At 38.7% G+C, this 72,089-nt stretch overlaps 2 protein-coding genes across 2 annotated transcripts; one reads left to right on the forward strand and one right to left on the reverse strand.

The window, feature by feature from the left end:
* Nucleotides 1-7,610: 7,610 nt before the first annotated feature.
* CCDC39 (coiled-coil domain containing 39) lies at nt 7,611-27,493 on the forward strand. Its single transcript, XM_054386297.1, has 20 exons — nt 7,611-7,721; nt 8,281-8,400; nt 9,378-9,524; nt 10,645-10,803; nt 11,886-11,978; nt 12,078-12,206; nt 13,418-13,609; nt 15,156-15,259; nt 15,602-15,734; nt 17,723-17,917; nt 18,600-18,764; nt 20,039-20,176; nt 21,394-21,602; nt 22,861-22,984; nt 24,175-24,334; nt 25,395-25,501; nt 25,990-26,130; nt 26,243-26,422; nt 26,619-26,707; nt 27,328-27,493. The coding sequence occupies exons 1-20, from the start codon at nt 7,611-7,613 to the stop codon at nt 27,491-27,493; spliced, it is 2,862 nt and encodes a 953-aa protein (XP_054242272.1).
* A 777-nt stretch (nt 27,494-28,270) lies between these two features.
* On the reverse strand, nt 28,271-37,807 carry TTC14 (tetratricopeptide repeat domain 14). Its single transcript, XM_054386298.1, is given in 12 exon segments — nt 28,271-29,689; nt 30,102-30,208; nt 32,180-32,297; nt 32,950-33,072; nt 33,155-33,274; nt 34,731-34,802; nt 35,491-35,643; nt 36,303-36,432; nt 36,518-36,602; nt 36,964-37,163; nt 37,429-37,550; nt 37,611-37,807. Coding segments are annotated over 12 exon segments (2,403 nt in total). The 3' UTR covers nt 28,271-28,713.
* Between the last annotated feature and the right edge of the window lie 34,282 nt (nt 37,808-72,089).

Here is a 72,089-nt window from a genome sequence, read left to right on the forward strand (position 1 = left end):
GGAACTGTTCTTCTGAAGCACTCAATAGTTATAAAAATACTAAGTATAAAGTTTTGCTTTCCAAAAGTTCTAGGTATTAAAGAAAACCAAGCTCCCTTTCCCTTCCAAGAAGTCTAAAACCACTTGATTTCTGCTCATATTTAACGTGGTCATGCAATGACCTTGTACAACAGAACAAATACATTGCACAGAAGTCTGGTTTGGTGCTGCAGTTCTGTACCTGTGCATAGGCTTGGGTGTTTTTGGCAGAAGCATAAGCTCTATCTCATATGCTGCACTGTGTTTAACTTCTACTTCCACTAACCCATAAACACTGCTTGCTGTAAAGGTACCAGGCACATGTTTATATGATGTACAGCAAAAGACCTTGGTTCTCCAGAGGATATTCCTGCCACTTTCTCTTCTGAAGCTCTCCAAACAAAACCTGTTGCCTTGACAACTTTGGGACATTCTCTGGCTCCACTTATGCTGGTAGGAGGAAGGCCAATTTCCTTCCACAAAAACCAGAACTGCTAAGAAATTAACAATTAGCAACTGTTCTGATTCCCTCACCACTGCCAAAACAAGGAAGGAAATTAAGAATCTTTTTACAGACACAGAATTTTATAATCCAGAAGCAGAAGGATTCAAGCACAGAGGATTCATAAACACAAGTGGAAAACAGAAAAAATAGCAGTTACTTGAGACTTCAGCAAAACACTTTAGATACAGCTAAGGTCAGGCCAAAGTTCTTCTCTTTGATCAGCTTCCTGTAACTGTAAAACTACTGCCCTTCCATGGCATTGCCCTTGCTTCTTGTTTATAAAGAAATAGATATAAAAGTTAACCAGTATAGAAAAGAAAAATTTGCAATTTCCACTACTTTGGCATACAACCTTTTATAATACTAAGTAGCACTAACTTTCTTTGTCTTGAATTTTGTTCCCCATTTTTTCCTTTTGAGTGTAACTCTTCTTCAAATAAGTGTATTTTTTGAAGTGTAAAAGACAACACCAGAGAATTGACGGTGAAGAAAGAGATCACAGTAGCTGCATTCCACTAGTACATAGAGACACTCTTTATATTACAGAGGAAACTATAAGCATGCTGCCTTGAGGCTCTGGTCTTTCCTGTATCCTGGTCTTTTCTTTATCCTGTAATTGAGCTGGGGCATATTCAGCTATGTGGTTGCTCTGTACCAAAAATCTTACCACAGCCAGGAGGAAAGTCACTCCTTGAAAGTCAAAGCTTTTATGTAGAAAGACAGATATCTTGTTGTAGTCTTTAACTTCTTCCTTACCTTAAGCACATATCATAGCGGTTAGCATTTTTCTCTTACCAAACCTTCCCCTCCTTTAAGGATTAGACAAACCACAAGCTATCTGCATTGCCAGTAGACATCTAATGTTAACAGGTTATGTGCATCCTTTACCAAAGTGAAATTATTTTTACAAGTATCCATTAGTAATTAGAGTTGGGTTTTCAAAGTCAATAGAAGCTAAAGTACAGGAAAAGATACTCACAATTTCATAATGCAAATAGAATCTGTAATAAAAAGCACTGTACTGTGTATTTCAAAGAGACGGCAATATAGACAAGTCTGCCAAAAGCACCTAACACCACTGAAGTTCTAGCAAGCATTTTATTTGTTTATTGTATTTTATTCAATAAAAGGATAGAAAAAGGCTACTGTAGTAACACTTCTGCTGGCAGTTGAATTTAACATGCAATCATGTATGGCCAGGCTTCATGATACAGCAGCCTGCTAGTCAAACTAACAGCATTTCTATTTTAAGTTAAATGGAAGGGGATTAGGGTAAGAAAACTCCCTCTATTGACCACTGACATTGTTTATTACATAATAGGTAATTGCTTAGAGAAGATTCTATCTCATTTTTTGCTGCAGAAAATATCTTGGTTTGCTGTTAACCCTTCTCCCATTACAGTGGAGCCACATACGTACCACTGCTCACAGAAGCATAGAGAGCCTTCTGCATGATTGAGGGCAAGAACTTTGTAATGCACTACCTTTATCTGTCATACTTTGGTCTACAGCAGCAAATTTTGTATGCTTCTGCTGACTACTTCCTGGAAATATGGTAAAGATGTGGCCTTTTATACAAAGATAAGGTACACAGAAATGATATCCAGAGAAAATATGGTAATAGAAAAGAACAGGCTCAAACAACAATGAACAGCTCACAGTCAAATCCAAAAGCATTAGAAGATTTCAGGCTGTGTTGGTAGAGTACAAATCCATCGTGGATCAAATTATTCACCCATTTACTGTGGTCCCTCGCTTGGCCTGGCAATTAGTTCAACTGTGGAATGCTACTTACGAGGACATTCACAATCCCTAAATATTCTCTACACCAAATGGACTTTAGAAATCGAGAGCTGCATAGAGGCTGCTCTACGTAAACAAAGCAGCAATGACTTCCATATGTGTTCAAGTCATGCCTGAAAATAAAACACAAGTAAAAAATTCCCATTTCCTACTGTGTATTGTAGGCAATATGAGGCAAGTCTCTTAACCACTTTGTGCCTCTGTTTTGTCATCTTTAAGACTGCCTTCTGGGACTCACTGCCTATTTTTTGGATTTAATAGGATCATGAATTTTCCTGGTAATTCTATGTGCTTTTCTAAGACAATGATCTCTTGTTAGGCTATCATAACATGGGGAAAATGGACATGTCAAGCAAAAAGTTTTGTTAGCAAAACTCACTTAGGCAAAACAATTTCCATGAAGAGAGAACAAGAAAATATGATCTTTAACACATTCTTGTGGAACTCACCTGAGCAGACTGAAGGCAGAAATTGACGTCACTGGATAGGCCTGATCTGCAAAACAGATTTTTCATTCATCTTAAGAATCAAAGGGAAGGAAAATGCTATCTTTAGAATTACATTTGAAATGCCTAAGTTAGAAAAATTATGAAAAGCAAAAGTATATTTTACCCACTTTCCCCCTATCAGTTCTGATTCATCATTGCATGACACCATTTTTACAACAACTTACAGTAAGATATTGCAATTAGTTTAATCCTGTAGGGATGTGTAAGCTACTTTGTACATGCGTAAATAAAACTGCTTTAGGCTAAGCAGTCTCAGTCTTTTCCCCAAAAGTGTTTAAAGTAATTTTGGTTATAATCAGCAACTGCTCAGAATGTAATTATTCTATGACTGGCAATTTTGCAGTAAAGATTCCCATCCTGTCAGATGGGTTTTGAACAGGAAGGTCATTTTGGCTAACAATTTCTATGATTTTATCTTCCTCTCCCCCACAAAGTTAAAAGCTTGAGCTACCACATGATGTCTTAAGGAAAAGGAAGATGTTTTCTTCTAGTGTTTTCTAAATGTGCTATAACCTTGCCCTACATGAATAACTTCTGGAGGCAAAAGTGCAGTTTGGTTTCTCAGAGTAAGTCCTTGGCTATACTCCCAAATTTCTCAGAAGGCTGATAATCATAGCATCAAACAAAAGATGGATTTTTTCAGCAAGTTTTGTGCTTGAGTCTGTAGGACTTGCTCATCTAAAGCACAGTGCTCTTTTTCTTTTGCATTTCCCTGCTTCCACTCAGTGTAAGCTGGTCCTTAGTTACCTTTCAGCTGACTAGTGTCAATGATAATAACAATACATCTTTATTTTTAGAACACTCAAATCTAAAGGCAAGTTAGCTCTGCACACGTATGCATGCACACACAAATGTAAGTAATATCTGAACATTTCCAAAGGACAACAAGTCCTTTTGGAATAGTAATGAATAGAGAAATCATCTTGTGCCCTGCATGAGATAGGTGCATTTCAAGATTTTCCTGTATAGCTTCCATGAAAATTGGCCCCTAAGCAAGGGTGTGAGTCATTGATGAATACAGCTCTAAGGCTTCACGCTGTGCAGCAAGAGCTGTAAAAGGCATTAGAGGAACACAGGGGAGGAGGAGGAGAGAGAGAGGGGGTTAGGAGGTTATTAAATAAAACCTAGTAATGGTTTTACATGAACATTTTCTGAGCAGTGTTTTGAAAACGTACATCCCAGCCCACTGGGCACCATTCAGACTGCTGGTTGCAGTGCCCTCTGTTGGCTGATGCTCAAAGGGGCTGCACGACCCTTCACCACTGACATGAAATAAGCTTTTGTCTCTACTTAAAGGGATTTGTGGTCACAGCTACCCTAGCAGTCTTTTCGTGAAAACTCAGGTTGTACAAGTAAAATAAGTTACCCTGTGTTAGTGTGGCTTATAGTAATTTTTCAAATGTTGCAGCAAAAGGATGTTTTCTTCTCTTCTACCCCCGTATCCAGCACACAAAAGCCCATATCCCCAGTACTGTACCTGCAAAAGTCACAGCCCTTACTGCAATGACTATGCAAAAAGTACAGAAAGGGGCAAGGAGAACTAGTATACTGGTGACAAATGTGAACTTCCTCACACTTGAGAGGTATTTGATTTTGGCTCACATTTGTCTTCTTTTTTTCTTCCTTTTTTTTTTTTTTCTAAGACTAATGTATTCAAACTGGTGTCTACTTATATAATTCAGTGGTTAGCAATTGACTATATGTAACCAACAACACATCAGACCTGGATTATGACCAGTTCACCTTATTATGGAACTGTGCTTCTCCTACCTAGGTCAGGAGATCCAGGTTGCAATAAAGACATCAGATTTTAATCAATACATGACTCATTATCATGCCAGATTCTCCATCCTTCAGACTTCCTGCACATCCTCATCTCACTTGCACAGTTTCCTCAGTCGTCCCATTTCTGCTTCTGCCATTGTGTTAGCAGCCTTGGTGCACCCACAGGAAAGAAAAGATAAAATAGGTCTCATTACATCCCATTATCAAACACCCTGCGACTTGCAGAAGAAAAGGTTCACACGGGAAATTTATTACAAACAGTGATTAAATGACACTAACTGTCTACACTGGATCAGTTACAAATAATCCAATAAATGAGTCTTTTTTTTCAGATGATGTTGTGGAGGTGCAGTCAGGAAAAAATGTTTACCTGATTTTAGATAACAAAAGTATCACCTCTTAGAAAGCAAATCATAACTGAAATCCTTATATGCACACAGATGACCACTTGAGGAGCTTGGACATAAACAAACAAACAAAACATTATGGGTTTTTTGTTTGTTGTGGGCTTTTGTCTGTTTGGTTTGGGGGTTTTTTGGTTGTTGGTTTTTCAACAAACACAAGAGGAGCTATAGGTCTTTTAAAGGCCAGAAGCAGCAGATTTACACTTCTTGCAATTTGAACAAATTGACATAGTTATTTGCATAACTGAAAATTCAATCCAAAAGGAATGTTAACAGAGGAAGGGAATTACTTTTATTTCTCTAACAACTTTAAAAATAACACAATTAAAAAACAAATAAAAACAAAAAACCTTCTCTCTATATATGTACATATAAGAATAGGAATTGTATTTTTCCTTTTATCTGAGGAGTTGGTAACCACTGTTATTAGAAAAAAAAAATTAAAAAACCACCACGACAGAAACCCCTCAAATAGGCAGACGTGCAGCACCATCTGCTGGAGCAGCACCTCCGTTGAACGTCTCTGCAGTCACAGAGTGTTATCACCACAGGCAGAGGAAGGGAGAAGCCTTACAAACAAAAGCACATCATGGAGATTTGTTTAGTCAGGATCAGGCAAGAGAAATCCAGGGTGGTTGAATTTCTGTGAAAATTGTAAAATTATAATCTTTACTCATGTAACACTTCATACTTTTCAGGCACTATGTGCAAGTACTGGACTCACATGATTTTGTGAGTCCTGAACAGGACACTTATGATTACAGTCAAGAGGTTCAGTATGAGTTTTAAATAACTGCACCAGGATCAATTTAATTTGGTTTCTTGCACATATGCATTATAGTACGTGATTATAAATTACCATTTTTTTCACTAAATGCCTGTCTTCCTTAGTGAGTAGGACCGGCCACCTAATAAACAACTACTCAGTGATTTGCTTTCTTCTTCTCAGGTACTATGTGGTCCCATGTGATTTAACACACAAGCTCTGCTTGGGTAAAACAGGATTATCAGGTGATCAGCACTGCAATCACCATACTTTACAGATCTTAATTTAAAATCTCTGCAAGGTGAGTTGCATTTATTTTCCAGATAGAGCAAGTAGAATGAGGTTCTCACTCTGGGTAGGGCCAGAAGGGGCCCCTTGTATGTACACACTGATGTGCCCCTGTAGTCTCTGCTGTCTTTCTAGTAGCTTGTAGAGTCTTTGGAATTGAACCTTTTCATTCAGTCAGGTCACCTAACTGCACTCTGCAATACCTAGCCCTTGGCACGCTCCCCTCCAGCAGGTCAAAAAGCGCAGTACTTAGCAGGCAGCCCTTTCACCTGACACCTTCCAGGTGACAGCTTCTACCTTATTACCACACCAATGCATCATCAACTCTGCACTGATCCCTTTTGTGCTTATCCCCATTTATGATACAGTGCTCAGGGCTGATGGTCCCTAAGAATTCATTTTGAAAAGCCAGCTGTCTTCAAGTGTCAATCTTCTAGAAATCTCTTCCACATATACCAGAATCAAGAATAGAAGCTATATATTTCTTCATGCTGGAGTCCTAGCAGAAGCTTCTTCCTCCTTTCTCCTTTTTGAGAGCAGGCTTTGTTCTGATGTAGAAAATTTGCTACTCAGATGTTTCAGCCAGACAATAGCGCAACTACTCACCAAGAGAGGGCTTCTGCAGCAAGACTGCCAAGACCGGAGTGCCTTTCTCCATGTAACAGTGTTGTGACTCAATAGCACAGGATGATTGAACTGATCCAGCAGGTGTTCCAGCCCATGGCAGGGGACTTGGAATTAGATGATTGTTAAGATACCTCCAAACCCAAATCATTCTGTGTTTCTGTGATTCAGTTTGCATTTCAGAAGTACAGATGGATTCAAAAAGGTACTAGCCAAGTTTATAAAGGATAAGGCATTAGCATGTATGGTCATCCAAACGCAATCTCTGGCTCACAGAATCCATCTGTTGGTCACTGGGAGCTAACACCAGAGGCCTGCTCAGAAGCAGGACACCTACTCTGCACCCTCCTAAAATCTGTCAGGTGTTAGCAGCAACAGTTGAGCTTCCCTGCCTGGCCCCAAGGTTTGATGCAGCTGTGATGCAGGCTGGTTCTGGTAGTGAGATCACTGTGTGGGGGCTCTGAGGCACTGACAGTGGCATGTCACATTAAGGCCCTGGGTCTGATGCCTTCCATTTCAACATGGTTACAAGGAACTGCTGGCAGGTCATCGTCCCCAGGCAGCTCCGGCAGCCCGTCCTATGAGCTGATAGATGCCCTTAGACAAGGCATTTCCAAATTCAACGTGCTAAGGTCATATCAGGCGGCAGCCGTTCCAGGAGCGAGAGGCCCTAAGACTGAAGCTGGCGCCAGACAGGTTGAGCTGAGCTGAGCTGAGCTGAGCTGAGCCGAGCCGAGCCGAGCCGAGCCGGGCCGAGCCGGGCCGGGCGGGCGCAGGGCCCGAGACTAGGGAGGGGCGATACGGGAGGCGGTTCCCGCCTCAGCGATTTCCCGTTTGGCCGATCGCAAGCGCCTGGCGGTTGCTAAGGAGCTCGGAGACGCCAGGCCAGGTCGTTGCCTGCCTGGGCCATGGACAGCGTCGGCAGCCACTCCACTGCCTCGGTGCTGGCCGAGCTCAGCTGGGACGATGGCTACGCCGTCCCTGTGGCCAACGCGGAGAACAAGTTGCTGGAAGATGAAGTAAGCGCGGGGCTGCAGCCGGGGTGGGGGCGGAATCAGCCTTCTGCCAGCAGCCCTGCATGGGCTTCCCCGGGGCGCGGAGCCATCGCTCGGAGGGGACCGTCGGTGCCCTGCTACTCCCTACTGCTTCAGAGCCTTTCCCGCCACGGGCCGGGCTGGCGGCCCGGGTAGAGAAGGAGATAAAGTCCCCGAGTTCTGGGGAGCTGTGTAGGGAAAAGGAGAGGAAGGTCCTAGCCTGAGAGGACGGCACCGCCTCTCTGTAAGGTTTGCACCTCAAGGTCCCGCCCCGCCTGCCCTCTAGGTGCTGTTGCGGGCTCCGGATTGCCCCGGGCAGGCCCCTGGCTCCTTGGAGGGCAGGCGCAGAGTGGATGGGGGGGCGAGACGCGGTGCAGTCGCTTAGCAAAGCGCCGGGGGCTCTTCTGGAATCGAATTTCACTGCTTTAGAGGAGCGCAGAGCACGGGTCTTGCATTTTCTGATCAGTAGTTTTAACTACTGTATTTTTAAGGAGTTGCAGGTAATAAGCACTCAGCTAAAAACAACACTGCTTCTCTTAAATAGCTGCAAAAGATGCAAAAAGAAAAAGTAAACCTGCAAAATGAGTTGACCAACTTTAAAGACCGTGTAGAAGCAATGACATCTCATTTGAAAAACGTAAGGCAAGAGTACAGCTTCACACAGGTAAATCACCACCTCTAGCAGATCCACTTTATCCATCAGACTTGTGTCTCAAGTATCTTACTGTGCGTGGTACCTTGATATATCTGCCAGCTTTGTTAGAGATTTGTCAGGACTCTATTCCAGGACTTCTCCATGAAACAAACTATAAACCTCAATGATAGTATTTGCTGGTCATTAAAAAGACCATCCAAGATTGAGTGACTGTAACATCAATGAAAGGGGAAAAAGTTGTAATGGTCAAGAAAGGTAGATTAAGGTCCAAGTCATCCCATACACTCCAAATTAATTTCTAAAGAGTCTTGAGTCAAAGCTGCATGCCTTCCAGGTAAAATATCCTAAATGAAAAAGTCTTAAGAAACTTCCTTGCAGCTCAACAACTTTTAATTTTTTGTTGTTGTTGTATTCAACTTTTAATCTGCTCTTAAAGAAAGACCACTTACTATTAAGGGAAGCTTCTAATAAGTAATAGATTTCCTGTTACACAAGGGGAAAAACCCACCCTGTTAAATAACTTGTCAGAAAGGTTAGAGATAGTTTTATTGTTTTGTGCTGAAGCAGGCAACCACCAGGCTGGCCTATGGTACTATTTCTTTTGCTGTGTCTCCTGAACCTGACATAAAGTCACTGGTGACCAAGAGACTAAGATTTTGATCACGAAAGATTAAGAATCTGAATGTTGGATACAAAAAAAAATAATCTTTGAATTGATGTTTTAGGGCTATAAGTGATGGATATCTGATAATGAAATGGGGGGGGGGGGGTGTATGTATGTGTGTGTGTGTGTGTATATATATATATAAAAACATGAAAGAATACATATGTTTGAGATACTAAAATCCAAACAAACACATTGCTCTGAAAATTCCTTATATTTACATGATGAATTGTACCATTTCTGACATAGGCTTTGGTTGTATGTAAAAAGGATTTTTCTGCTTTTTGTTGATTGTAAAATGCTGAACTGTATTATTCTCTAGTCTCTTTATAAAGCCAGAGAGAATGAAATTGAAACTGAACAACACTTCAAAGCCCTTGCTGAGAGAGAATCTGGACGGCTCAGAAGTGAGATTAAACGACTGGAAGATGAGATTGTTTCCTTAAGAGAAAAGAAAAACAGTCAAGAAGTAAGGTTTAAAATTTAGCAGTTAGATTTTATGACTTGTCCTCACTTGCACTTAGCTATTCTTGTCTTACTATTTCTCTAACTATAATTAAAACTGATATAATTTAATAAAATGATCTGGATGTGCTGTAGATGTCGAGTGGGGCAAGAAGAATGACACTGAGTATCTCCTTGTATAGACTAGTCAGTGAGATAGAAAATGTTAATTAGATGTGAAGACTGCAGTTCTTAATGTTCTTAATGCCAAATACACAGCCACATATTTGTATCGCCATCTTGTTAATTCTCACAGGTATTTTCTGTATGGTTTAAAAATCAAATTGTTGGTGGCAAATCTTCTTTCCCCCATAAAAAAAACAACCAACCTAAACCCCAACAAAACATGGGGCATAATTTCCAATAATTTGCTTTACATTAAAAAAAAAAAGTTATTTACATTTTGCTTGCTATTTATTTACATATAGTTTTCTGTTTAATACAACTGTCTCTCTTTCTATGAACAACTGTAGTTGTGGGGTTTTTTTTGTGTTTGTGGTGTTTTGGTGGGGGTTTTTTGTTGTTGGGTTGTTTTTTGTTTTGTTTTTGTGTGTGTGATTTGTTCTCTTTTTTTTTCTCTTCATGAAGTCTTTTGTAATCTCCAGTGTCTCAGAATGGATAGCAGGATACAGATACCCTTGCTATGACAGCTGGATCCAGATTTCCTCATATTTGCATGGGGAAGTCTCTTCACAGTCAAGTGGGGCCATTTGTAAATTGATATGCAGGATAAAGATCTAAGAACTGGCCTTCAGTGTATGTACCCTTAATGCTTCAGATCAGTTTATGTGGAATAAATCTCTCACACACAGGTGTATCTCACCAGAAACTGACTTCTCTGTTTAAAATCATTGCATTTGAGGTTTGTGGTAATTTAATGTCTTGTTTATCCTTTAAAACAAGGACATGTTTTAGCATTCCTCAAGAATAATACACAGTTAACAAAAAAGAAAACTAGTAATCCTGCTGTCAAAAAGATGTGTGTGAAGTTGTTACTGTGGCTTGGACTGGTAGTTTCAGTTACTATTCAAAGAAAATATTGGATAGTAAATATTAACCCTTAATTTATCTCTTATTTTTATTAGAATATTATAAATAAAACCACCAAGAAGCTGGAAAACTTAAAGCAACAGATGAACTGTGATGAAGAAGTGCTAGAGAGCTGGATAAAGGAATCAAATCGTAAAGATAATGACACTATCATGATCCAGAAGTATGCACAACAAGATGAAGGGAAACTAGGAGTAAGTAAAATGACACCAATTTTTAGAAACAAAACAGAGAACCGTTTTCATAGACTCATAGAATTGTTTCAGTTAGAAAAAACCTTGGAGATCATTGAGTCCAACTGTCGAACTAGCACTACTATAGCCATTAAACCATGTCTACATGTGTTATGAATACCTTCAGGATCAGTGACTCCACCACCCCCCTGGGCAGCCTGTTCCAGTGCCTGATCACTCTTTCTGTAAATAAAGTATTCCTAATATCCAATCTAAATTTTAGCATTTGAAGATTTTGTTATATTATCAAGTCAAGTGGGAAGAAGATGAGAGTTTGTACAACAGCACTTTTAACCTGGTTTCCACTTAGCACAACAGTGCAATTCCATATGAGGTTAATCTTAAAGGTCAGAGACAACTGGCATTACAACAGGTGAAAGGTGTCATTGAAGATGCTAATTTGTTCATCTGGGTAAACTTTAAGTTTTAATTTTTCTGAGAAAGTGCACAAATGAATAGTAAAGTCTGGACAACAGTGCTGCTGAATTAATAGAGGAGTTTGTTCAAAAATGCTTGCCAAATATGTAGATTTTCCTATTAAAACTGAATTTGTTCATATTACTGAGAACAAAGTACAGCTATGCCAGTAAAGCTTCTTGGAATAATGAAAGATGGTATAAATAGTGTTCAGACTTTATAAGAGTTAGTTCTTATGTATATTGTTAAATTAAAGATAACTAACCCTGGTTAATGTTCTTCTGAACCTTTAAATATGGAGAGGAGAAATTTGATTTCACACTCATTTAGTACTTTACCCAAAGCCTTTATCTTATGCAATCTCACTGATTATAATTTACATTAGCAGCTCACAGAGCATAGCAGGAAGAGTAAAGTGAAATGGCTGATGCTGAAGATGCCACGTAGAAATCTATACATGGTGAAGGGTTACTTTGGCCTTGTTGCAGTCTAGTCCCAAGGGCTCACAAGAGGTTAGGGCCTCTGATATGACCAAAAAGTTGGGAGGCTAGATTATAGCAGAGCTTTAAGAATTTATAAGACATTATGTATTTGTTTTCAAATATATTTTCATATCCTCATTTTAGGCATTAACCCTTCAAGTAGAAAAGTTAACCATGCAAGCAAATCAGAAGCGCAGAGCTCTTGATAATGAGCTTACAGAAACCATCACAGCTCAGGTTTGTCTCTAAGGTTCTTGAAGATATCTTTATACATATATATATATATATATTTGGTTTTTAATAGCAGAAATCATAGGAGTGCTTTCTTTTAAACAGCTAGAGCTTGACAAGACAGCTGAAGATTTTCACAGAGTTCATCAGGAGAGGCAAGAAGTCATCAGACAGTGGGAGAATGCAATACAGCAAATGCAGAAAAGAGATCAACAGATTGATCATTGTGCTTTGGTAAACTGCTGATACTGATCCCTATCACTACATCAGCCTAGTTTTGTATTCATGATACTGATAATATTGCCATGCAATGAACAAGTCTTTTAGATATTCAGTGTTCTCTTTGTGTTTACCTCTATTTTATTAAGGGGTGGAGAATGTCATGGGTTGAGTTGAATCTGCTGATGATATTCAATACCATGCTGCTGTCCTGCCAGCTTCAAAATGAAAAGTGCTGGCTGGAGCAAAGTATCATGGGGCTTGGAGTTCAGATTGTAACATGAGAGGCTTCCTGTTCTGGTTGCTGCTTCTGGTTTCTGGGTTTGGAGTGTTGGTCTTTTCTGCTGGGCTGGTTTCTGCATGCTTGGGTTGGGGGGGAACTGTTTCATTGATGACTTCTGCTGCTGCTTCTGCATTTTGCTGCACTTTTCTGCAAATAGGGTAAGGTAATTGTGCATTGTATCATTTCCAGTAAAACTTTATCTGAACTTTTTATCTCAACACAGAGGGGTTTTTCGTGTTATTTTCCCTCCTGTCTGTGTTGGGAAAGAGGGGTGCTTGTGAGAGCAGGATGTGTTAACCCAGGACACATTGATACCTCTGTGAACAACTGTGTGATGAATGCTTATGTCAGAATTATGATAAATAATCACAGTAAGGTTAAAACTTGGTCTCTAAGTACATTCTGCAAATGGGGAGAAGAAGCAGCACGCACTGTTCTAATCCAGAAAAGATCCTGCTGAACGTTGAGTTGGAGGTAATTTCTAAAAGATAGAGTCTTCATTGTTTTTGTCAGTGTGTTATGCACAGATGGTACAATGGCAAGAGGTACAAATGTAGTATATTCTATCCTGATTTTGGCAGGAGAAGTGTGAACTCCTCAGAAAGTTCTCCAGGACAATGAACCAGATGCACCAGAAAAGCTCAAAATAAACTATGGCTTTTCTGAAGGCGGGGGGGAAAGAACAACTATATGTAAAAGAAGGCTCTGCCTTAGCTGTTCTGGTATTTTCCTGCTGAAAGGGCACCCACTTCATTGCCCATATGGGTATACCTAATACTCATATTAGCAGAAATAGTGGAATAAAGTAATGCAAGAACAATGTGGTAACTGGGCTGTCTCCTGCAAAGAGTTGTCTTACCAGCAATCTATCTTCTGGTTGTACCCTTTATCCAACAAATTCTTAACTAATGCAAGCAAATCTAAATGTTTTTCATCCTGATAGCTAATAACAGAGATAAAACAGGAGATCAGAAAGCAAGAAATAGTGCTGAAAGAGAAGACTTCCTTTTTGGTAAATGAAACTGTTAATAATATGGAATATGAAAAGAAAATTTCTTATGCTGAACGGGAAGCTGCCAGCCTCCAAAATCAGTATCAAGTGCAGGATATGCACAGGGTTCAGATGCAGGATGAGGTAAGGACCAAACAAGCTGAAACTACAACTTTTGACTAGATGGAAGAAATATAGGAATAGCATTTGCTTTTCTCTGGTTTTAGATTAGACTCTTAATTCAACAAAATATCTTCTCAGTCTACTCATGATTATTTATCATCTTAATCCTTTCCTTGATGGTGAAGAGATTCTCTTGTATTCTATGTTGTATTGGTACACAATGGTGTAACATCACTAGATGCCTCAGAAGGAGGCATACATAGACAGCAGTATTTTATAAAGATGAGAGACATCTCCTCTGTCTTCCACACCATTCCTATTCTGTGCTCTCACAAACGAGTGATGATGACCCTTGTAGTGAGGTTAAAATTCTTGGAAAAAACCCACACCTTTCCATGTGGTTCTCTAATCAAGAGGCAGTAGGGTAGGTGAACAAGCCATGCTTGTTGCTGTCCATACTTAACTGTGTTACCTGCCTAAAGCTAGGAATGAGCTGTACTGCTTAACTACTTAAATGTCTGTAGAATTATGTCTAAGAGGTAATTCAAGTGTCATGGCTCTGCTGAGAAGAGACACACTTGTATTACCTGGGTGAGTGTTCCCTCAACAAAAAAATGGCAACACTGAGCTACTTGGCAAGCTTGGTGATTATTTTTTAAGAAACCAAACCTGCATAGCTGTTGCCTTCATTTTGGATGACTTTTCTGTAGCAGGTGGTTCATAAACTGATACCCTAATTAAACTGTAGGTAGCTTAAACAAGATGTAGGCTATTAGATTACCCTATAATTCATGCAAACTTGGGAGTTCACAGAGTTGATAGGTTTTCATCTCAAGCTGTGAGATTCTTGCTTGAAGTTTTTCACAATACTACATAATGTGATAATGAGAACAATCTCCCATTATTGGGTGTTGGAGCATCTGTGGCATGCAAGTGAGAAACGAGGAAAGAAACAGACTTACAGTTCAGCTGATAATTTAGAACCTTCCATTTTCTCATTCTGGTACAGAGAGTGACTTGCTATATACCCTTGATCAGGTTTCTACACCTGTGAAAGTGAAGACAATTAACACTGTTAAGTGATACTGTGAAGACTAATGAGCTACTGATTATAAAGTATTCCTATCCTGTTTAATAAGTGTATGCTGTCAGGTGTTTTTTACCAAATTAAATGTCTGTGTTCCATTATCTTAAAATAATTTTCTGTACCCAACAAAGTTTGAATTCCAAATATTTATTAGACATATAGGGGTATCTATGTCTGCAAAGAACCTCAAAGTCAGCTGTGCTGTACAAAACCATGGTTCCACTAATAAAGATGCTTTTAGACAAAACCTGCAGGCCACAGCACCTTCGTAATCCATTCCATGTTCTTAAGTATTTTGTCCCAGTGTTCAGGTTATGTAGATTTGTCTACTGAGTTTACTAGCTGTGCTGATTTACAGCACCTCCAAATCTGTAGAACTTCTGATTTGGAAAACACTATTAAAAAGAAAAGGAATTTTAAACATCCCAGCATGTACTAATGTAAATAAGAGCCTGATTGATCCATTTTGTAATTTATTAGCTGGATGCTTTGAAATCCACTGTGGACCGAACTGCTTCTGATTTAGAGTCTTTGAGAACACAAGTAACCAATCTGAAGAAAGAAATTCAGAAAAAACAAGAGAGGTAAGATACATACCTTTAAAAATATAATTTGTAAGGATTTGTGATGTAATCAAATCCTTGAGCTAGAAAAGAACCCTAAATGTAACGCTGATGATTAAAGCTTCCAACTTTCTGGTTACTTCATGTCCTGGGTAGTTTCTGGCACTGTGCAATTTAGGAAATACTCCTTATAATCCTTATTTTTAAAGGGCATGGAAAGAATCAGTTAGGGTCTTGGTCATCGTTGTTTCCAGTTCAGCCTGTTTTATTAGGCAACTGCTCAGTAAAGTATGCTGCTAGGTTGTGGCAGTGTTGTATATGGAACATGCAGTTAACTTGTTAAATCATGTTAATTTTGTTTAGATTAAGCTATCTTTATGAAAAAAATGCAAGTCTTTCCAACAAGCTGAAGCTTGTGACAGAGAAGACACTCAGTTCAGAAGACAAAGCTTTGAGAATGGAAGATCTACTAAAGGAAGAAGAAAAAAATGTCAAGGTAAAACGTTTTTCATGATTTCTGCAAATGAGGATTAATATGAATTTGCAAGCTCTGCCTAGAACTAACATTTATGGGTTAAAATACAACATAAGTATTCATCTGATATGTAGCTATTACATTGAGTGATGAAGTTATGTGCATGTAGATCTGTCAGTATCTATGTTGGGAATACGCTCTGGGTGGAAATAAGTGGTCCTAGTAATTCAGAAGATGGTGCCCCATTTTGTTGATATAGGATACTGGAACTGTCATTGTACAGATCAGATAAAAAAAACAGTATCCTGACTGCATCAGTGAACAGGGCATTTACCTTTGATATCAACTAAAAGCTACTTAAAACTTCTTGACTGAAATACAAGCTATTTACTGAATGTGGCAAATGTGGTTACAGAGTAATGTCTTGGTCCTGCTTTGTAACAATGCTGCAAAAAAAGTCAAAATCTGGTATTTTTCTTAGCTCTTCTGGAAGTCATCTCTCACTAAACATTCTGTTTTATGAGCTGCTGAGGAGCAAGGGTCCTTGAACTTCTATCAGTTTCCCATCAATAAGGTTGTTAAACAGAATCTTCTCAGTATGATTTTTCAGTAATATTACCACTACAGACTTCTTGACTTTAGAAGAAGTCTACCAAAACTTACAAACCTGCCAAGAGCTATGATTTTGGCCAAGTCTCCTCTTCATTGTTTGCATTGTACTACATGATACTCCAACACTTTCTTCACTGTGAAACCATCAGGTTAAATTAATGTGACATCAGGTGTTCCCACAAAAGTGACAACAAAGCTGCATCTGCATACCATTGTGTACCTTTTATTCCTCTACTTTGTGTTTCCTGCAGCATGTATATGAAATAATGCCTTGGAGAATATTGTTCTTTTTCAAACTTCTTAACTCCATAAACTGTACACTTTAAATATACATACAGAAAATAGAGAGGGGATGTCTTTCCTTTAGAGATTCTTTTACTGTTTGGTTTTTCTGATGATTTGAAACCAAGTAGGAATGATATAACAGTTAATTCAAACAAAAACCTTTTTTACTTCCCCTTTAGACTGTTACCAGGGTGGCTAAACCATTAGCAGGGTTTCTTTACTTGCATCTGTGGCGGATAACCTAAGATGACATTGAGCTTGGCAGCTCCACAGCTTCAGGGTAATATTTTTAACTAGGATGAACTGTTCCTGAATAATGTCTGTAATCTATTAGTCAGGAGCATGCTTTCCATCACCATTAGACACACATGGCTATTTGCTGCATCTTAATTTACTATGAAGAGATATTTGCAGGAACAATGTGGATGAAATGTCACTATTTTGTGCTTTCATTCTGTGATACTTCTCCCTCTTCAATCTGTGGCAAAATACGGTTGCACAGAGAAGCTTACTGAACATCTTATCTCTATTAACAACCTCACTTAAAGGGAAACAATCTCTATTAAATAAATTACTTTAGATATGCAAGAAAGACTATGAAATGAAGGTCAAATTGCAATCCAGTTCTAGTAGATTAATTCATCATTGTCATTAGCTATCAGAAATATAACACAGAATTGGGCACATGCATAAACCCAGTTTAATTCTGAAATTAAATTCAGCCCACTGACAGTGTAAGTTGCTACAGGCCATAAAAACTTCATATAAACTCATGCCTGCTTTTTACTTTCTGAGTTTTGGATTTGGAATTGGCCTTACATTAAGTAGCACGTGATTATGAACTTGTAAAGGAGTTATCTTATGCCACTAGTACAGCCAGCAAGATGGTTCACAGGCAAATTTCACAATGTATACATCAAGCATAAACACATTTTTAGTCAACATAGAAAAGGTGTTTTGCTATATTAAGGGTGCATTTTCAAACTCTGTACCAGACTTCCCCTAAATGTAAACAAGTCTTTCAGAACATAATCTATCTATATATGATTAATAAAGGCAAGTCATTCCATAGAAATTACTTCTGATGCAATGAATTACTTATTCGTCACCAGGAAAAAGAAACAGAAATTAACCAGTTAAAAGAGCTACTTTTGAAGAAGACTCAGGAGCTGAAGGTGCAGAAGGATAAGGAGAAGTGTGTTTTAGCAGAAATTGAGGGAAGTCGAACATCACTTAAGAACCTTAAGAGTCAACTGCACAGACTTGATGCAGATGCAATAAAACAAGAAGAGTTAGTATATAACCAGGTAAAATGTTCATGTACTTTCACACTAAGATTGTTTCTCTGGTCTCATGACAGTAAATTGAGTTCTTTAATCTTACCATTTTGGAAATACCCTAAGTCTGCATTTATTTCTGTCTGTCTGGATGGATAAAATCAAAAGAACTGCAACTTGCTACAGTATCACCTATATTATGCACTTATGTATTTCACTTTTTTTTTTTTTTTGATCTGCTTCTTTTCCCACTAATTTCTCAGAGCAGTTCTTTGCTTTGATCCTTCTGAATCACACACACCTCAGGGTAAACTTTTAAAGCAATACAAGAGGTACATGCCAAAATTCTGTTATTTACTAATTGGATTTTGTGCATATTTCCCATGCACCACTTTGAAAATTTGCTCTTTTATATCAGCATCCACTGCTAACAGCATGATGTCAACTCCACTGTAAGCCTCCCTACAGCAGACTGTGCTGAGTATGCTTTGTTACTCTTGTAGAAGATTACTTCTGAACCATCACTGCACATCAGTCATATTTTGCTAATGAGGTCTGTAAGCCATAAATTATTATAAAAACAATAGCTTAATTGGGTGACTGTCCTAAAGCCAGCATTTAGATCCAAGTTTATCTCCAGCGTTTTAGCTTTATAGGATGGCTATAATTGCTTATCTCAGACTATTAATTCTCTTTAAAATTATTTTAACAGGATTTTTATATTCAGCAAGTACAGAAACGGCTGTCACGGCTAGAAGGGGAGGTTAATGGAGATGAAAAACAAATTTTGGAAGCAAAAGTTGCTGAACTTAAGAAAACTTTAGAAGAGAAGAAAAATATGTATGATGCTTTACACACACAGCACAAGAAACTTCAGGTAGCTTCCTCAGAACATCAGGTTGAGTGTGTAACATCTAGAAGGCATGGTGAATTAAGTAGATTGACTCTTAATAATTTGGTTTCAAGATTAAAAGATATCTGAACTTTGTGTAACCCACGTGGAAAACTTCATGTTTCCTAAATCAGAAAGTACAAGCTGTAACTGCACAACTGAGACCCCTTAGCATGAAGATAAGCAGGGGAATGTTGGAAAGGCAAACCTAGCTTTTGTTTAAAGATGTGACTGACTGCTTGCAGGTGTCTGAGTTCGTTGTTAGGGCCATGTATAAATAGGAGAATGTTATCTTGTTACTTTAATATTTTTCATTAAATGCTAAATGCAGTTACATATTTGAGTTAGTTGGCCCTACTCTGATATGTAAATCAAAAATACTGGTTTTCTGTCTTTAGTTTCATGAGAATTTTGCATGTAGAAGCTTGTTCTTTGGTTTTCCACTATCCAGTAGCCATCATTGATCCTCTGAAAATGCACTTTACTTTCTTGTAGATAGGAACCAGTCAGGTATTCTGTAGCCAATTTAGAATTTATAAGAATTGTATTTGCTTATTAATGAGCTACATGTTAGCATATTCAGAAACCTCTTTTCAAAGAGAAACCAAAGACAAAAAGTATTTTTTTTAATAAAACATCACAACTGGGTTCTCAAAGTGATAAAGAAGATGTGATAAACCTAATGAGGGGAAAAAAACTGCTGATGGGAGAGCCCTTTAACTAGAGAACCATAGAATCCTGTGATTCTTGCAATCTTGCAAGAATTGATTCTTGCAATAGGAAGATTTAATGTTGGACAGCTGCTGTGCACACTTCAGTTTTGAGGAGACACAAAATTTCAGCAGTGAGTATAACCAAACATTAAAACACACCTCCAGGAGATTATTCATACTCTGGAGCATTATCAAAGACAGATGGTTTTATGAAAATGAACTATAAATATCACAGTCATGGTCAGACATTCCATGAGATCTTTTTCTTTAATCTAGGGCAAAATACACGATTGTATTACAACTGCCTTGTTGGTTTAAAAGAGCTGTATTGTATAAACAACCCTTGCTTCACAAGCAATGACATTTATATTGCAGCAGCACTCAGCATGAAGACCACAGTGCTCTCGGCACTGCTTGCAGAGCAGCATATGGACACAAGATGACAGTTCCTGGTTCCAGGACTTAAAACCAGATAATGTAAAATTAACTGGTAGCTTTCATTGCAACGTACATTCACTGACATAAACATAACTTTTTTGGCAACAGAGTGATGTCCAATTCATCAAGAGAGCAATGGATAAGACAGGAGAAGAAACAAGTGGTTTGATGACCAAGATAAATGACCTAAGTCTTTTCAATGAGAGATCAGATCAGGAGTTAAAAAAAGCTAGAGCAACTAAACAGGTACAGTATCATTTTGCAGCTTTACTAATACAGGACACGTGTTGGTTTGTTCAAAAACCATAAACTAATGACTTGATCTGAAGGCTGCTGTGTCCCACAGTGCTACATCATTATATCCATAGGAACCCTCTTTGTAGTTTCTTGACTTACACCTTCCTTCCCAAACTTTGAATTGTTATCACTATTACCTTACTAGGCAAAGTGTTGCTCCTCCTCCATATACAGCATAAAGTTTGTTTGGGTTACCACAATACCCACTGTTTTTTTTCTGAGAAAAGATTAATATAGAAAAATGTATTTACTGTTGAAGGATGTCTTTATCTGCCACTGAATTTTTACTCTTAATCTCTGAAGCCAGCTAGTAAGCTTGGCTCAGTTTTATTATTGAATTGTGAATTTTTTTCAGCAGATGCTTTGTATCTATTTATATTTCAGTTTAAGGAATTAAAAAGGAAATGGAAGATCTTCAGTCTATATTTGATAAACAAACAGTTCCAAATCCTCTAATTACTGCACATATTTTTCCTGCAATAAGGAAGCACTAAGGTCGTAGAACAATACAGGGCCTAAGGAGCAGGGGAAGGTTTTGCCACTGACTTACCTGGTGTGCTTGCTCCTCAGTGAAAACTCTCTCCTTAATCTGGAACTCTTCTTTTGGGGATGAAATTCAGAGGAATTCAGAAACTGATAGCATAAAAGAACTCAGAGAAAAAAGTAGGATAGAGTTTGGGATCTATGAGAGATGTTTAAAAATTATTCAAGGTGTTTGCATGTTAATGAAGTTCACCACTTGCTTCTTTCCATAAGCTTTGTTGTATATAAATCTACTCATCTAACACGGCTCATGGTTCAAGTGGTATTAACTGCTTCAGAAAGTTTCTTGTAAAGTCTGCCTAATTTTTTTGAAACCACCTAAAATGAAAAGAAAGTTAAGGTGGAAACATCTAACAACTCATAACTCAATCTGAATTAGAAAGTCTGATGAATTTGTATAAAACCATTCAGGAAACAATCTACCTCTAATGCATTCACCAGGTGAAGTGTTAGCAAATGAGAAAGTGAGAATCTTTTTAAATGCAGAGCAAAAAGAGTAATCTTAGTTGTATACATATAAAAGAACGGATGCATTACCAAAAATTATCTTAGTAACTGCTATAAATAAATAATCTTAATTTTAAATGATGCTTTCTTATTTTGAGAACTTTGGCATTTATTAGGAGATGATGGTCGAAGATAACCTCCTAAAACTAGAACTGAACCGTCTTCAAGATACTCTGTGTAGTAAGGCAGAAAAAGTTCTAACACTGGAAAAACAAAAACTGGAGTTAAAGAAAGCCATAGCAGAAAGAACTGAGGAAATTAAGACTCATAAGGCAATGCTGGATTCCCAGATAAGACTTGTGGATCAGGAACGGCAACGCATAAGGTAATAGTTCTTAGATAAATTAAACTCCTAACTCCTATTGAGTATATTTTACATTGGGATGTACCGGGAAACAGAAGCATTTTACTTCATTAGAGAAATTAAGGATGAAATAAGTTCTGCTCAAAGTTATATACTGAGGCAGTTGAGCCCAGCAAGAGATCCATTCTCTGAAATCCAGTCTACAGCTTTAACTCCTTGATGAACAAGAGGTACTGCTTATTCTGTTATTGACCATCCTGTACTGAGAGGGAACCTCACAGAGTTGCAAACATCTCTTTGTAGTAAAGCTCATGTGTGTGACCCCGCATTGTTCAGAACAATCAGGAAATGTGAAATCATGTGTCTGGAGATACAGCAAAATATTTAAAACAGGATAGCTGCTTTTTAAAGAAGGCTTCCTCCCAGCTGCTTTGACTCATTACAGTGAGTCCGTTTTGAGGTTTGGGGTTTTTAGTTTGTTTGGGGGGTTTGTTTGTTTGGTGTTTTTCCTTCCCCTTTTTAGAAAATTCTCTCTCCATTATGTGTCCTATATAACAAAATTAAATCTTCTGTATTATGTATGTACCCTCTTATAAAGTAACCACATAGAAGATAACTGCTCCCTTCTGTAATAATCAGTGCAAAGTACTGGGACAGTTTTAGCACTGAAATCCCAGTATCTATACCCAGCCCAAAATCAACACTTCAGCAGCTGAACTGCTGAAATCTGGCAGGCTTTTTATTCACTTGTCTGCTAACCACACCCCACACAATAGAAAATTAGAGTGATTTAGTGTGACTAAAGCTTAACTGCTCACCGAGAATGCAGACTGTGTGGCTTTTTCCCTTTGATAATTACACAGCTAATTGATACTTCCATGTAATTTGATTTGGGGTTGTTGCCTACTGTTGCTCACACTCCTCTAGTAGTGGCAATATTAAGATAATATCAGCAGGGGGCAGCTTCTGCAGCTGTAGGATTTAAATGCCAAACCTTTAAAAATTTTTGGGAGGACTGTGGCACAACCTCCCAGGATGTAATAATCTGGAATATGAAAATAAATTTGTCTCAATTTGCACAAGAACTGTAGGCAACCAGAAAAATGGATGACTGTGGCTGGGAGAACACAGAAAGCGACAAGCAGTTAGCAGAACTGCTGCCCTGCCTGCTTCCTAGTAGACAAACTGCAGGAATAACACCAATAATTTAAACTGCTGTAGGAAGAAGTGTCCACAAACACCTTCTCAATCCATTTGTTTTTTTCCCCAAATAAATCAGTGCTGAATTTCAAGATCGCCTAAGTAAGATTGATAAACTTAGATGCAGATATGAACTTCTTACTGTTGCCATGATGCCACCTGAAGGAGAAGAGGAGAAAACTCTTACCTACTATGTAATTAAGGTATTTTATTAACACAATTTGTAACAATTCAAGTATTTGTGCTGTAGCTGTCCCTGGTCCCTATTCAAGTAACTAAAACAACCTCCTTTCACAGTCTAATTGCTTTACATTATCTTGGTTATTTCAAAGGCAGAGCAATTTCCTATGAATCTCTGTGGTCAGACCTAATACCAGTGGAGCCTTACTTCTGAGCAGTCTGAAAATTTTCACTTCAGTGCTCATTAATTTACAAAGACACAAGTAACACTGGTCATGTGATAATCTGCTCTAAACTAGAAACAAGTTTATCACAGTCTTACATGATCAGAATTTAACTCTTCTGAGGGTTTTTTTTTTTTTTTAGGTTTTTCTTTCACCATAAAGTGTTTAAACCTTGGAGAATGTCTGCTTTTCCAATTTTACTTATCACTTATACACACTGCAGCTTTTCACTGGAAAAATAAAAATCAAAATCAGTATTTATCCATAATCCAATACCTTGAATCTGTAACAAAGCAAAAGAAATTTCCATCTCCACAAATTCTCCGATTTTCTCTTAAAGCAAAATTTTTCTAGCTGTGATCTTGGCTCTGGAAGTCAATTTTTTTTTTCCTCATTCTTAAACTTTTAAATTTCTTAACAATGGTAGGTCTGTCCTTGTGGTCCCTGTGGGTATGTATCCTCTACAACTATAGAGATTTTTAACTGTATCAGATTTTTTGAGAAGCTTTATCAAATACTTCCCTTTACCATCTGTGTTTTGTGAATCTCACTGATCAGGTCCAACCAAATGACTTTTGACACGCTGTGAGTTTTGTGTAATGTACAATCTCAACTGTTCCTTGGATTTTGTGAGTAAAGGAAACAGATGTGCTGCAGTTCACATCAGTGGTGCAAAGCATGGAACTGCACAGTGTGGGTGACACTGCTGATCAGGGCTGTGGCAGCTCAGATGGAGGCAGGTGGTCATAAGGGAATGCACATGGATGAAATACTTCACAGAACTTCTGATCCTGCACATAACTACATTCAGCTGCTTAGTAACTCACATCTCAGTTCAAGCCTGACAACGCAGATAAGTCCCATATCTACCTAGGGATTTTAACTCCTAAATAGTGCAGGCTGTTGTGTTTTTTTTTTTTTTTCCTCTATAATTGTCCTACTATTTTCAGTATGCAAGCAGTCCCCTAAAACACCAGTTTTCTTTTCAGGCTGCACAGGAAAAGGCAGCACTTCAACAGGAAGGTGATGATTTAGATGCAAAGATCTGCAAAGCGGAAAAAGAAATGGTAGCTCTGGAAAACACTTTGCAGGTACTTAATAACTGCAACAGCAATTACAAAAACTCTTTCAAGGAAGTCACTGAGACAAGTAAGTAACAGAGAAACTGCTCTTTGTTGTATGAGTTACAGGTGAAGTAATTCAGGTATCTGAGGAAATTCCACGGCAAGGAATGAATTGCAGAGAAACTGCAAAAGGGAGCATAATTCACACACCGCCATGAATAGTTCAGCAGAATAAGCACATAAAGTGCTGTAAGGTGTAATTAACTAATGTTTACATTCTTTATGTTAAAATCTCTAAGCCTATATACATTTCCTGAAAAGTCATCAGTAGTAACTGTCAGAAAAGGCAAAGCATAAAGATGATTACTGGGGAAAAAAGGTGACTGCTGGGAGGAAGGATGTGCACTCAAGTACACATGTCTAGTGCATGCAACAGAGTACTTTTTCTGTCATGCTGCATCACACACAGCTACTAACTAATTCAAACTGCAGAAGCAAGACAACCAGTGCCAATGCTGACCTTCCTGTGGTAGACTGAGCCAGCTGGGGCACAAAACTGTACCCAGAGCAACTACTTAGGTACATGTACTAATAATGAAGACTGATCCCTTAGCCAGACCATCCTTATCTCTGATTTTAATTTTTCCCCTTCTTCCATATGAGAAACCTGTCATCTGAGAAAATGATTCAGAAGAGTAAAACTTTAGTGTAGTAGGTTAGGACTACCTACGTATAAGATTTTGAATATTGGAAATTCCTCAGAATTATGGAAAATATCTTCATCTATTATTTCTGTTGCTACTTAGACTTCATAAGCTTGCTTTCCCTTCAGTGGAACTTCCTTTGTTCAGAGTACAAGAAACATCACCACAAAAAATAAGATTCTCTAGAATTAACTTTATTGAGCTTTTGTGCCCTCTGCTGGTTCTGGCAGCAGTAGCTCTTAAATCATTCTCATGAAGCTAGTTAACTTTTTCAGTGATTTGGATTTAGTAATAGGGTATTTTAAAAAAAATCCTTTAAACTCCCAACACTAATATAGTAAATACTCTGTGATGCAGTTTAAAATGCAACTTACTTAAAAATGAAAATTAAGTGCTATACACTGCTTGTCTGGCATTAATGCTGCCTGTTTGGGACCACAGGTGAAGAATATGAAGAGAAATTGAAATTAGAGGAGGAGAAAAGGGCTGCTGATGAAAAATACAGATACAAACAAAGACAGATCAAGGAACTTCAAGGCAATCTCCAGGTAAAATAAAAGTGAAAGTTCCAGTCGGACAAGGCTGCAGCATGTAGCTAAAACCATGCAAGAAGTCCTACTGAAAGAACAGGAAATTCTGGGACAGACTTTTGGCCCTATGTTTTGTATGAATGGACCTCTCCTTTCAAAAATAGTTTTTATTTGAAGTTTCTTGAATCACAATGGAACTTCAGGCTTTTTAGTGGCATCCAGCTACAACTTTCAAATGCACACTGACAGATACTGTGTTCTGACAGCTGCATTTTTCTGTAGCACACACACACACCACTATATTGCATCATCCTGTCCAGTACTGATGAAATTAACATCCACACATCTTGTGTTCTCTGGCATCTATGTCCCAGGAATTTTCTAGGAATACGTATTCTGGGTTTTTTTAGGATTCAGCATACTTCACTTGAAGGAGTATTGATTCAGCTCAAGAAAGCTATCAGAACTGCTGTAGAGACTAATATGCTGTTCAAATCAATTTTCAGAGCATGGAGGAACACCTTGATACAGTGCTGAAGCAGGAGGCCCTCTTCCAAGAGCAAAAGATGGAAAAACAAGCTCTTATTTTGCAGCTGAATAAAGAGATAGAAAAACAGAAACCAAAACTAGAAAGGGTTATAAAACAGGTTTGTATATTCATGAACAACAACTTCTGACTTTATAGTGCTAGATAGCAGGTTTCTGCGTAAGTTTTGCATTTACATAATAGCAGTGCTTTAAAAATATTTGTGTTGAAAGTGTTCTAGACTGTCCAAAGAAATCCAGTCTCTGAAGGAAACTAAAACAGAAACACAAGAAGAAAGAGACATCAATCTTCGTGACCTGAAAAGCTTCAACAGAACCATTGACAAATTGTTAGCTGACGTTTTAGAAGCAAATCCTGCTTTAACCTCATCCTTTCAAACATACTTTCACCAGGTGAGCTTTCCAGTTAACTGCCACCAAAATCTTGACTGATAGCTCTAGTCTACTGATGAGTGCCTTTTGGGGGCAAATTCAACAACTAACTGTCCTTAGGGTAAACTAGGGAAAAATGTTTATCTGCATTTGACATCTTTGCAAACCCAGTCCTATTATACAACCATTAAGTCAACTTTTTCTCTAAATTTTCTAGTATAATTTCGAGCTTCCAACAACTGCTTCTGCTGGTGGTAGTCAGAGTTCTCGATCACCATCCAGAGGAAGTTCAGTAGCTTCTACCAGGTAAGTGCTAGCAATGGGGTTTTTTGGCTTTCTTTTTTAACTTACAGTTTAAACTACTAAAAATTAGTCCCCAAATAACAGAATTCCTCACTCCTGGAAGAATTCTCAATCTTGTCTCTACTTCCTGAACACTGTAGGAACTTCCCCCTTACACTGTCCCACGTCCCACCTCTAAGTTGACTAGATTTTTCTAGCACACAAGTTTACTTCAGCATCCTTCACATTTTAAATTATTCTGTAATTACTGACTTATTTTACTTTTGCTAACTGTGCTCTGATTCACCTTATAAAAGCACAAGCTTGAGCTGCAACCACACTCTGCATTTGACAGTGTGAGCTCTGCTTCCTCATTAAATAGGTAAGACACACGTATGCTTTTACTGACAGCTTCTTTCCCTTCAACATGTAATCACCTAATGGTGCCTGTAACATGCTGAAACAGTTGACCCCAAACATTCCCACAGGTTACTTAGGCAATCAGTGGTAATGTCTACAGAGACCTTTGTGGAAGATCTTACCTAGAAATAAACACTGCTGCAAGGTGGCTTTAGTGTAAGCCAACATTAGGAGCTCTATTCAAGGATTTCTGTACACTGAACGGTCTATTGTTTTTCTTTCAGATCTTCTTCCAGAAGCACAAATTCAGGCTCTAGTCAACCTTCATCCCTCAAAGTCATCGATCTGAGCTTGCCTATCGGCAGTCCTGCGGAAGCAGCTGCTGTTGGTTCACAGCCATCCAGCAGAGCTAGCGCCTCCGATATTTGTAAACGCAAAAAATCATCTTAAGTCATCCTTTGAAGGCCACAGTAGAATCTTCACAGACTAGTTAGGCTTAACTCATTTATCAAGTTGTAGTGGCAATCTTAAAATGTACATTTCTGATAGAAATTGATGCTAACTTCCTTCTACAGTAGGCATTAAATTATCTAGGAAAATGTTAAGCAGATGGTTTATGCAATAAATTAACTTCTCAAATTATTTTCTCATTTTGCTGTTGAAGAATTGAAGATCTTCAGAACACTTCAGAAGCTTTAATTCACTTATAATGAAAAGGAGAGTTACATTAAAGCCATTAATTTTCATGAACTGGTATCTTCACTGCTGTCAAAACTAGTTTTAGATTACAGTGCAACAACCCAGGAAAGAAATGTATGCCTCGTTTCAAGATCAACCATGACTATTAATCAAACAGTCATCTCAGATCATACTTTAATTGCAAGAGGACAGTGTATGACGGAAGTCTATAAAACTGCACTTTTTCTATCAAAATTACAGAGCACCTTTTTTTGCAACTGCCTTCTGTCTATGGAATTACTTGGGAAACTTGCAGCCGAAGTACAGCTTATACTGTGTAGTCTGCCAGATGTAAGCTCCTTAGTGTCAACCATTTCTGGAGATCTCATTGTAAGCAGAGCACCACTTTTTCCACAGCAATGCAACCCCTCATTATCATCAGCAGTATATGTAACCAGTGCACCAGTATGAAATGTCCCAGCAATGTTAATAAAAATCAAGACACAAATTAAGAAAAATTAAGAAAATTTAATGACCAAATGAGCTATATACATTGATGGCATATGACTTTCACTGTTATCCCCTTCCTAGAGCTGGAAGTTAAGCTTGATACAAAAATATCAGCAGTCAACACTACCCCAAGGGACAAGAAAAAAACAAACAAACCCCATCTGTCATTAAAGTGCCTATCTGATGTCAGTTACAGCTACCTGGGTAGGGGGATCAAAGGATTTCAACCCACCAGCCTGAGAATGTTGTACAGGAACACCCCAAATTAAGAGCACAGGAAACTTAAGATTTTAAATAACTGGTACTTTAAGTAAGGTATCCTTGTGTCTTTTTCCAGCATATAATCTTTACTTAAGTAATTCTTTGACATTTTGCAAGACAGAACAAATTTTGCCTTTCTTTCTCTCTTTATAAGCATTTCCTCAAGAGATACTCAAATAAAAGTTCATTTAACTACACTCAATAGCAATTTTAAAAGTACTTTACTGTTTCTTCTGCTTACTTCCTTTTTCTCTCTCAAACTCAGCTATCTGATTGAAAATATTAACTAAGTTCTGGGGCAGGTTTCTTTTAATGCCACTTTCTGTTTGTGCTGTATCACTTAAAGACGTTTCCTCCTCTGCTTCCTTTGCTTTATTAGTTTCCTCAGAACTTCTTTTCCTACTCCTATACTCACTTTCTGTTTTATGCTGACTTGACATGTGCCTATCACTATCATAACTTCTATCACCTTCCCATGAGCAGGTGCTAGAGTATGATCCGTATTTCCCCAGTGACTTGCCAGAATAGTCAGAGCCTGCTGGAGACATATAATACCTGTCTTGACCTGAGCCATGCTTTTTAAACTGCTCTCTTCTTCCCTCTACATCCCTTTCTGACTTCCTAAAATAATGCGTCCTGTGTTTATCATCTGACTTATGATATGAACCTGAAGAACCCCTCCAACTAGAGAAAAATCTCTCGGTTCTACCATATTTTTCAGTTTTGCTACTACTTGGCAGAGTTCTGCAGCTACTGTAAGAATCTCTTGAATCTTCAGACCTACCTCCAAAAGTGTCTTCATCATCACCTGAAGTCCTCGAAAAAGAACAGTGTCTGTCTTTCTCTTTTCCCTCTGTTTTTGGACACACTAAGCTGTCTTGCCTTTCCAGCAGATTTTCCACTTCAAAATTTTGGTTAAGAAAGGAAGCAGAGGTATCAGCCGGAGGCGAATACCACTCCTCCTTCCTAACCTGATCTTTGTAACAGGAGGATGCTCTAGATGAGCGTTTCTTTGAGCTGTGGGCAGACTCAGATCTATTCCGACGCTTTTTCCTACGTTTCTTGCGATCAGAGGAAGAGGAGGAAGAAGAAACTGATACATCTGATGAAGAATCACTTGATGAGGAGGACGAGGAGGAGGAAGAAGAAGAAGAAGAGGAGGAGGAGGATGTTGATACTTTCCTTTTCTTCTTCAACCTAAAAAATGTAATTAACATGTGAGATAATCTTCAGCATCAGGCAAAATTATATGTAGAAAGCAAACCTGTACTCCCCAGTTTGGCTGAGATTGAGCTTTTAAGGCATGAATGGAAATTGAGCCTGACCTGGCAAGACAACTTCAAATGTGATTTCTTTATCAAATTAAGACTAAAGGCATCTTTCCTTGCTTAATACAGCATTAGACTTTGAAAATACCTCATGTTCCAAAGCAGTCTTTAAATTTCTCTTACACATCCATCTCCATGAAACAAAATTCTGGAGAAAATGCAGCTTACTTAGGTAGAAGTTCTACCTAGCTTACTCTTGAACAACCCGTTTCCTAACAGGCTGTCCACAGTCTTACCTACATTTATTGCCACATAATGAGTATACTGAATAAGAGCGTTACCTTTTTTCTTCTTTTAAGAGCTTACGCAATTTTTCTGCACTTGTTTCTACTTTCTTTTCTTTTTGTCTCTCTTCTTTGGCAGCTTTCTCCCTCATTTCCAAAGATTTCTTTTTTGAACCCAGGCATCATAAAAAAGTTACATCAAAAGTGTTAATGACAGTAGTTTTTCCCATGTCCCCAACCCCATTCAAATGTGTAATACCAGGGATGTTTTACCAGGATTCCCAGACCAAAAAGTTAATATTGTTCAGGAGTTTGGCATTGGCCATTGTGATAAATGAGTGTACATTAAGGACCATATTGCAGTTTTTATTCCATTAAAAAAAAAAAAAGTATTTGACCAGCCATTGCAGTGTTACCAGTGATCCAGCACACCGTAAAGCATGGAGCCCGAAAGGTATAGATGCAAGAAAAACACAGCACCAACATGGAGAACAGAAAGGGCAAAAAACAAAACCCAAACAAAAAAAGGGTAAGAAAGGTTTGAGGGGAAGTGTCAATATTGTAGTTTACCAGTAAAACATGGCAGAACCCATTTTAAAACATGAAATTCAAGTTGGCCATGTTTGAATACAAACCATTTTGTACCAATTTCACAGACCAGTTTGATGCATAGTTTACGTAAGAAATCATGTCCCACGGGTTTGTTGGTGAGGAGCAGCACCAGATGTCAGACAGCAATAACGGTCCAGTTCAGAAGAAAATACATTGGAGAAAAACACATAATCAGTATTACAGGAAAGAACTCTTCAGTGTTGCTTCAGCCATACTAGCACAACAGTGATGGTATCAGACTTGTGTTATTAAAATACAGGTAAATGCAGATGAGAGTCTCACCAGATGAATAATCCTTAAACTACTTAAGCCTATTAGAGATCAGACCTACAGGTCAAAAGAGTAGCTCTATTCTTATTCTGAGTGAGAAGTCTGATTATTGTTTTAAAAACTTGGCAACCGTCTAAACAGGTACAATAAAAGAAATCCTTAATTGCAGTTCAGGCTATGCAGACCAACAAACAATAGCTACCATCATGTGTTTTACCTGCTGCATCCATTACCCATAATACCAGGAATATGCTAAAGCAGAATAAATTTACCTCCCACTTGATAAGAGCATTTTTCATCATTTTAACTGAGACTGTCACCTCTTTCTAAAGCAGCCAAATGTGGACAGTGCTCAAATATCACACAACAGTTTATCTATGATGCACTTCAGTTTCATTGAAGATTGTCACATCTCCTCTTCCCCCTTCTTTCAACATAACCTGTCAGCATTATGGCTCCACCAACTGAAGAAGTGTTGATTAGTGCCATCTACCCCAGTCTATGCACTTCCTTACATGCAGAGGCACAGAACAAAACAAGACTGTTCCCAGTGCTCTATTTTAATCTTTGATCCTTTCTGGAAAACAAGTAAAGGAGGTAAAAAAAAAAAAAAAAAAAAGAAAGAAGACAACTCAGGTTAGCACAGAGACCCACCAGGGCTCACCTGGGACACATGCTGCATGCAAGAGAAGAGAGAAAGAAAAACAGCAGAGAAGAAAGCTAAGAGATTCAAACTACCTGCCCACAAAACTCTCCACTTCCTGCTGTTTTGCTTTAAATCACTTCTTAATTTCCCCTCTCCCATGATCTTCCTGTGATCTAGCTTTGCTGGTGTTAGTTCTTTCTCTAATTATTCCAAATTAAAAGGATCTGGCAGTACAATTGTGTGCAGCGATTACTAGGCTTGCCTGTGTGTTTTACACTTTGCATGCCTGTATTCACAGAATGACCTATGTTAACATTACTAATCATGCTTGTGTGATGGAATATTCTTATCCTTGCTTTAAGAGGTTTGCTCTTTCCTGCCTCCGCTGTTTGGCACTTCTTTACTATCCTGTTCAAAAGAGTGGTGTCATCAAGAGGTACCTTTCTTCTGGTAGGTACAGCCATAATGCTCACTATAAAAGATTTACTGTGGAGAAGGGAAGCAGAGAGTAAGACAAACCATCAACTTAACCTCTCCCTGATTTAATACGATTTTTGCTCATTTATTGTCACTGAGAGTGTTATATGAAGAGAAAGTAAAGAATCACCTGCATATGCTTACGGAGTTTCGTTAGGGCCTCTTCTGCTTCCTGAAAAGTTTCATCCAAACTTAAGGCTTTTTTGTAGTAATTCTCAGCATTTAGCAGTTTGTCTTCCTCTTCCAACCTAAAATTCAAGTTATAATTCACAGACAATAAAGCCACGTATCTTGACAGATTTTATTTCTTGGTTTTAGGGCTACAATCCTATCACTACATCCCTCCAAGACCTTATCCATATTAGTCCACTTCAGTAAAGAAATAAAATTGTATTTCTGACAGGTTATTAACTTCTCATCATCACCAGTAACATTATTTTTTTTAATTTTAAACTCCAGTTTCAAAAATACTCTCTCTCCTTAACACAGGGCTTAGATGAAATTTATTCATTGAATATTCAGAAACAGAATTGTGTATTACAGTGGTTAACCAGTATTGTAACACAGTAACAGAACATAACTTTGTTAAACATACTTTCTTTAAAAAAAAAAAAACAACTTACTGGGATACAAAAGACTTGATGCAAGCCTGGTAGGGTGCCCCACTGAAAGGGTATCAAGGATTAAAACTCAAATACTTTTCTAGAGATTTAACTGAGACAGAGGAGAAAGAGCAAACTGACTACACAGGCAGAAGTATTTCCAAGACTTCTCTTTTGATTTTTTTTTTTAGACAAATAACCTGGAAAGAGGCTGTTCTGTGTCCTAACTAGAATGGTATTAAAAAAATATTGAGAAAAATTATTAGCAAGCAAACGAAACCACAACCCCAACACTTACTGCCCGCCTCTTTCCACAAGCGTCTGACAGAGGTATTTCCTTGCATTCCTATGGGTAGGGCAGTTTTCCAAAGCAATTTCAAAATCACCTATGGCTTTGTTTAGGCTTCCTTTTGTTGCATACCTAGGACAACAGAATGGTGTACAGATTTGAGTGATGCTTCTCTTTCACCAAGTAGCTAAACCAATGGAATGAGCAGACTTACAGAGCTCCACGTGCTACCAAAGCTTCAACGTTTTGTGGATCAATTTCCAATGCTTTGTTGTACTCATTCATGGCTTCCACGTGGCGCCCAACCTTAAAATAATCAACCCCAGCCTTCACACTGGAGAAAAACAATTAGAAAACATTACATACAGCCCTTAGCCCATGCACCCATGCAAATCTCACACTGTTAGTTACTCACAAATGGTTCCAAACAAGCAACAACACTACTTGACCTCATTCCAATGTACTTAAAACAGGCATTTCAAATGAAGGTGATATCAACACAATTCCACAACAATATGTTGTCTTTAATCCAAAATCTTCAGGCACTGGAGAGCACCTCTGCAGATAGTGCTACACCACACTGCTTCTCATTTATGGAATGAATATTTAAGCATTTCTCTGCACAAACTCTTGTGACCTACCAACACTAGACTAGAAGAGGCTTTAATTATATCCAAAGCTGAAAGTCATGATTAGACCAGCAACCTGAAGCAAGATGGGTACATGGTAAAAACTGAAACCAGTTCATCTCAAGTATTTTGAAGTTTTATACATTTCAGATGACCCTTTCTTCTTTTGGCAACTGATATGAGCCGAATTTCAGTACTTTTCATTACAGACTTCTTTAAAAAGTAAAGTTGATATTTAACACGATAAACAATTTTTTTCTGCAATTAATGAAGTTGCAAAACACTCAGAGAAACATTGCTTTGTTAGTACAGGAACCAGAAATTCAGAGGCTTCTCTCAGATTATTTTAGCTAGTAGATCCAAGAGAAGTTTTTCCACAAAAATTTTACATTTATAGGAGAAAACTCTCTCTTTCTTCTACCTCCTCCACCCTGCAGCATGCTCAAAATCGTTGCCTAGCATAAAAGCAAAGCACCTACCCAGAGCTGCTCCTCCAAAGGCAGCCAGGAAAATACATTTAACTTTTCAAAATCAACAAGTACACTTGGTAAACCTACAGTTTGAGGCTTAAGTGCCATGACAAGCAGTACCAAGTCATTCAACACAACTACAAAACGGAAAACTGTGTTCTTGGCATTGTCACAAATCCTGCTCTCATCCCATCAATGGGCCAGCATATTGTAAACATTTACAGTTCTCCCGTAAACCTGATACATATCCTGGAACTCAATCTTGAGACTTTATCTATCATGAACCCACTTGGCGGTTAGGGTTACTGTCAAGAAGATCTTTCTGGTTACATCACTATACATTCAGGAGAAAAACTGGTTCAATGTGTATTCTCTTTTAAGAAGTATAACCTGTAATCTAACCTAACAACAAGGAACAATGGGTACAAGGTAGAACACAGAGGTTCCACCTCAACATGAGGAGAAATTTCTTTATGGTGAGGGTGACGGAGCACTGGAGCAGGCTGCTCCGCGTGGCTGTGGAGTCTCCTTCTCTGGAGGCTTTCACAACCTGCCTGGATATGTTCCTCTGTAGTCTGTCCTAAGTGATCCTGCTCTGGCAGGAGACTGGACTCAATGATCTCTGGAGGTCCCTTCCAATCCCTAACAGTCTGTGATTTTAACAATAAGCTCTGAGAGAAGTATTGCATACCATTTCAAGGCCCAAGATGCAGACTGCTTTTTCCTCAATGCAGGGGCAAAATCTTCTTCATTGAAATTTTTACTTTAAGGGGAAAAAAAAAAAAAAAAAGAAAAGGTCAAACAGGCCTTCTGAATCTATAAAATTAGACTTACAGTACGTAACACAGCTGAAATAAGCTGAAACATTATTTATACAGTGCCTGACTATTCTTCCTCAGACAGGAACGTTCTTTTATATTTCTGAAACCAATTTTTATCAACTCATTCTGAAAGTTCAGAATTGAACCAGTACAGCTGCAGTACATTTAACAAAAACATACCATATTCACACCTGCTTTGAGGCCTGATATATACAGGGCTCACATCATCAATTGTTGCATATGTTTGAGTCTATTTTACTACAGAGGACAGATTACTAAAATAAACATTATGACTAAACAGCTGTCAGAAAACATTTAAACAAAGGTCCCACATTTCAATCCAAAGATGTTGACAAGATTTAAGGAATGAATTCCTAAAGTATTTTGTATCAAACTTTGCTGGATAAAGTGTCTTGTCTTCCTTACTAAAAGTAACTGAATTTCAAATGGAAATTTCTTACTCTAGAGTAGAATTTGCTTTTATATATTTAAGGACACATAAGCTGCAGCCATGCAAATCAAAACGAAAAAGGTTTAAGTGGTCTACTACTTCCACTCACAAGTCTACTTCAATGGATTAGAATAATCTCCACAAAGCTACAGGATAGGAACAATGTACAAATCACTTACATTTGAAGACTTCTCATCAAAGACGGTGGATTTGATTCACTTAGTCCTAGTTTTTCTGCTAAAAATTCAACTAATGATGGATTAGCAAATCCTGGGGAACGATGCAAAACCTCTTCAAATGTCTCTCCTGTATTAGCAACTTCCATGCTTCGCCTTAAAAAAAAAAAAAAAAAAACATCAGTGTACACAATCACAATCTCACAGACACTATACTCAACTTTATGATGCCTGTTCAGAATAAAAATGGCTTTATTGATATTACTGCTCATGAGCTCTTCTCTTTACAGGCACATATTTTCCTACCTGTTAGCAATCCTTATATCCTTCACCCTTTTGAAATCTATTTGGGCACCATTCTAGGTATCTCCAGGACATAAAAATCATCACCAAAATTGCAGGGATAGCTGTGTCCTTCCGTCTTCCAAAGATAATTATCGAGTTTTAAGAACTTCATATTCCAGTCTCCCAAAGGTTCGTTTCTTGGGGTTGGATTTTTTTATATATACTTTTGTTTGTTTGTTTGCTTTATATAAGTTCAGTTTGGTTGTTGTTTGGGTTTTTTTATTAAGACTGTCCCACAGTGACAGATACCTTGCTCTGCTTTTTGCTTTCCTTACATTGTGGGCAAGAAGCTAAAAGATCAACCACACCTGACACATCCAGAAACAAGTACATTAAAAGAAATAAACAATAAAAGTATGCAATCATCCTGTTGAATCAGAACTACTGGCAAGTTTAAGGAATGGTCTGACAAAGATGATCTGCAGACACACTGAATACACCCAAGAAGTAGAGTTCAGTAGTGTACTTACTTATAATGTAAAGGGAAGTCATCAGAAGTAATCACACCTAGTTTTGTACTGGAAAGACTGGGTGGAAGAGCTGAGCTGTAAAGTGACACGGTGAGCTTCTCATGGTAACGATCGATGTCCTTGATTGCAGCTGCAGAAACAATAACAGTTAAGATTAAATTACAGAAATGTCTCAAAACTGAAACAAATTCCTGGAAACTTTTGCAGCTACTTGCCTCGAATAAGGTCTCCGGTTTGATAATAAGATAAAGGATCTCCGTGGTTGCTTTGAGGAGGTACATCTCTCAAAGGACAAAGAGCCTGCAATAGAACAAACTAAGAGTATCGTAAACAAAGCCAAAATACTGTTGTCTCTCTGCATAATTAAGACAAAAGAATATTAATTTTCATACACATCAGATCTGTGATAGTAAAAGGCATGGCTCAGTTCAAATAAAAACCTATGCAGCCATAAATAATCAGCTTTGCAAGCCAAAAGTAATAAATGTTGAATATCGGCCATAAGAAGTTTGCTGACTCAGCAACACATCATAAGATGACCAGCTTGAAGCTCAGTTTCACCTTTACAGATACAACTTCACTAAGAAACGCAAGAAGTGACTAATGCATGAAAAAGCTATTATTTATCAAGAAGAAAACATTGATCAAAGCTGTATCTTACAGTGATTTCTATATCTGCAATCTCCCGTATGACACCACTTCCCAGGCAGATCAACACCATGAAAAAGCCAAATTCACGGATAGATGTAATCTTCCCAATCACAATATCCCCACGCTCGATGTCTCGAAAAAATAATTCCCTCCTGTCTTCCCTGGGAACATCCATGAACCGTTCCAGAGGAGGCATAACAGCATAATACTCTGCAACACATGAGACAAGCACAGTCAAGTAATGACCAAGCTACAACTTGAAAATACGTAATACTTCACAACAGCAAAACATGTTAAAATCTGACTTACTTGTACTAACAAGAAGTTTCTGTGCAGACCATAAAAGCGATAGCAATAAGTTTGCACAGTTTCAAAAATAACCACTACTACATTTAAGTACAGTGTCCTTATGCCCCGCCAGGCGCTGCAGTGACAGCTCTGCCGGGGAGCCCGGCCCGCCCCTGGCCAGGCTTACCTTCATTTTCTTCAATCGTCTCGGCCAGAGGGCCATTGGGTTTCCACGAGTGCGCGAAAAGAAGATCGGCTTTTTTGGCAATGAAGCGCTTTATCTCGGTGTCAAGGCTCGACTTCTCTTTCCTAGGAGAAGGAGAAGGCGGTGAGAAACACCCTGCGGCCCCTCACGGCTCTCTTGCTCGCTCCCCTTGACCGCCCCGTCTCGGCGCTCCTCACCAGGCGGCCGGCGGCTGCGGCGCCCCGCGGGGCGGTTCAAGGCTAGTCCCGGGCGGCGGTAGCAGTCCGCGGAAGTCAGGGTTGTCATGCTGCTCGGCGCGGAGCAGCGAGAGCAGAGTGGGGCCGTGGTAGCTGAGCGCCTGACGCAGCAGCTCCCGATCCATCCCGCCGCCGCCGCCGCCGCCTGGCCCGGAACAGGAACCGGCGCCGGAATCAGTCGCTGCCCTGCCGGACGCGACCGGGACAGCAAGGCGCAGGCGCTTGCGCCATGCGGTGGGGTGTGCCCAGAGCGCCCCCTGGTCAGTAGGAGGACCGTGTCTTCGTTCTAAGGGATGGCGGCAGAAACGGCAGCCCCCTCTCCGTTTGCGGGCCTGTTCTGAGCCCCCCCACCCCCCGCCTGTATTTAAAAAAAAAAAAAAACAAACCACCAAAATCGACAAGGTAAAAGTTACACAGACTGTCGGCGGCTGCTAAATTCTTCCCAGCGTCGAAGGAGGGGCGCCCGGTAGCGGCCGCTAACGGCCAGTGCTGCGGCGGCTATGTCGGAAGAGGGCGCTGCGCCCCCGTGCTACCTGCCTCGGCCCAGGCTGAGGCCGAGTGCGGCCACCGCGGCGTGCAGGTGGCGGGACTAAAGGGGAAACGCACTGCTGTCGCATCGGTGTGTCTCGTTCAGAGGCCGCGCAGCCTAGCTACTTCCCGCAAACTACGTTTTTCTGAAGCGTCTGTGTGTCAGGACGTAGAGAATCTACAGAGCTGCAGAAACACAGCAGACGAGATGTTCTCGATCAGTTCTCATATGTGTGCGCTGAATTAGGACAAACGAAGGAGCATCACACACAGCATAGCTGTGCGGGGCCGGAGCTTACCCAGACGGACAGGGAGCTCACGTTGGAAGTCAATAAAGCAGAATGCTCCTAAAGCTGTTCTTTTGATTTGTCCCTCGGACGGGCCTCCTGGTGGGAAGTCACACAACTGAAAGTGTGCAGGGGAGAGACCTGGCTTTGTCAGAAGAGCTGTGTTCTAACATAGGGAAAATGGACGATTATCCCAGGAAAACGTCATGCACGCAGATTGGAGCCAATAGGCCTAATGCAGGATTCGGTGGTTAGTTTACTAGCGCTAACTTTAAATGCTAAAAAGACACTTAGCTCAGGAGGCTCTTAATGCTAATCACCTCTTCTGGCTAATGGAGAAAGGTGCTTAAAACCAGCTGGGATTAATCCAAGTCTATTAGAAAGATCACAGTTCTTCAGTCCCCAAGAATAGTTTGTCCCTGGCATCACATTTAATAATTAATTTTAAAAGGAGGGAAAGAAGAAGAAAACTCACTGCAAATGCATATGTCACTTCTACCCTCAGTACAATGCTGCAGAAAAAAAACCCAGCGGTCTGGCTGTCGGCAGATCAGTGACACAAACTCCTCTAGGAAGCAGCATGACTGAGAGGGCAAGGATCATATCAAAGACACAGGTCTCAGAAGCTCAGTTCAAAGCCAGCAGGAATATCACTGGTATAACAGACTTGGGGAAGACACTAGAAGGGCAAATTTATATTTTATTTTCATTTCATGTTCCCTTGTTTTAATGTAACAAAAGACAAAGGAGGCATAACACTGACCGTGTACTGAACGGCTGTCAGGATTTAGATTTAAAGTCTTCCTGATCTATTTAAGACCAGGTATGTACTTAGTTTTCTGGTTACCATGGTGGAAAAACCCCATGAACATCAGATGGAAATTTCTAGACATTAAGACTGATTAAGGATGGATTGATATGCACCTGCAAATATCCAGTGCAGAAAGGGAGCCTTTTCTGGATGAATCACACTGCAAGTACAATGTCCTGAACTGAGTTACACAATTGCAAATAATGGCAGTTTTATTTGAGGGAATGGTGTTTTGAGGAAGAGCTAGTTTGCTTTGCTTAGCAAAGACAAAGAGCTAGCAATAAAAAAAGTTGTTTGAAGCACAAACTCTGCTTATGCAAGCATTTCTCCAGTCTAATATGCAGACACATTCAGAAGGTACAAGACAGAATGAATAAATACCATAAATGTGTTTTGGCTTCTGGACAAAAAGTCATGGTGAAAACTGAGCCACCTATAATTATGGACTGTCCTTACACACATTTTCTTCTGTGAGTAGAAATCAATTGCATTTTAGGAAATTCTGTAATTTATATCATACTAGCACACAGAATATTGATTAGTTGCCCCTGAACATGAGGGGTAACTTCATATTTAAAGTCCTCTAACTAAGCCAAACAGATTCTGAAGTTATCTTAATAAAAATAAAAAGAATGCTCCAAATAATTCCATCTTTGTCAGAGCAGGGTATATGAGCATGGACTTGTAATTTTCTTTCCTATGTTTCAAGTTTTAGTCATGAACTCAGAAGCAAAGCAAGACTATAGCATATTGTGTGTTGTTCCACCTCACTCACAGCACAGACAAGCCTTTGCCATCCTTTTCTCTCATGGGATGCTGCCTGGACATCCACTCTGCTATTACAAGTATCTCTGCATCATCTCAATGGTGGATTTTTTTTTTTTCTTTTCAATTTTTGCTAGTTTTACTTCAGTCACCTAATAGGAAATATTTTTGATAGCAGCCACCACAGTTCAGGCAGAGATAATGATAAATGGGACAGTCTGGAATAAACACAGGGGTATAGATACAGTTTAAGAGACTCCCAGGCCTGAGGAGGTGGCGTGCTCCATGGGCTACAATGTCATGAATCCTCTGTTCCATTGCCTTAGGAACTGGATGGATGGATAGTGCTCCCTCCCATGTGCTAAATAAACAAAGCGAGTGAACAGGAAGTGTCCTGATTCTGCAGGAGAAAGTGATACAAATCAACACATTGCTCTACTCACAGAGGAGCATTCCCAATACTCTGAAACCAGACATGTCTGAGTGAGTTTGATGTAAATATTCTGACAGTTTAGGCCAACGCATGATAAAAGGCAGGTCCCCAAATCCATCATGCAGCCTGTAACCTCAACAATAGAAAGCTTATGTATTTACACCAAGCTAGCTCTGAATCCAGGGTCAAACTCACAGTGATAAGGTCCCTGAACAATCCAAAGAGTGGTAGGCATGATAGAGTTTCAAAGTGGATGTGTGAAATACTTAGCAGATTTTCATCGAAATCCAGTAAGCACAGTTTGAATGCAACAAGGTCAAGCTGCTTTCCAGATGTTCCCAAGTATCCACTAGCAGTGGTAAAGCTTGCAAGAAAATTGCATGGAGGAAAGGATTTTGTGTCAAGAGCCACATTTTATCACTGACAAAAAGATACGATCATGCTTGTCAAAGTATTTTCTGCAAAGTTTGGGCAGATTTGAGATAAATTTTAGACTATTGCAAATGGAAGTGAAATGTTCAACTAAATATATTCTTTGGGCAAAGAAAGATGAAACTAATAGTACTAATGAAAATTAACATGAAGAGCTATACTTCCAGCTGTGTTGTCAGATTTTTGGCAAATTCTGCCAAAAGCAGTCCTGCTGCCCAGACTTTCTGTTAATTTATGAAGCAGCAAAGGGACGCGATATCCAAGATATTATTTTAGCTCGAGAGTGTTGAAGAGAAGTTCAGCACAAAATAATTGCTAGACAGCTAGCAGCTCTGCTTTGAGGAAAACAAGATGTCTGTGGGCATAATCACCAAATATGAAGGAAGAGGTATGAAAACATCACCAAACTTAGAGTGATGGGACAACCCTAGCCAAATCCTTTGTGAAAAAGTTCACCCTTAATTCCCACTTTGGCATGGTCTGTGAAAGAGAGAAGGGTTTCAGTGACATGTAGACTCACCTGGAGATATGCTGAGTACCTGCTTATGGTGTCACGGACCCTTGTGCTTCTCAGATTTCTGGAAATGTGTAGACAAACAATAGTTGGTTGTATGTCATAAATATGCAAAGACAGACCATGGAAACTGCCCAGGCTCTGAATCGACGTTTAGGCCCTGTTGGAATGCAACAGAAATAATAGTTAAGAAATGTCAACTGAGAACCCCCTCTGATTTCTCTTAATTTCCGTCAAACTGCAGGCAGTGGCACTGCTGAGCCTTTGTTTGCTTGTACAGATTGCTGCTTGTGTACTTAGTGCAGCATTTTGTGCCTACAGATTAGTGACAAGTGCTTGAAGGTTTCAGGTGATGCTGAAAATCTTACCAGAGGAAACATTGCCATTGACATTTTTATACCAACATATGAAAAAACAGACTGTTGTGAATAAGGATTTGCTTATTTGACAGGAGCACCAGTCAGGCAACTTAGAGATAATCATGACACAGACAATATGTATACACCCACCTGTACAGATTGCAACATATCTAGAAGTACTGCCTACAGAGGAAATTCCTGTGATACATGAGGGACTCAGCAGAAGGTATGCCAAGCAGTCAGGTGTTTGTGGGTTTTAAAATGAACTTTCCAGCTTCTAACACTCCATTGACTGATAGTATCTACTGCTTTATAGCAAGGGAGAGTCATCTTGGTTTCTGAGTTTTAGAGTAAGTCACTGCAGCTTCCCAGTCAGCAGCGTAGATCATTACTTACAACCCCAAATTGTATTTTGACCATAGAGCAAAATACAGTAAGAATGTTTGATCTCAGGTCTGCAAACACTACAAGATGTTTAACTTTTAGCATGCAACTTTAAGTCTTTCCTCCACAGTAGAACAGTATTCATGTTGTCATCAAAAAGTTCTTTCTCCAGTAATTCCCATCTTTCTAAACTGTTATGTCACATATATAAATTTTCCAAAGGCGTTCAAAGAAGTCTTTAGAAGATCTAAACCAGTTGGAGTTCTGTTCCTAGTAAAACAATTCATTTCTTTCTGTATCTCATGTTCAGTTGCTGTAATACTCGATTTGTGCAGCATGTGTGTATATGGCTAAATATATATAAACATATAAATACTGCCTAAAGAGCAATTAGCAAATAACAAAAGTTGTTTTCTCAGTTGCTCACAATGACCCAGGCATGTAACCATTGTCACAGAGTAATGAGCAGGCTCTTAACTTTTAAAAAATATGTCCTATTTACACTACAATAAAATTAAAAAGTGGAAACCAGTTTAGTTAACTTACAAAGAATTAAACAGTTGGCAACTTCACAACACAGATTAATTATCTTCATGTTTGCTCCTATTTAATGCATGGCCATGCTGTTATTTAAAACAAAATGTATCAAAGAATGAGTTTTGTCTTTAGCAGGTGGAACTCCCATTAAATTTGATAAGCTGAGCTGGTATGATATGATTTCCAATTAATTTTTATCTCAGTAAGAATTATCTGGAAATAGAATGATTAACAAACATTTCTGCAAATGGAAAGAGAAGTTAATTCCAGTATTATCTGGATAGCATGATTCCAGTAACTAACATCTATAAGTAGTGACCCTCACATGTAGACATTAATTAGTCTCCTGACAGATCCAGCTTGTTTTTCCAGTCAACAACTAAAAGCAGAGCCCAGATGGAACAGTGAAATACCAAACTAATGTAAGTATATCATATTTGTTTGTTTAAACATTTGATGAATTCCTCTCAGTGTTACATCCAGAAAGCTGGGACTGATTTGCAAGTAAATTAACAAGCCATGAAAGAAAAAAAGAATCTGCTCTGAATTTCATAATTATTCTCAGGTTTATAATGTATTAAATGTTTCCACTTTGTATCATAAAACTTTTTAAATCTGTAAGTAAAATCTGTTGCCTGGTGTTCCAGTCTGCGTTTTGGCTCAGTGAGCAACATACGAAGGCTGAAACAGAAACAACTGCTACTGTTTGCAATGGGTTGCTCAATTCCTCTGATGGGTTTTGGATGGGGACTTGGAGGGCTCCCATTGACTTCAGCAGGTTTCAGGTCAAGCATGAAAGTCAGAAAACAGTCATTAAACTTTCTGTGCTTGTAAAGCTGTCTACAATTAGGCAAGCATTAATCACGTCAGTGCAATCAAGTGTCAGAGACCAGACACTGTTTGTCTGAGACTGTTGAAATGTAAGTAATATACATCTGTTGATTTTCTCTAGATTGTTGTCTCATTAAGGCAGTTGAAGTCAAATACATAATCACAGGGAAGGGAAGCTCTGAAACAAATGAAAATCTATAGCAGAAACAAGAAAGAAGAGATAGCTTGAAATGTGGAAAAAACCCAAACCAAAACAGTAAACAACAACAAAAAACAAAGCAAACAAACACACACAAAAACTGCTGTGAAAGAAAAATGTGTGTCATGGGCTTAGAGTAGAAGAAAGCAACTTGAGTACAGCAAAAGCCACAATTTCTCTCTCTAAAAAACCCCAATATTGTGTCCTAAACCAAATGCAGAGACAAACTGAAATGAAAATTATGCATTCCATTATCTCTTTTTTTGTAGCATGTTCTATGACACTAATTCTGTTTTTAAAAGTATTGGCAGCTAAAGACAAAATGATGCATAAAGGTTTCAAAAAAAGATTTAAAAATATGTTAGGCATGTAAATACCTTTGCAAATTCTGCCTGAAGAAAGGATGATCATTAGTACCACAAATAAAGTTCTTACATATGCAAATGGAATTGTTTGCTGTCAAAACTAATTGCCGATGTAACTCTGTGCTGTGTTGATTGTGAGTGAGGAATAAACATGTGAATTTAAAACACTGGTGTTTTAAACTCCCCTCTTGTAATTGTGGTGATCTGATCCTCCTAAAACTGGTAAATATATACACGAGGGACTGTGTGTACGTGTGTAGGAGAACAGTAAGTGGGAGAAAGAAGTCCAGATTTTTCCATCTGTACAAAATGTCAACATATTGTCTATAAAAAGCTGTCAACAAAATCCGTGTAAGCACAATTCAGTTTGGCCAGGTTCTAATCTGTATCTTCACTGACAGTCAGAGTTAATCAAAACTCCAATACAATGCTTGCTTAAGTTTAGAAGCTGGAAGGAAACGATGTAGCCCTTTCAGAAATGCTCTAAGGCTTGGTTAGTGCTAGATAGCATGCATACAATCAAAAGTTTAAACAGGAGGTTAATAATCCAGTAGAAGGTTGGTCCTGAAAAGTAACAGATGTGGTTGAACTGTCCTGTCAGTTTCCACTGCCAGAATGTGCCTTCAAGAAACGCAAGTGACAGCTAGGAAAACAGATTATTGTCAGGTCCTTAAATGCAGTGTTCCATTATTTTTTGTCTTTCACTGGGTTTTAGTTTCATAATGAAAATTCAGAGTTTTGCTTCTCTGAAACTGAAGTCTGCCCTGTGTTAGGAGTGATCACAAAATACATTTGAGAAATATATGGGACGGTTTTTCTTCAAAATCAGTGAATTCAAACAATTCATGACATCCAAACAGCATTTTGGGTCCTGCAATCCAGAAGAGGTTTGGAAAATTCAAAATGTGAGAAAGCTTCTCCCTAGACTGCCAAAGATAAAACCTGAGCTAACAGAGCTTTCTTGTAAGGTGGGCATCAGAGAAGCAATTTACAGTATCAGATGGTCAGAAACTGTCTATAGAGTCTTTGGCAAATCATTTGTTGCAAAATGCTGTCAAAAAATCCCCAACCCAACAACAAGTAAAAAGAGGCTTTAGGACAGGGAAATGACAGGGGGAAAGTTGATTAAGATACATAGTATCTTCAGTAGGAGCAGATGGAGGTATCAAAATATAACAAGGGCTATAATGAGAAGTCTAAGGTACTGTAATTGCAGACTCTGAGCAGTAGTACGTTCCTGTTGATACCTAAAATGGGCCATAATCTTCTGTATTCTGCTTCAGAAATTGCATCTTGCTCAGCTTGGGGATGAAACAGTCATTTGGTCTCTTTAAGAGCTGTGTTAGGAGCCAGAAAGTGCAGGAGAAAGCAGTAGCTTGGCTAGTGTGATAGACACATCTTTTTTTTCACAGGGAAAACATATTATTGCCTTCATACTTTATTGATCATAGAGAAGAAAAACATATTGGAAAGTAAGATAAGAGTACAAGAGCTGTTTAGCTTCACTGATACCAGTGCAGACAATTTTTTGTACTTTAGTTGGAAAAAAGGAAAGCCCTTACTCCCAACAGTCCCTCCATGGAGGTGTTCAAGGCCAGTCTGGATGAGGCCTTGAGAGACCTGGTCTAGTGGAAGGTGTTCCCGCCCATGGCAGGGGGGTTGGAACTAGGTAATGTTTAAGGTCCGTTCCAACCTAAACTGTTCTATAAATCTATGAACTAGTGAAATTCTGTAGTTTCTTAGGTAGAAAAATATACAGCATAAATAGTTTATGTTTTCAGTGGAGAGCATCCTTTGGTGCATCAAACTGTCACACAGCTTAGCAGTGTGACACATCTTAGTGATTAAATGCTGGCTCCCTGGCAAAACCCAGTAAACAAAACAAATGAATTTTTCACTGGAGAAGGCCACTGTTCTCTTATCTTGTACAGTGGTTCCCAGAGCTGAGAAGACCCAGTGGCTGCATGGTAGAAATTAAAATCTGTCAGGAGATGAGCAGGAGTTTGAACATACCACTTCCCAGGGTATCTCTGCCTTCAGTCTCACTCATCTCTTTATGCAAAACACATCACTACTTAAAAATTTTGTTTCACGTGTAGATTTCTTCCCAGTAGTTGTCAGCAAAGGAGCTGATCCTGAGCTTAGCCAACTAAACCCCTTAACTGAGCCCACTAAGCTTCAGTAGGCCCTGTCCCAAGCTCAGGCTTTGCACTTTGACCAATGCCCAAGCAGTTGGAGCATATATTACAGGTCCATTTCATCATGCCGTGTATGTAACTCATCAGCCAATCTGAAGAACAGAACTATCAGAACTTCTTGAGAAGTTCACACTTTGTTATATCTCACATTGTTCACTATTACCAATCCCACCAGTATGTTGTCATCTGAAAAGTCAGTTTAGGCTTATTGTGTGCTGTTTGAAATTCTGAAAGGGTCACATTCAGCAGCTGGCCAAGAAAAGTATTCTCCTTAGATGGAAGGTACTGGGAATTCAGCACAGGAGGTGCAGTCACATGAGGGCTGATGAAATGCATGCACTGACACTTGACAGGATAGTGATTATCCCGTAGTTTAATAACATGTTAATCATCTTAGAGTCATTATTCACTCCCAGGCACACACTGTACTCCCATATTGACATTAAAAAAAAAAATCCAGCAAAACCACCAGAGGACATTTCTACAGGACAAACATATTAGAAGACTAAGAGGATCCTGTTAGTGAACATGGTCTCTTCATCTGTCCTAGAACACAAACCCAACAGAAAAGTAGTGTACTTTTGTGCTACTTAATGTCAGTCACCCCAAAGGAGTTGGGATGGACTTGCATAGACTTTTATTTCCTAAATTTAATAATAATGTGAATGTAAAGGTATAACTCAAGTCTTGGTATCATATGAACATACTGTGGTAGCATAAGCAAAAACTTCTCCCAATATCTTACTGGGTTGCAAAGGTTCTTGTGGGAAATCTTTCTTAGTTTCACTGTTAGGTGACACACCTATCTGTGACTTTTAACAGAGTGGTCAGTGCCAGGTGCAGCAGTAGCTTTTACTATTTTTATCTGTGTCATATGTGATTTGAGGTCACAATTGCTTTCACGTATGCTACCAGAGGTTGGTTTTGTCTGAATCTGTCTAAACTATAGCTGGGATATGAGTACAATGGGAGGTTGCAATGAGAGGTGTTTGATTTGGGCATTCTTGGTCTGTGAATACTCCATGAAAGTGTGTCTGAGTTAAATGGACACATTTAGCCCACAAGGACACTGCTCATTCCCATGGAAGGAACTGGCAAAAGAAGCATGAGAAAATCAGCAGTAAGCTTTGCCTGCAGCCCAGGCAAAGACAGTGAGACACTTAATGTTGCCATGAAGAAATTCCTAAGGCCCAGAGTAGAAATTCATTTGGTTGTCAACAAGTAAATCTGGGAGGAAAGACACAATCTGCAAACTCTCAAACAGCAAAGACAGACATTATTTTATAAATTTTTCTTCACTTCAGAGAAGTTAATTGCTGTAGTTTACATTCTAATACAACCCAACATATGAGTAACCTCAGAGCCTTTTGGGGTTACTTTCTCAATGTAGATCTATACAGACTGATTTTTGGAGGATGGACTGGTCTCAGGCCCTGTGATGGGTCTGAACTGCATTTGTTTGGAGTTTGCTGTACCCCAGCCAAGTGCTAACAGCCAGCGCAGTCCCTGCTGCTGCTTCATAAGGCACATACGAAATGTGCTGAAGTTAATGAGAGTTTGTGAGAAGGTCATGTCCTGATGCTAATGGAAATAAATTATTCACTGAAATATATTTAGTCAAGGCTTTGTTCAAGTCTTCAAGTAATGAGGTTTAAATAGTTCCCTGGGAGAACTTTACACAGTATAGTTGGTGTCTGTATCACAGTTTTTATCTTATTATTCAGCCTAAATTTTAATTTCTTCCTTCCTTCTGTCTCAGAACATCCTAAATAACTCCTCTTCCTTTTTTGCTGCTTATGCCCTTCATAGACTGTTGGCATGTTCCTTGATTCTCAACTACTTAATTTTCCTTTCACCAGAGTATAAATATTGATCCATTCCAATCTCCCCTCTTTTGTCTATTCAGAAATCCCTCAGTAGTTATTTTGTTGTACACTGAACGACCTTCAGTTTGTTGTCATGAGCTACCTAGAAAGGCAGGTATTCTCCTGTCAGAGTTGTATGGAGATGAACAATTATTTCCTTGTTCCTGCTGCACAAACACAGGCACTCCAACAATTTCTCAGTCCTTCACATTACTGCTTTCCAGATTTGTCCACTACAGAATCTATGTACAACTTGAGATAGATTAGCTGGCATTTTCCCAAGTTGAATCCAATTTTTGTTGCATTTCATCAAGTTTTTAAGATGTCCAAGAAATGGATTATTTGTTTCCCAGTTGCTATCTATCATTTTGTTCATAATTCATCCAGAACACATCCAAAGAACAGTCAGAAAGATTTTGTTAACATCTGAGTTATTTTTTGTCTAGGTTATTAGTGACTGTTTTCCCAGAAGCTACTAGTGATCTCTACTGTACAATTAATCAGTTTCTTCTAACCCAGCATTGGCCTGTTTATCAAACTAGATCTTACTGTTACTCTTAGCTCACCATTAGCTTTAGGAAACAAACTCTCTGGCTTACATTAAAAGGTATCATATTCCAGGGAGGGAGACAACTGCACTTTTGGTGTATATATGAACAGATATATTTATGAAAATGAGTATGGGTCACTGCATAGATTATAATTTTATATTTCAAACTCAGAATTATTTCAGTTGGTTTCTGGTAATATAGTAGATACTGCAACAACTCCTGCCTGCAGCAATAGCTCAGGCAAGCTTGCAGCCATAGACGTTATTATAATTCACTATGCAACCATAGTGTCATCTGCCCTGGATGTTAAGCTGAAATGGTCAAGAACTTTCTGCAAATTCCAAATAACAGAATTTCTCTAGTCATAGAATTCCTTCCATTTAATATCTATGTGCAAAAGAAGCCTGAAAACCTGTTTGACAGAGTTAGATTAGTTGTCTGCTGAGAAGAAAATTTCCTTCTGCATTTCAGCCAGAGCAAATGAGATGCTGTTGGGCTTTTGGAAGGAGAGCCTGTAGCCACCTGCATCATTCTGGCTTTAGTCTACCTCCTTTATTTGGATTTAGACAAATAAGACATCATGTAGTTACATCCCACTGTTCAGGGCTTACACCACCTGCTAAAAAACATCTCTTTATTGCTATTTAGCTAGAGCTTAGAATATTTTCTTTTCTGTCTCATGTGTTTCCTCAAGCTTATCCTCACTAAAGGTCACAGACTAAAAGAAAGTCCTTGCTTTTTGTGACCCTTATATAATCCTGTTGATTTACCCTGTCTTCAACCCAGTTAATTTCAATTTACCCTTTTATGATTTGTTTCTCTCGAAGTTAATAAACCTATGCTAACCATTTTAGTTCCAGATATTATTTGTTTGTGCCAAACCACAGGGGAGAAAAATGAATGTGATCTCCTGTGCTGTGTGTTCAAACAGTGAAACACAGAAATCCCAGCCTATGGCATGGGAAGCCCTGATGGCTTACAGAGCTGCTCCTAGTACATGACCACACCTGTGGTTCATACATGTCACCTGGTCCCCTCAGGAACACCTGCCTTATGGCATGATAGGGGATCCACCTAACGTTTGATGAAGTCTCTGACCTGTGACATAACTCAGGATCTACACATTCATATACAATCTAATCTACAATATCTTTCAATTTCATTATGCCTTTCACACACAGATCCTGCAGGCAGTTTTCCATGGCAATAGGTGCACCGTGGGGAGAACTTCTCTGACCAGCACTGGGACACTTATGCAGTGCACACGGCACTGAGGTCTCGACAGCAACATAGCTGCTTTGGTGTGGTGCCAAAGCTGAGGTAATCACACCAGCTTCACAGGCACACTCATTAGTTCAGGAACATTGCATTAAGGAGGTTACACTGCTCTCAGTTTCATTGTGTGCTATAGATGTGCCCTTCACAATGCCTGAGCATGAGAAGTTCTCTCCTGGCTGCCACCTTTTCTGCCATTATACTTTGTTTTTTTGGTCAGATGTAAGAAATGAACCTACAGACTGCAACAAATACAAGCAAAAGAAATCAGGAGAGATGAGGATACCTGACAATATAGTCCTGCACCAAGTATGTGTTTAAGTGACATGTTGAACAGGGATGTGTTATTAAGGAACAGGATTCTCTTGTGATCATCCCTGAATGCATTTTGCAATGTTCTGGGACCTCTTTAAAACATGTTAAATGTCCATAAATCCTGAAAACAGCATCCGTTCTCCACAAGTTTTCTGGTAATATCAATTAGTCAAAAGTCAGAATTTCACCACAGCAAACACTACTGAAGTCCCAGTGCTTAGGGCAGCAGTAAATTTAGCTCAAATGCATTAGCCCACAATTATATTTTTCAAATCATTTACAGGAAACTCTACCCATGCCTAATGACACATAATTTGGTGTTCCCTTCTGTATCACCTGAATGTTCTCTCAAAAATCCAGTTCCAGTATCCTTATCTTCTCTAACTCATTCTGCCAGCTGTTTTTTTCAGCCCATTCCTGAATCTGGGGCCTGTGGCTTAGAGCAAAAGAAACATTTAAGAAAAGATAATCTCAGAAGTATGGTATCAAGTAGCAAAGTAGGGCTGACATTTATCACACTGTGGCCTCCATGTTTTTATGCCATGGCAGATGTTTTTCCGTGAAAAACAAATAACTATCTGTACAAATATTACTTGAATTAGATTTGTAGCAAAGAGAAAGCACAGTATATAATTGCTGACTGACTCAAAAAATAGCTTCAGCTACAAATAAGAAACAGGTTAGAGCAAGGCATAGTGCCTGGAGATTTCTACCAGGCAGCAGATCAAACATCTGAACTCTTGACAGGCTCAAAAGCTTGCCTTTGCCTGCTGTTTCCTGGAACAGTGAATTCAGGAGCCATTTGTGAGTCACTGGCCAGTTCATCCTCTCAAACTGTTCATCTCACACCTGAACTTTCAAATATCACAATGAAAACAACTATTTACAACCACAACACAACCCAAAACAAACTGAAAGGAAAAAAAAAAAGAAAAAAAAAAGACTGAAGAATAAGAAAATCCAGTCTAAAACTTTCCAGTTTCTAACAAAATAGTTTCATTGCACTTTTTGGAAAGTGCATTTCAGAGGTGATTGACAGGTCTATATCTGACATAAGTTTGAGTGGAAAAAAAACATATATAAGCCCTTAAAATGTTCTCTTACCTTTATTCTTTCACTGAATAATTTTTTTATCATGATCAAGCATCAAATGCTAAGTGCCACTTCTTGAGTGCTTGCTGAGGGCTTTTGAATTTTCTTTTATTGAGAAAATTAGAACAGCAGTTGTAATTTCCCACAGTTCCCCAGGGAACTAATGCATTTTACTCCAGAAAGAAGCACAAGGACCTAAAGCTTTACAGACGTGTATTTTTTAAACAATTTCGTGTCATTGATTTTGTGCCTTAAGGAGTCCAGGATTCAGAGCAGCCTTTTGTGTGCCAGAACAATGAAGATATAGGTCAGTGACATTTATAAATCTGCTATTAATTGCACATGTTCCTATGCCTGGCCTCTAATGCATAATGCTTTGAATCACATATCTAATAAAGTCCAAACTAAAACATGCCAAAGATGAGAAGGCAGAGAAATCATCATTTAGGGATAAAGAGTCAAACTCTCTCCGGGCTGCTGGCTCTCCAAGGCTCTCCTGATTGATCAGCAAAACCTAAGGCTAAGAAGGGTTACGTGCAATACTGCTGCTGCTATTCTTCTTCAGTCTCATGTCACCTGGGCCCTATTTGTCTCCAGAACAGTCTTGTTAATGCTGGCTCCCCAGCTGGGAAAAGCAGGCGAAGATGTGAACAACAAGAGCTCAGCTCGCTCTTGCTTGTAAACAAACTCTTAACAGAAGCCCAGCTCCTCAGGACCAATTACAGTCAAAAATTTCCTCCCTAGTAACTAGAATCCAAGTGAGATTATTGTGTGCTGGAGACTGAGAATATATTTTTTCTTTTGATACTTCAATCTCTGGGGTTTTTTTTTGGGTAATCTTAATCTTCAAAACTATTATCAATGCTCTTAAATGATTAAAGCCAGGTTTCTAAGAATATGGTTTGGTGCTTCTCAGGGCAGTACACAGTCTGACCTGATGCACAGATCAGTAATTTACAGCTAAGGGAGGTGAGAGCTCTGAACTTTTCAGGAAGACTTTGTATACAATAAGTCCCAAAAGAAATTAGATATGAAGTTAGGTAAGAAAAAAAAATGAATCTCATATGTCCACAAACTGCTGTTTCATTTAAGTCTCTTCTTATAACCTTGAATTAAAATTAAACTGTGCAGATGGAGGCACTGCACAAAATAAATTCTTATAAAAACAATACTGTTCTCATACAACACTTACAATCAGTAAGTCTCAAAGTAACATAGAGAAATATCATTATTCACAATTTCTAGATGAGGAAATTGAGGTACACAAAGGTGAAGCCATTCATCTAAAATCATCCAGTGAGTCAGTCAAAAGAGAGATTTCAAAGCAATCACAACAGTTTCAAGTGTCAAAGAATTCCAAAGGGATATTACTGATATTCAGGTCCATTCATAATCTGAAAATGAAATCCAGGTTCTTGAAGTACCCAAATACTCAAAATGAGCATCTGGTATTGCCACTGAAAGTTATCCTCCTTGACTAGGTAAAGGAACCTAATGTACTAGGTATGTTACATAAAATTAGTAAATATTAGTGTCTGCCTTGAAGAGAAAATTATAGTCCTTTTTGTTGTAAAAAAAAGCCTGCTTAAGTGTTTCCCAATTTTGGCTCCCTTGCTATTAGTTACATATCTGTTTCATAAAGTTTTCAAGTAACATCTGCCTCAGAGATCAAAGCTGATCAAAATATCTTGGGAAGCAGTTATACTCTCCTTAGTACATTTCTGTGCTTTTGATCAAAGTATACAGAGAACCACATTAAGCAGAGCCTGAATTTAGTGTGATGCAGCTACAGACAGCTGCCAAACAGAAAAATAATCTCCTTTAGTTTATTTGCTACATAAGTCTGTTTATCGTCTTGCTGTCTCTCATCTCCATGTTTTCCTACAAAGTGTTCATTATATATGTGCAAACTCAATGGGTTCAGGGGTGTTCAAGACTAGAATGTAGCCCATAAACTGATTAGGGTCACAACTGCTTTCACATTGCCTTCTCAATTATAGTTTCAACTGCTGAACTCTCTAACCGCCAAGGCATGCCTGTAACAGCACAATGATGAGTCGCACCAAAGGTCCTCAGGAAATATTGGGGAATAATTGTTAATGAGGATTGCTCCACGCTTTGCTTTAGTGAATAGAATATTACCTCTATGCATAAATCTGTGTGTTGAGGGCAGAATATATAATTTTTGGTATGTCTGGTGTTGCTTAGGAAGGGACCTGGAGGGCTGCTGTCGAATATATTTGAAATGGAAAAAGCAGCCTTTCTATGACTACTCAGATTCACCTAAAGAGAAAATCGACTGCCAAGCAGATCATAGAATCATAGAATCATAGAATCAGTCAGGGTTGGAAGGGACCACAAGGATCATCTAGTTCCAACCCCCACTATAGTAAAATTTTTCTACCAATGTAATGTACAATGAATAAAATAAACTATTCGATTTGCACTAAAAGAAAGCTAGTGTTTTTTCTGCGTTAGTTTAATCATATTGGATTCAACTTACATTGCAGTTATGCTTTAAAATTAAGGCTGTAAATAAGTATCACAGAATTATAGAATGTTAGGGGTTGGAAGGGACCTTGAAAGATCATGAAAAGTCCCTTGCCAGAGCAAAAACACCTAATTCAGGTCACACAGGAACACATCCAGACGGTTATGAATGTCTCCAGAGAAGGACACTCCACAACCTCTCTGGGCAGCCTGTGCCAGGGCTCTGTCACCCTCACAGTGATGAAGGTTTTCCTTATGTTCAAATGGAACCTCCTCTGGTGCAGCTTGCATCCATTGCCACTTGTCCTATCATTGGACATCATCATCTTCCTGACACTTGCCCTTCACATATTTCTAAACATTAATGAGGTTACCCCTCAGTGTCCTCTTGGAATACCAGTGAAATTAAACATGTCAAGGGCAAAGAATATAGACCCATAAGGCTCATAAAATCTTTTCCTAATCTATTCCTAACGTTAAAGAAAAAACTGACACTTGGTCAAGCTCCCTAGCATTTTGTAAAGACTGGAAGTCTGAAAACTTCATTATTATAAAAATAGAGAAGTTCAATTTTGAGGTATTAGACCAAAGCGAAAAATTACTACAGAAATAGTTTTTTGCTTTTGAAGAAAAATGTTTTTCCAGTTTTAGAATGAAGACTGAAATGTCAGCATTTCCTGTGAAGACTGATTTTTATTTTTTAATTAAAAAAAAAAAGGGGGGGAAATTTCCTTCAACTTTTTATTAAGTGAGAAGCAGTTGTCTGGCCCATCTGTATGAGACTCTGCAAACCAGCAGTTCTTCAGGAGTTGGTCAGTATCAGGCCAACTCTGTTTGCTCCCAAGAACACAAAAGTCCTTTGAGCATATGGGACAAGGTGGGGAGTCATGTGAGATGTGCTCAGCATCATGGCATGTGGCACAGGATAAGTCCTACCTTCTTAGATATGGCTACATGACGGAGGCACATTCGATGCATTTGGATGTGATGATGATGTTGAGATGAGGGCTTGAGTCCTGCCATAGTGCTGTGAATGCCTAAACAGGCTTTTTTAGCTGTGGCTTGAAAAGGGGAAGCATGGGTAATTCTGTATGCTGGCATGCAGAACAGTTATTTGTTCTGTACCTAAACTCAGGGAAAACACCAGCTGGGCAAATGGTGAGCTCTGGCCTGGGCAATACAGGGCATGATATTCAACATCTGCACTTGGGCAGGGTGCCCAAGCCCAGGCAGGTTTCCCTGCTTGCCTGATTTCTGGGGAGGGCACTTCCATAGTACACAGTCCTGCCAAATGTTTACATTTTGACACTATCAGCATTTTCCAAAGGAAACACATTCCCCCAGAAAATGAGCTCTTACCATGTGCATGTATTGAAATGTCAGCACAGCCAAACTGCATTTTTCTAATTCATTTTATCTGTGCAGCTAAATTCTCCCTTTTCAGTTTGGGATCTCCTCTTCTACCTCTCCTGAACTCAGCTGTGGCAGTCGTTATACAACACTGCAGTGCTCTTTTGCCCTCTCAAAGGCTTTGTTAAGTGGCAGTTTATTACTCATTTATAGTTAGATAGCCACTCATTTTTAAAGGGCCTAAATATGCTTTTACAGTCCCCTTCACTGTGAGACTGCATAGAAAATGTGTAAGTGGTGAAGAAATGGGGAGGATGATAAGGTCAAGCCCAAACTGATGAGGTTCTCTAGAATAAAAAGGAGTTACATAAATAGAAGATTATATTTTCTCATTAACAAGAAAATCTTTTCATTTTCTTTCTGAGGCCTCAGATCTGCTATTCAAGACTGTGCACTTTCATTTTCAGTGCCTAACTTTGGTGTTTCTTGAAACTTCTAATAAACAGTTTAGCTTGCATCTTACTTGCTAGCAGATGGAGAGCACTAGGATTAATGTTAGTGGGCAAGGGATGAAAACATTTCTCAGGCTGAAGAGTTCTCTGAAGATGAGTACTTCTGTTTTAATGCCTAGTGGCTAAATTCTGCTTGCAGATTCCTCAACATAAATCAAAAGCAACTTTGTCACGGTCGTGGATATTAGAAAGGTAAAATCCTAATAAATGAGAAGAAAACAAAGCCTCAGGGGGTGTTTAAGAAAGTGGATTAGTTTAGGTAATTTTGAGCAACTATTCTGAAGAAAGCACTTGGGGACAGTTAAGTTTAATTAGGCTGCAGCTCGTCCTAGCTGTGGGTGGTTTTGCTCCTGCCACAAACCTCTTTTCTCCTCAGGTGTACCAGTGAGTAGCACTGATAAACCACTGAAATGGCTCATTTGACAGCAAAGGAAGGGAGAGGTGACAGAGCCTTTCTATACAAGGTGCAAGCAGAACCACCCTTGGTAGCTTTTAAACTAACTAGAGCTATGCCTTACTGCAGGGAGCAGGGGTGGGTGGAAGAGGTGCTTGTATTCATGGAGTGTTCTGAAGACTGTACTTAAGTCTCTGCCTTAAGTGGTGTTATCAGTGTGAGAAGAGCTGGGATTTTCCTTTTATCTGACTGTTATTTCCACCTGGGGATCCCCCAGAGTGTTTTGTGCTCTACCAAGATAAGACTGTATTTCCCTACTGGGACCTTTATGGAGATGCCATCTTTACCTGCTGAAACCTTCACAGCCATTATCTGTTTGGAGTCAACACAACTACAGGAAGAAAACTTGATCAAGTGTGTACAAAACCTAGGAAATAATTTCAGGTTGCTGGGAGTTTTTTTTTTTTTTCTACTATTTTTAGTTTATTTGGGTTAAATTTTAATCAGGCAGAAAAATGTGAGTCTAACAGCAGTCAGAGGTAATTAGATTTTTGTGTTTTCTGTATTCACTCATGATTTTTTTTTTTTTTAAATGTGGTGCCCTTGACATGTTGCATTTGAGACAACAATGTGGCAGAATGACTCAATTTCATACATAATTTATAGATTTTTTTTAAACTCTACATTCCTTGAGTCATTTTCATGTATAATTGAACTTAACTTGCATTTGGCTAATTCTGAATTAGGAAATCTTGTATTGGATCAGGTCAGATTTATACATGCTTGGCATCTCAGTAAGCCAAGGAATCTCAATAAGAAGCCAGTTCTATGTCATTGCTAATTTTCCAGATATCTGTGAACCTTATTAAATTGAAATTGAATTGCTGTGCTTTAAAAGTCTGAATTTGAGGGCTGAATATGTGAAGTTAGGGATTTTTCCACTTTCTATGTATCTTCTTACTTTCTCTTGAAATATGAAATTCTCCCCAAAATCTTTGTAGTTATATTGTCTGGTTTGGAAGTATTTATGCTGGTTTTAAAGAAACATTGGAAACCCAGTGAACTTCTAGTAAAACAAAATATATGTCAGGCCCAAGTGTAACCACTATCAGGCACTCTGAAGCATTTGCTGAGGAAAACCATTTAGATGCTTAGAGATTCTATGTACATATGGATAGTTCCTTTCTTTGCACAGGGTAGCTGATCTTGCACAAAATAGGACAAAGAGCAGAAAAATGGGTGCGCAGAGGGTGCTAATTTGGAAGATGTGAATTTTTCTTCCCAGTCTTATCACATGAATGCTCACAGTAGTTGCTGAAATGTCCAAAAATAGGAGCTTGCAGCCCTAACTATAGCCTTGTAAAACAACTAGAGACCCATAATGTCTCTCCTTTTAGAAGGATTTGCAGTTTAGAAAGCAGACAATTTGGCACAGCGTATTTCATCCACTCTCACTAAGTTGGCAGAATATTTCAAAGCAGAGCAGAGCTCAGCAATACAGGTCTATCACTTTAATTATCATTTGTCCCAGGTTTTATCACCTCAAATCCTTTTGGACTAATTTTGATTCATATTGGCATGCTAACAGGAAGCTGGGATGATGGGAAAAGAGAAGGAAGGAGAGAAGAAACTCTACAGGATATAAACATTTGTGTCAGCAAACAATTCCAAAAGTCACACTACTATATGGTGTGACCTTGTATAATCAAAGTGTAAATACAAGGGAAAACTAGAACATTCATAACAAAGGCAGCACCTGGGAATGTCACCATGTTTATACTAGTATCACCATTTCTGTAGGACATCATTTGCTTGCCTTTTTTCCTTATCATTGGATCTTAAACACTTCCTCAGTTCTACAACTTGGATTTCAGTACCAGCTCAGCAGAAACTTCCCTAAGAAAAATATCTGGAGAGTCAAATCTGGTTTGAACATTGAATAAAGCAGTTATTTAAAACCTTTAAAGCACGCATGGCACTTTGTTCAACAAGGTTGGTCTCTGGTATGGCTGGTCACTTAATTGCTAAAGGTAAATTTTGTGCTCCCACAGCTCCTGCAATTGATGCATGTAAGGTGAATGTTTGTTTCTATTACTCTATACAACAGATGAGTTACTACATTTTCATTACCCCTCTTTGTCAGGTCTCCCTGAAGGAACCGGGGTTGCAGAGGCCTAAAAGTTTAAAAAGTCTAGCCTTCAGAAATTTTGTCCCTGGCAATAACATACAAAAAAAGTGTTTTAACCTACTTTTCTTATCTGTCACTTCATAAAAGATATTTTTAAATGTAAATATCCGTATAGAAAAATCAGTAGGCTAAGCAAACGAAGTACCAACTGTGTTATTTAGAGCAGAAACATACTTAAAAGATTTTTTTTGTTCTGCATCACTGTAACTGTAAAAAAAAAAAAAAACCATAAATATTAGCAACTGTAAATGTATTCTGGGATTGCAGATTTTTCTGCAATATGGCATATTTTTTTTCAGATTAAAGTTCAGAATTCCTGAAAAATTATGTGAAAAACAATGATAATGAATTTGCGGAGTTTGCAGAAGTTCAGGATGCTGAGAAAAGAACATTTCTGAAATCTAGCCATTGATGCCACATGAGATCTGATATTTTGAGAATGAGGCCCTGAATTTTTGTTTTAGCTTTATGAAGCGCTTATGTGTTTAAAGATGAAGAGAAACAGATAGGGAGATTTATAGAAGCACTAAAACGTTGGTTTTTAGTCAATGGAAATTAAGTATACAAGCCAGTCAGATGTTTCTATATGTCTAGATGTCCAGATGGATATCTAAAATTGGAAAACATTTATAAATCAATTCCTTTGAAGCTACAACCTCTCATAAACCATATCAGCTATCTGACATCTGAGTATCCAGGGATGGCTTGCTCACAGCCTCAATTTTTATTTCAAAGATGAACACAATGGAAGCATCAGCTGTGATGTCATTGGGTACTAAATTTCTATACCTATTTGATTGATCACCAACCCCCCCACACCCTCCCACAGACACATTATATGTTTAGCATCAGAGTCTGGAAAACATATGAAAACTTGTTTTTCCTAAGGGATAGTGCATGAGCTACAATAACCTTTCATATGTCACAAAAATAAGGTGAAGTATTTGGAGATGTTTTCTCCACTGAGATTTTAAATTCATGTAGAGCCTGGTAAAAATGACAGTGTTTTGTGATTAATTTTCCCACAATATAGAAAGGACTTTTTCCTGTTTCACTTTCAGCTTGTTAATGTGTTGTCCAATATAGACTTGCTAGGAATATAGAGGGAGATGGCACATGTTTTGCTTGGAGCAGATGCAAACTTGGATCTAAAATGAGAGGTGTGTTTTGTAAGTTGTCGCTGATGACATATGGGCATGACAAATTCAGGACAGATTGTCATTTAACACCAACAATAACCTTACCCTTCAAATGAGGCTAGATATGACCCTAACTGATTACATCACTACCTGAACTCATGTCTTTGTGTCCAGGAGGAATTGTTTCAACTCCCTTCTCATTGTGACAGATTCATAAGATCATATATGTCATTTAAAAGGATTACCTTGGTGACCTCTATACTGCTGCAAGTGCTCTTGTGATGCTATGAGATGGTGACAAGGAAGCAGAGAGCAGAATATCCTCAGTCCTTTGTGATACTGAAGCTTAGGGGAGGAATTCTAACATGGAACACTACTGTTGACATCTGATTCCCCAGTATTTAATTTTCAACTTTATGTAGTATAAAGCAAGTGAGAGCCACTCTGCCTTGACACTGCCAAACAATGGAAGGAAATCTCACACAGGCAGTGTTATGATCATACTGGTAGCTTAGAAGTGCTGATTTGAGGAAATGTATTAGGCTTTAGCTGCAAATCTGAAACTTTTGCTTGATACACAGTCACCTACAGGTGACTGTGGATTAATGATGGGAGAGATGGCTGCTTTCCATGTAGCTGCTTTCTGGCTTGTAACCAGCTTCTTATTATCTTACCAGCATAAGCAAATTTCCGGGGATCACTTAAGTCCAAAGTGACATGAGGAAGAGATATCAAAAGAAAGGTAAAAAAAAGGGGATCTGCTCCTCAAAGAAGCTTAGAGAGAGGTGAGCAGAGTTGTGCAAGATGTCCAGATGCCAGAGAAGACAGAGTGCCTAAGTAAGTGTGCACAGGGTACCTGACTCCCTGTGACTGCACATGGGACTAGTTCTAAGCAATGCTCTCAATTTCCATATTAATTCAAGGACTGCAGCCAAAAGTAAAAACCCAAAGTCTCCAGGGAATGGAAACAAATCTCTTTGACTTCTGAAGGAAATCAATATTAGACTCTGCATTGGTGAAAGTGTGGAAACCCATGGATCATTTCCAGATTCTGTGTGAAGAGATCCCTTAGGAATTCTTAGAATAGATCTTCATTATATTCAGCTTAGAAACACTTCAAGCAGGAGACAAAGTTAAGCTGGACAATTCTGCAAGTAGCTTTTCTTTTGGCTTAGAAATCAAAACATATTTTAGTGTAATAATAACAGTCTGCTAAACCTGCGAACTCTGGCAGCAAAAACACTGCTCTGCCTACACAATCGCCTGCCTGGGAAAATAATGAGCAAAAGAGCAAACCTCAAAAGTCAAAAGGTCCCTTTTCCCAGAAAGGTTACAAGCCACTCACATACTAGGTGATAGGAGAATTTACATAAAATGATACAAGATGACCATCTTCAATTACATTCCAACTTACAAAGCTGGATCCTAGACGACCATTTTGTAACCTTAGGAAATAACGTGGAATTAAAAGCATGTTCACAGGTAAGTTACAGGAATATGAGATTTAAGAAGACAGAATACACTGTATTGGTTTAACCACTCTTAGTAAAAAGACATCTTCTCCTGGCTGCAGCTGTATCAGTGCAGTATGCTGCCATTCTCAATCTAATCCTTAAAACAAATCATCACATTTCCTGTGGCAGAAATATTCTATTCCAGATCTTCTAAGGTTCAGGCTGCTGATGTGCCTTTTCCTTAACCTGTATTAGTATAAATGAGGCACAAGAGTTAAAATGGTTCAACAGTACACTTTTTCACTAATCCATCTAATTTTGAATAAAATGGGTTAGGAAGCACATGCACAAGCAATCCTGATGGCAGTTTTGAGGGGGCTGATAACTTCAGCACAGGAATGGTAAGTAGGTGCTGGAGACCGTTTAACTTTTGACAGCTCGACAGAACTGTTTGCAAAGTGAACCTCACATCTCACTCCTCAGTTACCTCTGGGATCTTTTGTTTTTCAGTTTCCTTGAAATCTTAATTCTCTGGACAGTTGGGAAAGTTAAGCCTAAAGGTGGATAATCAAAACCAGAAAAGAAAAAAAGAAGTAAAGACTGTAATAAAATCTTGCTTTGTCCGATCTCACGCTAAAGGATTGCAGCTGCTCCCATTTAATTAAAAATCATTACCAAGACAAATCTTTTACAAAGGTAGTAATGGTTTCTGAAATCAGAGAGCAAACTAAAATTTTGAGAACTTCCAAAATCTTTAAAGACCCAGTAAAATCTGTATCATGGTCATGACACATGGTTTTGCAATGAAACACTTATTAAAATCCAAAGCCACACATACACAGTCTCAAAGTCAAAAAGCATACAGAGATCCATGCCACACTCCATTTACACAAAAGCCTGGTTAAAAAAGGAGCAAGTCACCATCTGCTGAACCATCTGCTTCATCCAAGTCCTGTTCTTCATTTACGGTCACTCGGATAGGAGCTTCCACAGGAAAAAAAAATGTTCAGCATCGTCAGAATCCCCAAATAAATATTTAATACCTTCTAATACCACCCTCAGCTTAGTCACAGTTCTGGTTCCAGGACAAAATTTTGGCTCAGGACACAGATTTGACTTAGCTGGTGGTATACTTCAAGACTGAGGAGATGTTTTTAAACAGTACTTCAAGTGCTAGTGTGTTGGTTTAAGGGGTTCTGCTCTCTCTGCTTTAATGCTTGCCATGGAATGAGTAGACCATAGCCTTGGCAGAGAGCCATTATGTGAAGAGACATTATTGTCTGAGCCTGTGAAGTTGTGGCTGTTTGCACAAATGGTTGAGTTTTGCCAATTGACACTGGTGTGCTTTCAGTTTAAAAAGTAAAAAAGGGAGACTTGCAAGACATATATTATTTTCCATATAACCTGGCAACTAATTTTTTTTTTTCTTCATAACAACTATTTTAATCTAAGCCTACCGTAATGTTTAGCCTAACAATGAGCTCTCAGAAAGAAATTACATCCCTGCCCTTCCCCTAAAACAATCCTGCTGTGGAAGAACTGTGTGTGAATGTGATGTGAGCACAGAAGGGTGGAAGTTTTCTTTGACAGTTAAATATTTCCTCATCAGTTCACACTTGTTCGTATCGTAGAAGCCTGCACAGGCAGGCAGAATACCAGATTTTACACATTTATACATTGAGAACTCCTGCTTATCCAGCCTGCATTATTTACTGTGCAAGAAGATGGAGCAGGCAGCTATTCCAGTACCCTCATCTGTAAAGAGTTCACTAAACTTTTAATTCGAAGCAGGCCTGTTTGATGCTGACCAAAATGGTGCATCCCTAGTTCCCAGATGCAGATGTCACTACAGGGATCCAGCTTTAGTGGAGATGAGAACTGGCATTATAAAGGTCTTGTGAGTATGGTGGCAGAGAGAGCTATTATTTTAGCGTCTCTGAAGCATTATTGCTACTAGCTCTGTGCTTCACCCTCCACTGGACCTTACTACAGCAAAGCAGCAAAATGGATCAAATGAGATAGTTTAAAAATCCCAGTCCAAACCTCTGTGCTCTGACACCTCATGCTACCTGAACTGTAATGAGGCACCTAGGCACAGCAAAGTGCCTTCCCACTGCTCAAAGTTAGATGTTCTGCACAGTCATTCTTTTCCTGTCCGTATCATGGTTTCTTCACTTTATGATTTTTTCTGTTTAACTTAACTAAGCTCATTTTGCCTTCAAACACTCCGTACAGTATGTATTAAAAAAATCTAAATAGAAAATGTCCCTTTTGTTCCCAAAGACTTACTCTTCCTTTTGACCCTTCCTTTTCTCAAACCATTTCAAGTAGATTCTCCCACCAAGACTTAACCACAACAGCCTATCAGCCCAGTTACTAATGTATTTGTTGTGGGCTTGAAAATGACACTGGAACAAAAGAAAACCTTGGGTTCTTTCACCAGGTTCCTATAGCAACTCTGCACTCCAAACTGCACTCAAGCAGGTGCAGCTTAGGGTAAAGTGGCCATAAATCTCTTGCACTGTGACTTTTGTCTTCAACTAGAGATTGGCTTCATTTCATGGCACAAAGTCACCTAATAGAGGTATGTCATGGGTTGGCACAGACCCAAAGGGATATTCTTGCAGAAAAGAATGTACTGTGACTGAACGGCACTTCCCTGATCATGTTTCAAAACCAGGAGCTAGAAGGCAGCTGATAACATACTGCCATTTTGTCACTCTCCCACCTCAAAGTCCCACTTGCTAGAAGAAATTCACAGGCACATCAGTATTTTGTTAAGTTTAGTTCCTAAAATGGCAGAATCAATCTAGAAAGGGTCATTATCTAACTCAGTAGGCTTTGTTTTCCATTGTTTTATAGGATGATCCCTAGAGCAGTGCAAGGCAAAGGTAATGTGGTTGTAAGCCTTTTACAGTAATATTTCATAAACACCAATTATAATACAATGTGTAAAGCATAAACTAACAGATTTTAAGTTCATGCTGATAATCTATTCTTCAGTACAAATGGAGTTCATTTGCATAACTGCATTAGCCATTGTTTATATAAATATTGTGCCAATTTATCATAAACTCCCAGACTTGAGGAATGATGAACTATAATAGCTGTTATTGCTGAACAATTCTCAAGATACCTATTTACTAGAAAGACAATGAAGACTTAAAATGAGTAAAATGTTGTATTTAGAGGGCGAGCCCAGAGCAGCATGTTCATTTAGAACAGGAAGGGTGAGTGCTAATTGCAGCTAATAGCCAGAGCAGGCTCACTTGCTACAGCAAAATGATTTACTGCTTGCATTAAAATTTCCACAGAGCTGGAGAATAAGGCTGAGAAAACTGGCATGGAGCTGTGCATTGGTGTAGGAAACATACAGCTATTCTTTGAGCATAGCAACTTCCAGAGGTAATTATAAGTGGATATTGGACAGGATTAACACAAAAACTCACTGCTCCACGGATACAGCTCAGAGCCATGGTTTATTTCTCTCTTGAAGGAGAGAGAAGGCATCCAGGACAATATACCTGAGCTGGAGAAGGTACTTAGAATAAGAGATTATTGAACTTACTCTGGCAGTCCTTTCTTGAGGGTGAAATTCTGCAGCAGCAAAAATGTGGTAACATCCTGTTCGCTCCTGTAGTGACAGGCACGTTTGGGATCCTTTGTGTTGAGAGATGAATTTGACTGGAAATGGGGTATTTGCCTTTCTATTGTGAAACAACATTCATACAGTTTTTGCTTCACAGCACATAGGTTTGCCTGATTCAGCACCAGTTTAGTGAAAAAAGAGATAGGACTGTCATAAGGAAGAATATTCAAGCCATAAAAATGGATCATACTCCTCTCTGGCTCTTTAAATCCCCAATGGAAAAAGCAAACATGATCCATATTTCCTGAGCATTTGATAACTGTCAGTCTCAGGCCTGGCTTGCTGTAAAAGTAGATTACACTGCCCAGCTGAGAGGGCTGCACATACCCTAGTTTCTGTATTTCATTTGTATAGAGAATAAGGAAAATAATATTTGCAGACAGCAGTTTAGGGGAGCAACTCTTCTGAAAGCTATGCATTTGACAGCATTTTCTGAAGAGCATGACTCTGAGTAACTGTTTTATCCTGCTTTATGCATTTTCCAAAGACATGGCAATATACGCCCCTCAGGTAAACACAAGTTCATCATGCTTGCTTAAGTACCCTTATGTTCAAACGACACCACAATAAATTAATGTCATTTTACTCTAAAATTAAATGCCTAAGAATGTTATTTTTGCACACCAAAGATTTGTTGCTACTGGTTTTCCAAATTACAGCTTGTTTCTGCTAGTCACAACCTCAGAGTTTTACTGGAGTTGCAGCTGAAGGACAAGGAGCTGACTGCTGTCCCAGTTTTTTGCTTTTACACCCGATTTGCTTCACAAATTTCAGCCATTTGTTTTGCATTGGCAATAAAGAAATCTCAAAGGTATCCGAAGTGGCAATGTCTGGCCTGTAGCATTGCCATTACCTACAATAATGCTGAAGAAATCTGAGTCAGGTTCACTGGCAACACCTAACACTGCAGTGTAGCTACATTTGGCTGAGGAGAAGGGAAGAAAAAAACATTTAGATGAAGTTCAAATTGTATTCCTTTTGCAAAGTAAGAGAAGATTAAACCTGTATCTCTAAAGCTTCATCACCTTGTTAGGAATGTAAAAAGTAGTTTCTTGTCTTTTAAGCAATCCCGTTTCTGAGCCAGTTTCTTTTAATTTTGAAGACTAGGGTCCCTTGTGAAGATTAAAATAAACATTTTAACTAAGCCATTAGGAAATAATTTCTGCTTCTGTTTCGCACTCACTCAACTGCTACATCCATTAATTTTTGAAAATTCTGGTTGTACAGATTGTAAGTCTTGGTGGAATTAAAGGCTAAAGAATTTTAGAGTGTGCTGCACTCCATCATAAATCACAACAGGCTACATGGCCAAACTCATTTAGCAAAAGTGATATTGCTTCCTATTTGATGAATCTATTTAAGAAAATTAAAAACCCTAGGCTACCAATCCTGCAAATTTGACATCATTTGAACCAGGAGGATCCTTATGTAGAAGGCCTGTTTCTTTTTCTTTTTGAACATAATCTAGCAGAAGGCTTGAACTGGGTGACTCAGTAAGTTCTTACCATCTCTAACTGCTGTGGTTCTATTTAGCAGCTGCCTTACAACAGAAGTATAAATGCAGCCTACAGAAAGATTTCAGACTCACACTGGAGATGGGAATAAACCCATCATTTTTAAAATTTGAAAATTAAGATTGGGTTGATTTTGCCAGATTTGGTGAAGAACAAATGACTGAACAGCATAGCATGTAAGGAATGGATTTTAGATTTTGTGCTCTCTGTGGAAAACACATGAAAAACCCTATAACAGACACCTGTCTTCTGCACTGAACAATCAGGGCCAGGTCAGCATTAGAGGCAGAGATGATAAAAAACTGTTAATAATTTTCTGTTGAAAAGTATGTCTTTATCAAAACAGAGATCATATCCATAGAGACGTGCTGGAAGTTGCTGGGTTTCCCAAAACAATTTCTGGATGGTTTCTTGCAAAGCTTCAAGTTCCTAGATGCCTCTGGTGTGAAGGCTGTGATTCCAGGCTACCTTTTCTTCACAGATAACCTGGGCTGTAGACACATTACAGCATTTCTCTGGATTTCTTTGGTTCTGGAGTGCTAATTCCAAAGGCTAGGCTTTGTGATGCTGCTGTTGTGAGACTTCCAGTTTCTATCTGATTCCACCCATTTCCAGGATGACAGCAGCCTGTTAGAGATTTGTGCAGAATGCAGCAGTGTAGGGACTGGAGATCACACAGGATTCACTGATACCACTGAACAAAGTGACTGCAGTTACTTCACTTATCAGTGAAATGCACACAGCTCTGGGTGAGATCTAGCAGCACACAACACTGCATAGCAGATAAGGAAGAGTTGATCCAAGTGAAACTGCCAAGACAATTTATGAAACAATCCTATTGCACGAGGGATAAGCCTTGGCTATCCTTGAAAGAATTTTTGTGGCATTCTTGTTGACTTTAAAATAAACCATGCTTTGCTGTGTACTGGGCATAGTAATTTTACTAAGATTATCAGAATCCTTAGAGACTTGTATCCTTAGAGAAAGTTTCTTGGTGTCTTTGCTGATGACAAACTGCCCAGATCTAGTCTGAGAAAGAAAAATTCTTCTTGCATTGACTCAGAACGTATCTTTAGTAGTTAACTATGTTAACTGGTCTGTAAAAGATGCTAGTTAGGAATTGAGTATTTTTGTCTCCTGTCTGGCCTTTTTCACATTGCAATCAGTTGTATGACAGTGGTGCTCAAAGGAATCCTTGCAGTGGCCACTGGTAAAGTTCTGTAATCATATCAAATGTCATATCTGTAAAACACTCAAGTTTTGTCCTTATCATTGATTATACAATTGCTACCAAGAGCTGAATACTGTGGATATGAAGTTCCTAAGTCTCAGCACAGGCTCTTGTAAAACTTACTCAAGTTTTCTCCAAGTTCTCAGCCCAAATACTAGCCATGCATGCCACTCTGCATTTGGGAAGGCTCAGGGATTTCACAAATGACAGTGGCATGATTCAGACTACTTTCTTTAAACCTTTCTGCTTGCTGACATTACAGTATATATCAAGTGTCAGGAAAAGGAACTGCTTTTTTCAATCCTGACTTATTGCTAGTGTTATCTATTACTATTGCTTAACTACAGCATTGCCTAGATCCCAATTTTAGATCTGGGTTTTAGAGAACAAAGAAAAATACACAGAAAGCCAGAGTAGAAGTCTTTACTCTGATAAATAGTTTAAGTAGACAAAACCTAAAACTGGATAAAAATCAAGTATTAGAAAAACCTAGAAATTTGGAGCAACTTCCTCAGGATTATAAAGCAAGAGTAGCAAAGCATGAAATGGAGCCAGTGCTTCTGAGCAGTTGCATTATGTTTCAGTAGTAAATTTATCACTCTCCTACTATGATAAGACTGGTATTCCCCATTTAACAACCAAATAGAGAGAGACTGCTTAACAGAGACTCCCAGTACAGTCGAGGAGTGTTTCACAATATCTGTCTCTAACTGGCCAAAGGTTTTTAAAAGTCCTAATCATTAACTGCATAGAGAAGTTATATATGTGTGTGTATATATGTGTGTGTCTATGTGTGTGTATATATATATACATATATATATATATATATGTATATATACATAGGGAGAGAGTGGGGGGGCAGAGAGAGAGAGAGGAGGTAAAACAGAAAGAAATGGGAAGGCACAAATCTGTTTTGCAGAGTCACAGTGTATTACAAATATAATATAGGAACTACCTGCACAGCAAAATAATAAATCACACAGCATCTGCTTTGAACTCCTGCATGCTGCTGAACTGTAGTGATGGAAAAGGTTTATCTTTTATATCTTTAATTTCCAGTGATATTGATCTCCTTCTTTCTTCCTTCCTCCATGGTGATTTTTACCTTTATATGTTCCTTTCCTGCAGAGACTTCATCTTTCCATGAATTTTCTTGTAGGATTTACCTCGTATACAATACTGGCAGAGATTACAAGCAAAGCCTGCAATTCAAAGTACTGAACTCTCCTTACACTAATATCCCTTAATACTATTTCTGCAGCAAAAGGCCCTTAAAGAAGTGAAGATTAATTTGATGAAGTGTCAGCACAAGGATTCCTCTTTTGCTTGCAGAAAGCTAGAAAAGACCATTCACAGTGACAAAGGTTATGGCCACACTCCACTGTGCTGCATATTTCCTTCATCTCCTGAGACCCACAAGAGTCCTTCTGTGAAGAAGTAAATTGCTGCACCTTCAGATCAATACATGCCAGAAATCAAGCAGATTCTTCATTCTTTTCAAGGGCAAGGGCATGTAAATGATGCCTGGAGTTGAGACTTTCTGCTCTTTGCTTGCATAAGATCTCAAGGGTGAGATCAGTTTTGTAATTGTGTAATTCCACTGACTTCTATGGACACTTTTCCGCTTTCAAATAAAAATCTGATGTAAGAACTCAGATTTGATAGAAAAGTGTCCTAAAATACTCTAGTAGACCAACCCTACAGTCCCTGGCACTGCTTTTGATGGAATTTGCATGTGCATACAAAAGTGGATTTAGAAGTTATTAGTTACATTTAAGCCTAAATGTAAAACATCTGATGTAACATTACACATTCCCATGAGTTTTGTTTAGTTTTATGCATAAGCAGAATTCAATGATTGCCTGTTAATATATTATTCAAAACAGTTAAATCAATTAAAATAATTTTCTACAATTCACTCATAGCCAAATGCTGACACAGTTTAAACTGGCTCACTACCTCTCTCAAAAGCAATGGGGAAACCAAACTAAAGATGAATATGGATTTAGTCACTTTAAGAAAAATACTTCAAGTGTTTTTCCTCCCACATTACAAAGTAACTGAAGAACAATGAATAATTAAAAAGATTGGTCAGCTCTTTAATAAGCCTTGCTCTTACTTGCTCTAGTTTAAATAAAGCTATTGTGATGATTTAAATAAAATCAATTCTATTTTTAGAGGATTTAGTCCAACTGAATGTAGCTGGTAATTAAGAAAAGAGCACTTCAAGCACTTGCTCTTCCTTACATTTTCCTGCAGGCAAGGAATGCACAATATCACAGAATCACAGAATCAACCAGGTTGGAAAAGACCTCAGAGATCATCAAGTCCAACCTATCACCTAATACCTAACACCTTCTGACAACTAAACCATGGCTCCAAGTGCCACATCCAATCTTTTTTTGAACACCTCCCGGGATGGTGACTCCACCACCTCCCTGGGCAGCACATTCCAGTGGCCAATTACTCTTTCTGTGAAGAACTTTCTCCTCACCTCCAGCCTAAACTTCCCCTGGCACAGCTTGAGACTGTGTCCTCTTGTTCTGTCACTGGTTGCCTGGGAGAAGAGACCAACCCCCTCCTGGCTACAAGCTCCTGTCAGGTAGCTGTAGAGAGCAATAAGGTCTTCCCTGAGCCTCCTCTTCTCCAAGCTAAACAACCCCAGCTCCCTCAGCCTCTCCTCACTCGAGACTTCTCACCAGCCTTGTTGCCCTTCTCTGGACATGTTCAAGTATCTCTGTCCTTCTTAAATTGAGAATTTATTTTTTTTTTAAATTGAGAATTCTTACAGCCCAGGCTTGCAGACCTTTTTGGTAGGAAAAAAGTATTTGTTGCTTACAAAGCCATGTCACTACAGCTGCAAAGAATCTACTGGCAGGATAAACCACAAGAGATGGCAGAGTCCACACAGGCATCAGCTTTTCATGGAGATAACTCTGCAGTTCTCAAAGAATTCTCAACATTTTTGTAGAGTGTTACACTCCTTGGAGTTTGTAGGATGCATCCACTGTCTTTATGGATTAAGAGCATCCTCTCTAATTCACCACTTCCCTGATGGACAAGAGATGTATTTACTGCAGTCACAGCAGAATGCAGGTGATGTTTGAAAGACTGAGTCAGGAACTGAGATTTCAAGATTAACATTTATTTGTTATGATTCTGATGGGACATGCTTTGCTCCTCTTTTGTAAGGGGGATACATCTTGAAAAGCACTGAAGTCTCCACTGATCTTACACTCAAAAGCTAGTGAGAGACTATAATTAAATAGGAATTAAAATTCAGTAAGGAAATAACTTTTCTTTTCATGACCTGACTAGTTATTTTAAGTAAGGAGTAACTTATTTCAATAATCAAGAGAAATTAAATGGTTAGAACACAACAGCTGATTTTCAAAGGCATTTTCTTAACAAGAGGAGTCGAGCACTTCTGGAGCTTTATAAATCTGCCCCACAGTGTAGTTCCTACTTACAAATGAACTAAAATAATGTCAATCTGTGTTGGAAATGGGGAGTAGTGCTATGGTTCCATGATTAGCAGGCCCCAGATGGGGAGTCAGGTTGAAAGTGACAACTTGTTTCTACAGAGGAGGTCTGCTTATGCTTTCAGCTTCTGTTCTGTAGATCCATCCTCATCTCAGAGCTGTTTCACTGCTCTCCCCTCTACTTCCAGCACTCATTAATTTACGCTATTTTTCTCTCTCAGGCTTGATGTTTGACAGAAGGTTTTTATTCAGACATTGTTTATTGCCCTATATGCCCTACAGTAGGTCTGCTACACTCTTCTCCTCTACATATGTCCCAGACATTTCCATCTTTCCTGATTTTTTGAAAGAAGTACTACTGAACAGTGGCAGAGCTTTATATGCCTAATAAACTGATTTAATATCTCAGATTTTTCCAAGTCATTAACTCTTTGGTTATTTATTTTAAAATGCCCAAAGAAATTCCTCAGCATGATGAAGATTATTCCCAAAGCAGCTTCACATGAGCAGGGGAAGTGACAGGGGATCAGACATTATGTAGCTAATATTCAGCCCTATTGAACGTCATTTAAAAACCCCATAAATATTCCAGGCAATTTTGTAACTCAAATTCCATTAAAATTCTACATCAGATCAACTTCTTAAACATCGAGATTGTATGTTAGATAATCTTGAATACATTTTTAAATGAATTAGTTTTTAAGTTTTCTGTTGTCTGCCTGGCTATGACTCTTTCTGTCCCTGCACTATGATTTGGATGTAGGTATACATTTGCATGTAGGTATATATTGCATGATTTGCCAGAAGGGTATATTAATTAGCCTCATCTTAGGGCTTTTTTGATATGTCTGTAATAGTTCTAAAGTTTGAAGCCATTATTTCACATTAATGAGCAGAACTGCTGAAGGCTTCTTGAAAGAATTTATCCCATCTTTAACCCCTCTCTGCAACTGCTTGTTCCAGCACAGGCAATTTTGCAGTTGTACAATAAGCCCCAAGGAATATGTGCATGGGGAGGTGATTTCTCATTCCCTGTCTGAGTTTCCCTGTGTAGCCAAACACTTAGATTGATGCTGATGTGGGTACAAACTGCCAAGGGAAAAACATATCCACTGCAGAGTTAGAAGGCAGTCTCTGATCTTCTGAACTTTCCTACTTGTTGGGTTTTTTTTTTCTGTTGTTGTGTTTGTTGGGGGTTTTGTTTGGTTTGTTTTGGGATTGATTGTTTGTTTGTTTAACCTGATTGTTATAGCTAACTGTTAT

This window comes from Indicator indicator, chromosome 13 (genome assembly GCF_027791375.1).
Source record: "Indicator indicator isolate 239-I01 chromosome 13, UM_Iind_1.1, whole genome shotgun sequence".
Lineage (NCBI taxonomy): Eukaryota > Metazoa > Chordata > Aves > Piciformes > Indicatoridae > Indicator > Indicator indicator.

What these genes read in the sequence shown, in the direction of transcription:
- CCDC39 (XM_054386297.1), top strand. Translation starts at nt 7,611, where the DNA reads ATGGACAGCGTCGGCAGCCACTCCACTGCCTCGGTGCTGGCCGAGCTC. An exon ending in AAGAGTACAGCTTCACACAG is followed by an intron (nt 8,401 to 9,377) that starts GTAAATCACCAC and finishes ATTATTCTCTAG; the next exon opens with TCTCTTTATAAAGCCAGAGA. An exon ending in ATTCAGAAAAAACAAGAGAG is followed by an intron (nt 15,260 to 15,601) that starts GTAAGATACATA and finishes AATTTTGTTTAG; the next exon opens with ATTAAGCTATCTTTATGAAA.